Source organism: Quercus suber, unplaced genomic scaffold (genome assembly GCF_002906115.3).
Source record: "Quercus suber isolate HL8 unplaced genomic scaffold, Cork oak 2.0 scaffold_711, whole genome shotgun sequence".
Classification (NCBI taxonomy): domain Eukaryota; kingdom Viridiplantae; phylum Streptophyta; class Magnoliopsida; order Fagales; family Fagaceae; genus Quercus; species Quercus suber.
Window position 1 is genome coordinate 147,828 of NW_027070152.1, and position 64,918 is coordinate 212,745.

Consider the following 64,918-nt stretch of genomic DNA (forward strand, 5'->3'; position numbering starts at 1 on the left):
CCTCGGATGCGAGGGAAAAATTAAAATTTTGAGGGGCTATTGTGGGGGGAAAAGGGCCCAATCTAACGTAGTGGGTCGAGAGCTCATATGAGAGTTACTGTGCGACCGAGAAGAAGGAGATGGTAAGGGCAAGGCCCATCTGGAAGTGGGACCCTCAGAAGGAAGAGTGATTACAGTTCGAAGAGGTCATCTTCTGTCCGAAGAGGTTATATTCCTCTGCTGCGAATAGTACAGATCAATTGAACGTATAAAAGGTCAAGATGATCTTCTGAGGACTCCTCCTGATCAAGATAAGCTCTGAGTACATTGGGAGACGATAAGGATGAAGAAATATCTAAAGGGAAAGCTGCTACCACCGTATTTAATGCCCTGCAGCAACTTTTCTGGCCGCATTTATGTGGAGAAGACCCCTGAACAGTGTATCCTCACCTACCTCCACTCACATAGAGCAAAAGGAGATGCTTGACATGACATATACTCAAATAGGTTCATGGATGAGGTACAAGTGGACGATGGAGATAAGGAGAAGGAAGGCTATATAAAGGGAAGAAGCTCCTAACGTAAAGGGGAGGAAAAAACGGGGAGAGAGGAAGAACTTGACTGTAACCTTAAGATCTGTGTTCATCAGATAATCAATAATATAGCTCTTCGGATATCCATTCTTTACGTATAAATTCATGTTGGCTTGTGCTTGAAGGTTGTGATTCGTTGTTGTTGATCCCATACTTAACCTAACTCTTTCACCCATACTCTATAAATTCATTGTTTTGGGCTTGGGCCACAAATCCTAACCCTACAATAGTAATTTGTGATTGGACTAATATCATTTTTACATGGAATTATTACCAACACAATTTTTATTACACATTACTCACACTAAGCTCTGTCACCTTGGATCCATCCAAAGAATCCACTATCAATTCCTTTTTCCCTTTTTCATTAAAATTATTTTTCATGACAAAAGAATGCAACCTCTTTGTTCCAAAATATTTACAAGATTTCTAGATTTCAGTTCTAGAGCATTTACATCTACTTTCTTCAAACTATTATATTTTACAATCTTAAAAGTTATTTTATTGTTTTATATAACTTATTAACGTTTTTTGATAATATAAATTTGTTTAGATAGTAATTTGTGATTGGACTAATATCATTTTTACATGGAATTATTACCAACACAATTTTTATTACACACTACTCACACTAAGCTCTGTCACCTTGGATCCATCCAAAGAATCCACTATCAATTCCTTTTTCCCTTTTTCATTAAAATTATTTTTCATGACAAAAGAATGCAACCTCTTTGTTCCAAAATATTTACAAGATTTCTAGATTTCGGTTCTAGAGCATTTACATTTGCTCTCTTCAAACTATTCTATTTTACAATCTTAAAAGTTATTTTATTTATTATACCATACCATTTTATAATACGCCTAACATCCCAACTTTTATTTTTCCATACAACACATTAAAATAATATAAACAAATATATATATATATATATCTCAATTCTCTCTTTAATCTTTGTTTCTTTTACTCTCTCTCAACCACCCTCCACCACTGCTGTTGAGCTTCCCAGTCACACCACCCACCATTGAAAGCACCACAAAGAGATAACCTTTGGTTTTCTTGTCCAAGAAAGAAAAAAATGAGAAACCAAGAACAGAAAGCATGCACTTGATAACCTCACCATGACCCACCACAACCCACCACAACCAAACACAACCCAACATGACCCACAATAACCCAACGATCAACCACAACTCAGCAAACTCAACCTAGCAAAATCCACTGCTCATTCAAACTCAAACTCATGGCAACCCACCCATCAACAACCCATAACCACCGATCCAAAAACCCATTAAACCTAAAACTCAACTAAATCCACGAACAACCCATAACCAAACCCATCAACCATTGATCAACTATCAACAACCTAGAACATCCCGAAACAAAAACCCATTAAAAGCAAAGCAAAAAATGACCCACACCAAACCTATGACGCCGAAACCACCAGACCCATGTTGGACCCATTAGCCACGCTATGAAAAAACGACCACCGTGAGAGAGATGTGAGACCGAGAAGCCATGTTCTATCAAGAGAAAGAGAGAGAGAGAAGATGAGACAATGAAGAGAGAGAAAGAGGCAGATATTCGTAGGTGGAATAAAAAAATATTATTCGGTATTAGAACGTTGCTACAGAACGGTCATAAATTTATGATGGTATTATACCACAATTGCAAATTTTTTTAGAGTTAGAAGATCGGGTAATGACCTTTTTTGTACTTTAATGGTAAAATATGACAACATATGGCATATGGCACAATTCTAATGCACAAAGAATAACACTTTAAATATATATGTGTATATATATATATATATATATATATATTAGTACACAACTTATTTTGTGTACATTTCCACATCTTATGTTTCCCTTATAGACTTGTTTGGAGGCATATTGACTACACATCTCAAAGTGGTGGATGTGTGGTTGGAGACATTCTTTCTTGACATTGGAACCGATATTTTGGCATGGGTTTTGTTGTGTTTGTGTACGAGTATATTTTCTTATGAGACTGACCTCTTTTATTAGTTTATAAAGACTATTTGTGAGTGAACCTCACGCCACTGGAAATTAGAGGCAAGAAGATATTTTGAAAGACAAATAATAGTGAAAAAGAAGTTTTTGGAGCTTCACTTCCATCTACATTTGCAAGTGACATATGCATGATCCATCCAAACAGTCACATAAAAATAAAATAAAATAAAATAAAGTGATATAAGAGAAAAAAAAATTTCATAATGTTTTATGCAACATATTAAGATTTTTTTGATAATATAAATTTGTTAATGTAGTAATTTGTGATTGGAGTAGTATCATTTTTACATGAAATTATTACTAATACAATTTTTATTACACATTACTCACTTACTTAGTACTCAAAATAAGCTTTGTCACCTTGAACCATCCGAAGGATCATCTTTCAATAACACTAATAGCCTTTCTAGATTTGGGCTCTTTTATAGAATAACACTTTTTTTTAAAAATAAATATTAGTACACAACTTATTTTATATACGTTCTCACACCCTACCAAGTTGACAAATTAGAATAAGTGAAGTGAAAATGACAATATAAATAGGCCTGTGTTCCAACCAATCACAACTTATCACCTTTGTAAATAATAAAAAAGAAAATTATGAAATATTATATTGTTTGTCAAGGTTGTATTTGTGGCATTGCTACACGTTAAGCTTTGATTGGCTTGGCTTTTAGACTTAGGTTGGGGAATTCAAGCACACTACTCACATTAACATGGAGAGCGAAAAAGGCTAGTGGTGCACCTTGGAATTACAATGAAGGTTTTTTTTTTTTTTTAGAGTTTCAACCTATGATATCTACTTATGATGAAAGCTTTTTATCATTAGATTATAATTTTTTATCATCAAATCAAGACACCAATTAGTTTTTAGCGTATGCGGAGATTAAATCCCAAATTTCTTATACAACCATTAGAGAATTATACTTAAGTTAGCGAACCTTTAAAAGAGAAAGAAGAGAAATTTCCAATCAAGCACAACGGTGTATTTTTTCTTATCACGAAATTAAGTAAATAGAAGCAAATTGGTGAGGAGAAAGAGAAGTTCCTGTTTGTACTTCCATACATAAAGAAAATTGATTTTAGTATCTACGGAATGTATTGGATATAAACTTTGTTTATGCTTAATATATGTATAATGTAAAAATGCATTTCACGTTGTAAAATTATTGTGCTTTCTCAAGTAAGTCATTCTTATTAACATAATTACATTATTTTAGGTAAAATTCTATTACATTTTCAAGTGGCTCACTAGTTATTAACATTAGTCTCACGCAAATCTTTATAGTTCGTGTATTATTCTCATTAGGTAGGATTATATTTGAGAATTAGTCATATTACATGTCATTAAAAGAGAAGAAATCTGAATTATTATGATGGATACAGTTCATTCCATAATTCTTTTTTCCAATATATCTGAATGGATTTGATTTTTGATTCTTTAATTGATGACTTTAGACTTCTCCGACTGATGTAATTGCAATTAAAAACAGCAACCAAAAAAAAGAAAAAAATCTTTAGTTATAGCTGTTTTGTAATTTTCAGTATCGTATTGTTTAAACCGAGAAGGTTGTTCATTGTTTGACTATTTGTTTATTTTGTCATTATCATTAGCAAATTATAATTTTGTAATTGATTTTTTCCTATATAATAATAAACATATCCGCTAATATTGAGTTAAAAACAAGGCACATCATGATACGATAAACATAGAATGTGCTCGGTCTTTACCATGTTATTGTCTATTCTTTTTTTAATTTTTATTTTTGGTCCTAACTTATTCTAAATAAAATAAAATAAATAAAGACAAAGACCGTTGATAACTAGAGGTATAACATCTGGAAAAAAGATACTATTGACTTTTTTGGACATAAAAATAAATGTGTAGTGATGCTTGAAATTTCCTAGCATCTACTCTTATTAATCCAAAGTTCCAAAGAAGAATAAGTAACATTATGAATTTTTAAATTACAACTTTAATTTAAATTTCATCTTAAAATTTCCTATCCAAACAAAGCATTGGTTATACCTATGTGTAAAATCCAATACCATTTAACCTAAAAGAACATTCACTGCCATTGCCAATTATATTGATTTCTTTGTATATAGTTTTATATAAGTTTAGAGTCACATTATTTTTTACTGAAAAATTCACTTGCGGTAGGCCCAAGTGAGGTGTCATTTGAGTAAGGATACGAATTTATCCGTTGAAAATTTGATACATATAGTAAGATTGTATAATTTTAATCATTAATTTTGCATATAACAAGTAGATGATTCAAAGAGAAGAAACCAAAATAATAATAATAATAATAATAATAATAATAATAATAATAAAATAAAAAAAATAAAAAAAAGGAAACAACATCATAATAAGAACGAAACTAAGGTAGAATTATTTAAGTACAATATATTAACTTCTTTAATTAAATTTATATACAAGATTATATTAATCAATAAAACACAATCAATTTTATCCTTTTTTTTTTTGAGAGAGAGTTTCAACATATTGCATCTACTCATGATGATAGCTTTTTATCATCAGACTAAAACACCAATCAGTTTTTGGTGTAAGAGTGAATTGAACCCCATATTTCTTATATAACTATTAGAGACTTTACAAGTTAAGCTAAATGGAACCCATCAATTTGATCTTTTTTAACCTATAAAAAAATTATATTTTTTAAGAATGAGTAAATTTAATGTCATTATGTGTTTGAGATTAATCGGGAGTCTAAAAACAATGTGCTCTATCTTTATCTTATTTCTAATGTTTATTCATTAATTTTGTTATTTATTCTGTTCATAACTTGTTTGTTACTCAATGTAGCATAAAGAAACCCTACCCCATATGACCCTTTTTTGGGTTTGATAATCCTACCTACCTTCTATAACCCTGTTGACAACTATAGGTACAATCAGCATATGCTTATCCTAATTCTAAAATGATCATATTGATTTTTGGACAAAAAACAATTGGAAAGTAGGAAGTCAAGCACTCAGGCTTGAAGTTTAATTTTTTTTAAGCATATATTTATTTTTAATACAACTAGAATGGCTGAGCGGGTTCCCACTCCAATCTCAACTAATGAAATTTTTATCCTTAAACAATAAAATTTGGAATATAATACATGCCAAAATTAATTAATGTTTTAATCCAATGATAAAAATAATTAACAGAAAACATACGTTATAAAATCAAATTATAATGCATTTATGATATAAATGTATAGTATATACTAGTAATAATCTCTTAATGATTAAGAGAAAATATTAATAGGTTTTATTTCCGAAAAAGAAAAAAAAAAAAACCCAAAAAGACATTAATAAGTTTATTTTTTTCGTATAAGGGGGTTGAACCAAATTCCTATTCAAAGATATTTTATTAATTGGAATTTACCATATCTTAGAGAGTAATCACACCGCTTGATAATTTCCACCAAAATGAATATGATACAAATATGAGGTGTGAGATGTGTTGGCTACAATGAGGTCAAAGTCAAAGAAGATAGGATGGGTTTACTTATTTTTATTTTTTGAGAAAGGATAGGATGGGTTTAGATTACCTTTCTTAGGAGATATTTTCAAATGCATCTGACATATGAAGCATTTGTCTCACTAAAATGCGGGTTCCGCAAGAGAACTTCTCATTTCTTGTACCTACATTCTAACCCTTCAAAAGTCCATGATTTTTTTTTTTTCCCTTTAATTTTCCCTTTTAGCCTATTAATTAATCAATATGTTCAGAATTTCACTAGCACTAAAAGTAATTTTATATCAGGAGAAATTACACTTTACCATTTTAACTATACCTCATGTTATACTTTACACTCCGATGTTAAGTTTGTTAAAAACAAAAGATAAATTATACTTTACCACTCTAAACTATGCTCTTTATTACACTTTACACTCTAAATTTTGAATTTTCATTTAAGTTAACAGTAAACTTAATAGCAAAGTGCAAAGTGTAACATGAGTCATAATTTAAGGTGCAAAACGAGTATTCGAAAAGTTTAAGGTGCAAAGTGTAATATGAAGTATAGTTTAAAGTAGTAAAGTATAATTTTCCCTTTATATTATAGTTCTAATTAGCTCACTTGATATAATTATTTATAGTTAAATTAGGGATCTAAGTTTGAACCCGCATCAAAATCAATTGATGTCTTGGCTTGATAATAAAAACACAATCATTACCAAAGTGAAAATTATGACATAGTTCAATGATTGAATATTTTCTTTACAAGAGAAAAAAAGAGATAATTCAACAAGGATATAAAATCGATTTATATATTACATGGTTGAATTTAATTGTAGTTAGAAGTAATAAGGGTATAACATCAATTTACATATGACATGGTTGAATTTAATTGTGGTTACGAGAGAGAATATCTTTTATATTGGATTTACCAATGCAGAAAAATGTTTGAGAGTTTAATTGAGAATGATACCCCATCTAAAATATTGTATTCAAGGTTTGCCCGTTCTTAAAATTTCTTTGACCTGGTGGGTTGATCCGAACCCACTATAGAAACGGGTCGGTGTGTTGATTGATGTTGTCGACTTGTCACTGACTCTCTCATTGGTTGGAATTGGAACTTCGAACCAAACTGTAAAACACCAAACTAACCAAAATTCCTTGTAAACTACCCTGGGAAGTTGACAGCTTTGTTTATTGTATCACGGAGTAATCTTTTTGGTTCTCTCTCTATAAATATCCTCATACTCAGTAGTAGTAATCCCTCTGAACTCACTCTCTCTCTCTCTACCTACCTTTGCAACTTTTTGGTATGTCTCTCTCTCTCTCTCTCTCTGTGTTTGTGGGTGTGCCTGTGTCACTTGAATAAGATTCTTGTTCTAAACACTAACTGTGGAAAAATTAGTTCATACACTTCGGTTTTTTAAACTTAAATATCCTACATGGTTATTGATTTTTCAATTGTCTGATATATAATTCTGAGAAGGAATAAAGTGTCAGAAAGAAAATAAATTGAATTTAAAGCCATATATAACTAACTTGTAATCATCTTTGTGTTTTGCATCTGGGTTCTTTATTATCTTCTATAATCTGTATTTTTTTTATTATTGGTATCCTGTGTTTCATAAAATCAAAATGTGTTGGATTAGAAACATCACCTAAATTTTATAGGATTTTCAGTGGTATAAAATCCTACATATATATTTTATGAAAAGATGCTTCAGTATTATTGTTTCAGGCAGTTGACTTTATTGATTCAATGGCCTTATCAGTATTATAACATAACTATGTTCTTGAAATATGCTTTAGTGCTGAATATTAATGGAAGAAACTATTGCATGATTATCCAGTCTAATTTATATCAACTTCGTCCGTCGAATGAGGGACTATTGAGTTCTTCTAAAAGCTGGACAGAGTATAACACCAAAGGGTTGGTTTAGTAGTTTTTAGGCCTCATGCAATCTATGAGGTTCTGAGTTCAAATCTAGTCAACATCTTGGGGCCACCATCAAGGGATTCTTCCCTATAATTACTTGGTGTATGTGGGACGGGAGGCCTACTCTGACCCAGGGATTAATGAGGTTGTATACTTTTCAAGTTCAATCTCTTTTATAAGTTTCTACAAATTGTTGATTATGCTTAAATTAGTCTTTTGAAATTACAATCTTCACATTGAGATCAACCTTCTTTGTTTGGGCTACTGTCTAATAAATGGGAATATGGGATACTTCCACACTAACTTAGGGATTGACTATGCTGAGCTATAATATAGCTTAGAGTAGTTCTTTAAATTACATGTGTGCCAATTTCACATAAGTTGGTGATAACCGAACCAATATCAAGCTATCTCTTAGTGTCATTTAGATGGCAGAAAAAGCAATGTCATAAATGACTCCAAGGATCAATCTACTTGAGACAACTAAGGATGTAAACCAAACAATATTTCAATATAGTTCAGATATTAAGATAGATGAATTCCTTTCAATTTCCTAGTTCCTTTTACTGGAAGTCACATGGGAAATTGTTTCCCTTTTTGCTTCTTTTTTCCTATTTCAGTGACGAGCATTAAAAGTAAGATATGGGTAACCTATTTTGTTGTGTGAAAATCAACCAATCCACTGTTGCTGTAAGGGAGAGATTTGGAAAGTATGATGATATACTTGAGCCAGGATGCCATTGTGTACCTTGGGTTACTGGAAGTAAGCTTGCTGGCCTTGTCTCACTTCGGTTGCAGCAGTTGGATGTTCGCTGTGAGACAAAGACAAAGGTTTGTTTCATAATTGTACACAATTTTTTTCTAAAGAAATTTCTTTACCTCTCGGTCCAAAATAATATATTGCTTATGCCCTGTTTTGCCAGTACATGGTAATGGGATATACCATTAATGAAAGGAGGGGAACAACTTTAAAGTCCTACAATTATCATCTGAATCATTCTCACTTTGTGATTTGCATGGTAACATAGGTAGTTTTTCATTTCAAAGTGTTGAGGTCCCATCTAAGTAATTTGCCTTGTCTCTGGGGATCTGACTTGAACCATTTAACTTATTTGTAATTTGAGACTCTTGAATGCAACACTGTTGAGATATGAGGCCAACCTGATCAATTTTTCTGCCTAAGGTTGAAGCAATCTTCTATTTGTCTAACTAGTTGGTGGTTAAAGGAGTTTCAAAGCTATTTCTTGGCCCAACTAAGAAGGTCCTGCAAGAAACATCAATCTATGAACAAATCGAATACAATCTTCTGAAAACTAATGTCAGTGACCTTAAAAAATCATGGTTAATGTTTCACTTGACCATAAACCATAAGTTTATGGCTGAGCTCATTGAATGATGCAGACATTAATATTTTCGATAAACATATATCACTTTCCAACCAAGTCAATAGTCAAGAGAAGACATTTCTCGTTTAAAAAAAGAGAGGAAATCATACTCTTTAGAGAAAGTTGTGTTGAAGTAAAAGAATGAATGATCATATCAGTACCAAGTTAGGAATTGCTTCAATGGATAATGTCTTCATAAGCGGTGTCTTAAATAATAGTAAGGATAATATTTACATCTAATCTAACTGGATAATATATATGATCAATAAACTCTTTTTTTTTTTTTTTTTGCAGGACAATGTATTTGTTAATGTTGTTGCATCTGTTCAATACCGTGTTCTGGCTAATAAGGCGTATGATGCTTTCTACAAACTCAGCAATCCTAGAACCCAAATCCAAGCCTATGTATTTGATGGTATGATCCCAAAATGTCCTAAACTAATCATATAATCCTATCATATTTTGCTGTCCACCAGTGCATCAAGTTCTTCAGGGACTTGACCTCTTTTCTCCCAATTATCAGTGATCAGAGGTGCAGTTCCAAAGCTAGAGTTAGATGATGTCTTTGAGCAAAAAAATGGCATTGCGAAAGCTGTTGAGGATGAGCTTGAAAAGGTCAGAAGCCAAGACAAGAAGCAGTCGCACAATCTCTTGTAGTCCATGTACACTTGACTAACAAATTACTTTGAAATGATCCACAGGCTATGTCTGCTTACGGATATGAGATAGTTCAGACGCTCATTGTTGATATAGAACCGGATGAGCACGTGAAGCGATCCATGAATGAAATTAATGCTGGTAATATATCCATAACATTTTCCATTTTCAATACTATAGGAAGGCTAAAGCCTTCCACTCTAAAAATTCCTTACGCTAGTGCTTTAGATGATTTCATTGAATAATCTAATTGTAAAAATGCTCATGAGTTTAAGATTTTTCTATCCATACAAAAATGTGCATGATGAGTGTGTCATTGTGACTGGTGAGTGATTGCTCGTAAGCAGTATGTACTCAAAATATGCATCACTGGACTAGTGGTTGTGGCTGCAATTTTTTTATTTAAAAAAACATCTAACTGCAAACAAGATCCTCACCACATATCTCATCATTCACTATTCGTTAACCTATCCATGATTCTATATAAACTTTATGTTTCTATGCTTCAATAATTTGTTTTGTTTAAGGTCTCAACGTACAATGCCAAGGTCCTTATGAATCACCTCCTATTTGCAGCTGCAAGGATGAGGTTAGCAACTAACGAGAAAGCAGAAGCAGAGAAAATTATACAGATTAAGCGAGCTGAGGGTGAGGCTGAATCCAAGTATCTCTCAGGAGTGGGAATTGCCCGGCAACGCCAGGCAATTGTGGATGGTCTTAGAGAGAGTGTCATCGGCTTCTCAGTCAATGTGCCAGGGACTACTGCTAAGGATGTGTTGGACATGGTCCTTATCACACAGTACTTCGACACCATGAAGGAAATTGGTGCTTCCTCTAAATCCTCAGCAGTGTTCATCCCACATGGACCAGGTACCGTGCATGATGTTGCCACACAGATTCGAGATGGGCTGCTTCAGGCCTCTCACCAACAATCATAAAAGTTTCATGGAGGTTTTCCTCAGGTATCTGAAGCAGATATTGTGCGTGTAAGTGTGCTCTCTTCACCGCTTTCTAGTCTGTAGTTGGTTGTGTTTAAACTTTTAAAGCATTATTCAGGAGTTTGCTTTGTTGGTAATGCAAATTTGAAATTTCACAAGTTTAAGCTTGTAATTAAAAGTTCTATGTTATTCCGTTATCTGTATATTAACTGATTATGATAAGAAATATACATGGTGGAGCGATTTTAGAAGTAGCCAGCAGCATTCTTGATTACTGAAGACTGATTTTTTACTTCTAAAACAAGAAGTTGCAGGGTGAAGGATAGGGCGAAATGATGCAACTGATTCGTTTCTCTGCAACAAGGAAATGCACCAATAGTTATAGAGGAAGAGAACCTTTCAGCAGGTTGGGGTAGTTAATCCCAACCCATCCAAAATTCCCAGTTTTCTGAGGAAAAACAACCAAAATCGCACCTAAAATGGTCCTACCTTACAGAGAAATATTGAACGGCAATCAATAAATAAGCTCAGCAGTTTTTATTCTGCTCAGCCCAGGACCCAGGTTGGGATGCGTATTCCAGATCCTCGGAGTTCCAATCTAGAGTTTGGTTGTTTGCCCTTAAATGAACTCGTATTAAACCGTTACATGCCGCATCATTGGAGAGTAAAAGGCTAGAATTTGAATTGAAACCATCGTCACCCTTATATCTCATTCATGACATCCTCTGGGGGCTACTTGCAATTTCAAAAACCATATCAAAACCCCGGGCTTGAGGTCACTTTAGGACGTTAAGTAGCTGGGTTAATGACTTGGTAAAGGATGTGCTCATACAAGTACAGACAGAGGACAAGGTAATTTATATAAAATAATCAAAGGAATTCATAGGGTGTACTCTTAATTGGGGCTTCACTCACTGAACTGCATAAGCCACAGCTAAATGTCAGAAAACCAACTAAAAATATACTTAAGAATCCCTATCAGACCTTATTGAAAATATTGGTACTAGTCCTCATTGTACTTGATTTTTGGATCCTAACCACAATATCAATAAAACGTATGCATAAATTGTTCACAAAGTCGCAACATATATAACACAGCCTAAAGGGATTCAACCCCAGCCCTGAATCAAAGGGATTCAACCAAACAATTAGGATCATGCCAAATATTCAACCAAATTGAACCAGAAAAACCAATTACAAGACAAGAGCCAGGCCATAGCACCTAGAACATTAGAGCAGCAGTGGGAAAAGGTGTATTAAGATTTCATGACAACCTCTTTAATTGTCTATTGCCCTACCTCAACAGCCCCACCCAAATTAGGATTTCAAGTCTTGAAATCTGAAATCTAGCTAGCATAGAGAGAGCACAATAGGATTTTCAGAATTCCAGCAGGAACGGATGACTATTGACTAGGAATCTAAATCCCACATTATACTTCTCTCCTAAAGTCATATAGTATATCAATAAGAAACTATTGACTAGCCACTGCACGTTTTAATACAGAGAAATGACCAAATAGACAAGATAAGAAGAAGCCCATGAAAATTGAAACAAACTTCAATTACCAAGACATCCATAAGAGCCAGAAATGCCGTAAAGAACAAAAGGAAATAGCCAAGAAAAAATCATAAGAATTGGAACAAAATCTCAGAAGTCCACCTCTTCATGGGCTATTCATCCCAAGTTCTAACAAGAGCGTGGCGAGAATGTGGGAACTCAATAAAGTTGTAACATGGGTTTGTGAACCATCTAAAATTTATTTTACAAACCACCAAAATATAAAGTCGATGTCACCATCATAAGCACTCTTTTTCCAAAAAGACAACTAAACTAAGCTCCTGATACCTACCTTAATGCTCCACAACATAAAGGGAAGGATACTCATGGCTTGAGAGCCAAAGCCAGTCCAACCTTAGCACTCTTCTCAATGGCTCTGGTGTCTACCTCTCCAGAAATGGTGAACAATGACTTAGGACGCCACTCATGCTGGATGAGAGCACTAGCCTTGCCAAAGTTGTTAACACGTGCCTTCACTGTGGTCAATGGATCTAACGCATGCTGGGTGCCAACAGTGATGGTATTCTCATTGGTTGAAAAACTATGGGATACCTCAGCACCAACAGCTGTCTTTGTCAAAGGGTTCACTGTGTGGTAATAGGATGCATTCAGGGTATCACCTTTGTCATTCCTGTATCATCAATAGATGTCAAATAATGCACCATTTTAAAGGGGTTCATCATATTAGACAGAACAAGCAGCAACAGCAGTCAGTTTACATACAACAAATGTCACCAATAAAGTGGATCATCTAAGATGTTACCTTAGGTTGTGTCCACATAACCATGACAACCAAGGATCATTTTTAAAATAAGTACTCTAAAAATTTGAAAAGAACCCACCCTCTCCAAAAGCCCACGAAAAAAGGGTAAAAACTTACAAGCATGTAAGTTCTTCCACATTAACCTGTGACAATTGAGCCCTTGATACTAATAATAATTATGATGGTAATGATCACAATAGTTGATGTTTAGAATGAGACGTAGATTCAAAATTATGTATCAAAGGTTTAAAAACAAAAAAGAAAAAGAAATGCATACACTTCACACCATTCCAAAAATTACTTACACGGTCAAGGCAGCAATTAGGTCTGCATTGGAGAAGCTCAATCCAGTATTGACTTTAGTGAAATTCCCAGTCTTTGTGTCAAAAGAGAGATCGGTGCCAAGTCCAACAAGATTAGTTCCTATAACACCTGAGAAGTTAACAACAGGGTTTGCAGTCAAACCAACACTGGTGCTTATCGCTGCATAGTCATGTAAGTACTGGAGTTCCACCTGTTCAACAAATCATAAATGAACCAAACAATTATCACTGCCAATAATATCCATGTTTGAGTATATTCTTCAACTATTAAGAAATACCAAGACTCAAGAATTTCAGTTTCAATTAATACAAACTCCACTTTTGCCTACACTATTTCATCATACAAAAATGGACATTATATATCTTACCTTGCCAGACCTTTGATCAGGAACTCTGAAGCTAAAGATTGTCTTCAGCCCAGGAGCAGGTTCATCAATTGTAATAGTTGTGAGAAGCTGATAACCATACAGAATGTTAGAAACAATTATACAGTAAAATAGAAGAGGGGGGAGTAATAATCCACAAGATTATAAAGACATTAAAGTTACCGATCATAACCACCCCATTGGTTCGAGAAAATACAACTGAACCAGATTAGGCAGAGCTTACATTGGAGTTTGTGTCCACTTTGACATCAGTTGTGATGTTTTTGTTCTTCAGTTGGGTGTTAACATCAGCCAGAAACAATTCACCTTTCTTTGTTCCTGATGAAGTGATAGCCTACAATAATGAATTCCATGAAACATTAGAAACATAATAACTTCATAATATTGAAGCCAGAATGCTCAAACTAAACGGACATGAAAATATCATGATAACCCAGATTACGAGGACCATTCCCTCAATAATACATTATCGTTTGATTTGTTGGAATGTTGGAAGTAGAGGTTTACTACACCTCTTAACGGTGATATTTGGTATGCAATACCACTGTGCATTATGTGGACTATTTGGAGAGGGTACAACAGATCTTAGGAAAATGATTTTACAGTCCTTGTTTGAATGGATGTCTGATTTAACAGACCTTTCTAGCTCTAAATTGTGACAAGTTTATCGGTTGTTGTACTTTTTCTTAACATTGATGCCGTTTAAGTTAACATCCTGCAAACTGGTTAGTGATTTTTTTTTTTTAATAAAGTTTATTAATTTATCAAATGCCCCAAAAATCATCTTAAATATATGCGAGTAAAGGCAAAGAAAATCATACAGCTACGTGCTTAAAAACCCACTTAAAAAAAAAAAAAGTTCACTGACCCCCTATAATGCACTTGGATTCAACAGAACAACTACATAACTCCAAAAACATGAAAAAAAAAAAATCATTTCTCACTAACTAACACATTATAAAGCATAGATCTTTGGACTGAGCATTCTACTAATCCAAACTACACGTAATAAATCTAAAATTGCAAGCCAAACCATACATTCATCAATAAAATCTTCAAAGACTGGATTCAAAAGCAACAAAACATATATCTCTGCATGTATATTAATTTGAATATAACCTATCAATACACAGAAACCACACACAAATACAGCCCAATTATATAGTTAAGATAAAAAAAAAATAAAGTTCACTATATCCCTACAATGCAGTTGGATTCATCAGAACAACTATATAACTGCAAAAACATGAACAAACTTTTCCCACTCACTAACAGTGTAAAGAATAGATCTTTGCACTGAGCATTCTATAATTCAAACTACACATATAATTTGAATTTTTTTTTTTTTAAAATCACAAGTTTAACCTTACATTCGCCAATAAATCTTCAAAAATTAGATTCCAAAATGACAACACCTATATTCTTGCATGTATATTTATATAAATCATCTAACCCTAACCACTCAATACACACACAAACATAGCCCTAACTGTATAGCTAAAATAAAAACAAAGTTCACTGTATCCCTACAATGCACATGGACTCTTCAGAACAACTATATAGCTGAAAAAAGCATGAACAAAACCATTCCTCACACACAAACAAAGTATAAAGAATGGATCTTTGGACTGAGCATTCTACTAACGCAAACTACAAATAGAATTTGAATCTAAAACCGAACCCAACCTTACATTCAGCTATAAATCTTCACAATATGGATTCAAAACCAACAACATTTACATCTTTTATCTATATATATAAAACCCTAACTTATCAACACACACACACACACACACACACACATATAGCCCTAATTGCAGAGTTATCCATCTTCTTAGAGAGAGAACGAGAGGAACTTACAACTCCAGTGGGAGAGTAGGTAGTGATGGTGAACTTGTGGTCAGTTTGGTAATCCTTGTAGAGAAGATCTAAAGCAAACCAAAATATTCCAAAATCAAAATAAAAATCAAAACAATCTCAATCAAAACCACAAAAACCCTAACACATTCATGAAATTTAGAGAGAGACAGAGACCTCGGGTTTTCTTGCCGATTTCAGAGTAGAGACCGGGACCCTTGGCCATGGCTAAGCGAAAATGGAGATCCGAAAAGCACAAAAACAACGAAGAAGTGGAAAAGGGAATCGCTCTCTCTTTATTTCTTTCTACACTGTGTGTTAGCTGTGAGGAGGTGGAAATGGTGGGGGGGACTATTTATATGTGGGGAATAAAAATGGGGAGCCCTAATTTATTCAGATTTTATTATTTCCGGCAAGATTTACAGGGGCCGTTGGATCCGGGTTTAAAGGTATTTGGAGATGTTTTGGACCGTCCATTTACGATTTTCTGTGATTTGGGGGTGTTTTCTTTCATGACTTGGGAAACCGGGTGTTTGATAACTTGAGAGCCAAGGCGAATTCGTTTGAACATGATCAATACGTGAGTAAAAATAAAACACAAAAAAATTTCTTTGGCCAAAAGAAAAGGTTGAAAAACTATCATTTAAACTTTAAAATAATCTAATACTACTACTAATAATAACTAGCCTCATTACATGTATTTTGCACATGCTATAATGAATCTTTTTTTTTTTTTTTTTAGTTTAATGTAATTTTTCAATTTCAGTTTATTTATTGTTGAAGGGATTTTAAGAAAATAAAATTTAGAATTTGAAATTGACTAAACTGGTGGGTGCAGTGTGCGCTAATTTTTAGAAAAAAGAGTTTCTCTAATAGTTTTTTTTTTTTGAATTTTGTTGAATTACAATTTTAACCCTATTTTTTATTTTTTAAGATTAAGGATTATTTAATTAGATTAAGGGTATTTTTGACATTTTCTAAAGTCATAACTAACTTTCTGAATTCTCTTATTGTATAAAATATATAGAAAAGAGATAAAAGAAATGTTAAAGATTGTCCCAAGGGCATTAGTTTAAAAAATATTTTTTAGAAATTTTTTATTAAAAAAAACGAATTAACTAGTTTAATGGTTTCTGAACAATTGTTCTAAATATACCCATTAACATGAACTTATTAATAATTTTGAATTACCATTTTCATCCCTGAAATTTACCCTCATTCCTCAATTGTGAAATGGTCTATAAATTGTTTAAAATGTATTAATTTAAAATCATTATGAAGTAATTATCATAAATTGAAATTACTCAACCTTTTTGATATTGTGTCAAAATAAATAATATTTTTAAATGGCAAATCTAATATTGATAATAAAATAAAATAAACGAAATGCTATGTTCATGCTAAAAAAATATTTATACAACCCGTGCTTTCACGTGATATGCCATGTGACCTGAACTAATAAAAAAAGAACTAAACTCACAAAATCGACACAAATTGGGATTAAAATCCCTAGATTACGTTTATCAGCAGCTTAAAACGACACAAATTGCCACCAGAGTAGGGGTGTCAATTCGGGTTAGCGTGTCGGGTTCGTGTCGTGTCGAGGTAGGAGTATTCGAATAAATGGCTCAACCCTAACCCGACCCATTTAATAATCGTGTCATGATCCTTCAACCCTAACCCGACCTGTTAATAAGGCGGGTTGACCTGACCCAACCCATTTGACACGCTTAATAAACGAGTCGTGTTGCGTTGACATGAATGTAACACAACTCATTTCAACTTGCATAATATTAAATATAACATCCATCTAGAAATAATTTTTTTACATCAAAAAAAGCAGTGCATACACTTCAAGTCTTCAACCCATATTCAAAATAATATAGTTCAAAAAAAATATAACATTCATCTAGAAAATAAGTTCTTCACACTCCAAAAAAAGTGCATACACTTTAACCCAAATTCAAAATAACAAAGTCTAACAAAAATAAAGTAACATAGTTCAACAAAAATATAATATCCTTGGAACTCGCCAGATGTTAAGTATCAATATTGAAAGAATTTGAGCAAGCAGTAGACTAATCATGAATATGACCATGATTATCATCGATAGATTCTTTGTTGATGTCCAAATTCATAACATCTTCCACAAGCTCATCTAATTTCATTTGTGCAAGTTCTATGCCAAAAAAAAAAAGTATTAGTAGTTCTAGGGTCTGTAAAGTTTCAATTTCCAATTATATCCCTTGTAAATTTTTGTAATTACTCACTTTTCTTTATAAATTTAAAATATATGTTGGATATAAAAGGTATTTGACAAATGTAAAATAAAATAAATATTTGTTTGTTATACGAGTTAAACGGATTGTTTTAAGTGGATTATTTTGGGTTGACACAAATAAATTGGCGTGTCAAACGTGTCTATTACGGGTTACGCGGGTTGACCCGCTTATGACACGTTTCTTATCGTGTCGCTTTCGGGTTGACCCGTTTATGACCCAAACCCATTAAGGCCCAACCCTAACCCGAAAAAACCCGTGTTGGGTTTGTGTCGTGTTCGCGGGTTGGGTCGAACATTGACACCCCTACACCAGAGTGGATTCAAATTGACAATGCCGCTAACATGAGGATTTTGGCTCTTTGGGCCGATTGAATTGTTGAGGTCAAGTTTGTTTCTTGGGCCATCTAAAATAATTTTGGCACTGTCCACCGTAAAAGGACATAAAGCACGTCTACAAGATCACCAAGGACAAGCAGTCCGACCCTTATTGCTAGTACATGTCCTTGGGACAGCCAATTTTATGGGGTTAAGGTTGACAAGAATTTGGATTGACTCTTTCTCTTTCTTGTTTTATTTTTCCAGTTCAAGTTGAATGATTTTCTTTTGTGCTAATGAGTTGGTGGCTTGATAATAAATAACCAATGGAACTAGTTACTTAGAAATTGAGCAATTAATTATTTGACTGGCAAGCCTTTAAGGAAGTAACCCTTGTGTTTCAAAATGTGTACAATTCATATTGAATTTTTTCATTGCTTTTATTATATGATTGTTTGATCTAGAGTTTGAGAAATTTGGGTGGGTTATTATAATTGAAGTAGCTTAAGTTATGTAAAGAATTTAGGCTCAATCATGGTTATTTGGGCAGAGCTAATGTTTGCAGTTCATAATTTAGGATTGTATTGTACCATTGGAAATGGATTTGGTATATATGTCTGTGTGTGTAGATCAGATTCAGTGTTAGGTAGTGTGTAAAGCACTACCAGAAAAAAGAAAAAAGAAAAAGTGCTTTAAGAGCTTGAAGCCGTTTTAGCAGAAATTGCCAAATTTAAAAAACTTTAAGAGGGTCCTTAAAGCTGTTTCAAATTTAAGGCTACAGCTAAAATTAAAAGTTTTTAGGAAAAAAAAAACACCTGTACAATTTACAATTTCATTCTTATAAATCCAAAATATTAAAACGCTATTCACTATAATTTGACAAACACTGGCAAATGTTAAAGAGAGTCAAAAGCTTTGTATCACAAAAGCTCCACAGTTATAGATCTACTCCCTACAGCAATGCTGTCTGGGCGTAAAGTGTGCTAGTCTTGTTCTTCTGAGAGTGCATTACTGCATAAGATTTTGCTGAGTGCCAGCCTATTGAACATCTTTACTAGTATTAGCATGGTCAGTGGGGATTGCAGGTGGGAGAGAGTAAAAGATTACAGTTCCTTTTTCTCAATTCTTTCCTACTGAGGGGCTGGTCTAAAAAAAAAAGAAGATGAAATTCTAGTCATGTTGGATTGCTTGACAATTCTAATGGTTTGTCCAAGGGGTTCTACAGGTGATGGCTAGCACCAAAGTCATGTAGAAAGTCCAATTACTGCTCATCTGGATACCTTTGATATGTATAAGGCCGTGTATGATATTTGATGACAGATCATTTTTCATGTTAGAATGATTGGTCTAAGCAAATGGTTGTGACTGTCAACACTTCAAATTGATTATGTATTAAACTTTTCTATTTCATATGCTTTGTTTGAGTTTCAGTGTAGGTTCCATGGAATATTTGGATTATTCATTTTTTTAGGGAATGGCACGCTCTATGTTGAGCCAAGTGACACCATCAAATGGATTGCATGAATACTTCATGGCTAATAGCATTTTCTGAGCTGAGCACTTAAAAGGTAACTTATTAATCCACTAACTTCTGTTCCAGAAAATCTCATAATTTATTAATCCCAACTGAGGCTGTAAAAAATAAAAGATGATGTAAAATTACATGTAACCGTTATTTCACCATTCATCAATTGGCCTGCTAATTTTCTTGATAGACGCATTTGTGTGCTTGGTAGAAAATCAGTCATGTCACATGTCAAAGAAACTCAAATAAATTGGATGATATTTCTGTGGACTATATTTGACAATTTACACTTTCCTAGTATGAATTATGTCTCACAGATTCCTGGTCATGGAGTTAGATTACATTGCTAGTAGGAAGTAGTAGGCTAATGCTATCGGCAGGGCAATAAGCATGCCAAAAATTACCCTGTATCCAAAACAAGAACAGTTTTCAGATTATAGTTGAACCATATGCACAGTTAAATTCAAGATGCGTTGAAGCATTTCTTTTTACCCGGTGCTCAATATGTCTGGATGTACATTGTACTCTCTGGCAAAAACAAATGGAACAATTCCTTGAGGAAGGGCTGCCTGCAGTATAGAAAAGATTGGTTAACCTTATATCTGATTATACACTAAAGTACAGAAAGTACATGCACCTGTACAATAGCTGTTCTAAAGACCATGCCCCTTAGTCCAGTGGCTGTGGAGGATGCAGCCATTAAAGCAGGCCCCAGTAAGAACTTCATTCCCATGGCTAAGATTGCCATTCGGGTTCCACATGCTATTATGCTTGGCCGTGATGCCATAAAAAGACCTGTTAAGTAATTCAATTGAAGAAGTTAAAATGATTTTATTAAGATTCATTTTAAAATTTCTTGGTTCTTAATTATAACAATTTTACTCATACCTAAGCTGAACATTGCCATACCAACTCCTCCATTTGAAATTATTGTTATTGACTGATTAACAATTCCTGGCATTTTTACTTTCCACCTAAAAAAGATTCAACCAAATCTCTGTTGCTGAGATCATGAAACTTTTCAACAATCTTTCTCAAGTAGAATCTATAATTAGAGAAAGAAAATTATTTTTAGTGGTCCGGCAGGCTTACTTGAAGTGTATGCTCCCCCAAATAAGACCCATTAAAGTTGCATGAGTATTGGGGTTTCTTATAAGCTTCTTCCCCACATTTAAGAGAATGCTCATGGTTTTGACTTTCCTTGTTGTTCTGGATCCATTTCTCACTTCCTCCTCTTCCTCTTTTGTTTGAGCTTCTTGGGGGGCTTCTACCTCTACTTTAAAACAGTAATCATAGCACGAGTTTTTACTTATATGAATTTATATTAAAAAAGAAAAGCACAAACCAAGATGTATATTATATGCATTATTATGTTACATGATAAATTTCATGCGGAAGTATGTATATACTAACCTGATGCATAAACAATATCAGAACAATAATTCACTTACAACCTACTCTATTCTAGTACCTTGACATACATTTGTTGATGCTATGTTAGTTCTTATCGAAAAACACTGGGGGAAGATTCTAATTGATACACATGCAATTGAAGTCGAGAGAAGGAAGAGATAAATTTGGTTGTCTAGAGGACTGGTGTGGTTTATCTTTGGTAACCAAAGTTGAATAAACAAGAATTGAAATGGTTCAGCTATTCATGTTCAGGGAGTCTAAATTGGAATTCATGCTAGAGGGTTTCTTGCCACTAATGTCATTTATATTTTGTATATAGGTTATGCTTTGAATTAAGTGCAAATTCTGAATGCGTACCTGGGTCTTCTAATGGTGGTGCCATGGGGGCTGTCCTGGTGGCATTGAGCTCAAACAGAAACAACAATAGATTGTACCAAATTAGGCTTTGTAAGACAATTATTTGGTCAAGGAGCACAATTGCTTGATCCCCATACATGGCCTTCAATAGTGGACGTCCCAGAAATAAAGTGTTAGGCAGTGTTGCCAGAGACAGACCAGTTATGATCCAATTTAAGTTTCCTCCAGGGATGACTTTACTAATTGCTGTCAATACCAAAAAGGCAAGTAGTTTCTGCAAAAAGTCGGCCAATATGAGTCTAAGGTTCATTTTGTAGGGGTTGTTTCCAGAGATTATTTGGAACGACAATAGTGGAACTGAGAATTGTGCCACGAACTTGTTTATCCCTGAACATTGATCTGGTGTGAAAAGCTTCCACCATTTCACAGAGATATAGGCTATTATCATCACAACATATAATGGAACTGTGGCTGCCACAACATGATAGACTTCTGCTAGGGAAATCATGATGCTTGGTGGTTGTAGGACTGAAAAGATATCTGTTGCGAATGAATTCTTGATAATGTAGCTGTTTTATGCACTCTTAGTTGCTTTGATAAACCATGAAAAGTTAAGGTGGGAATTCCTGTTTTAGCAGAAGCCTCCTTAAAGGTTTTCTTGTTTCCTAGAATGCCCTTATGCTGTCATTATTTGTGTCAGGATGTAAGCATAGTTATTGCCTTTTTACATAGGTGTCTTTAATTGTTGCATATACGTTTTTCGATGAATACTAATCTACTTTTAACATATATTTCTTTGCCTGTTGTGATTGTTAAGTGTCATTGATGGACACAGTTTCGAATCTAAATATTAGGGTATTTTTGTCATCATGAGTTGAAAAGATTGATTCCATGTTCATGTGTTCTTGTTCTTTTAGCTGAGTGGTTTTTCTTTAGGCAAAAGAGAAATCTATAGACTATAGGCATACATGGTAAATCTAAACCTTTTGCCTCTTAGGCTATAAGCCTATAATACAGCATATATTTAACTTTTTCTTTATCTTTGGCTTCCCTTATTTTGATTTTTGACCATGCATAGTGCATACCTCTGTTCTTTATTGATATTCTTTTATAAGCGTGCAAAATTCTTCTATTTTTAAGCATTCAAGCTGAATATATTTTGTATGTTTGTTTAGATCATAGAAGAATTGCATTTTATTTTTGCTTTGATTATATAGTCTGACTGCTCAATTCCTTTTTCTGAAGAATAAAGGGTAAATGACCAATATACCCTTTCTTGATTATATTGAAAAGTTTGTGTGTACTCAGGTATTTAAACTTATGATTTTGATTGTTTTTGGATCCTTCTTTTGAGGTTTTTCATTAGTAAAGAGGAATAAAGAGTGAATTGCTAGAGAAGTAATCAAAGTTTATAACAGTACTAAGGAAGTCCTTTTTTTTTCCACATATGGTCAAAAGTGTGAGAATGAGTGTTCAATGGAATTTGCTTTTTACAAAATTTTCCAAAAATAAAAACCCTAGTGTTTTCCTTTCTTCAACTTGTGTTCTGTAAGAACAAAAATAAAATTCATCAAATGTATTCAATATCAATGAGCATCATAAGATTAACAAAATTCATGACTGTTTTATCAGGGAAAATCATAAATCTTTTTAGTCTCAAATCTCAATATCACTGCTAATGACTTAGCCAAGAATTGTACACATGAAACTGAACTATTCCGATGTTAGTTTACTGATGCTATGGTGCCAGGGAAGTTCAATATGAACTTTTTTTCTCCCTCATAAAAAAAGGTGAGGGGAGAGGGGGGAGACTAGTTATGGAGTGACCATAGTAGCTACTCAATATAAACATTAATGTTCAATAATAGATGATATATCAGTCTTCTAGCCTATAGAGTATAGAAATGCATGTTAGGCTCACACCACTTAAGGTTTCAGAAGCCACAATTTCAAGCTCAAGTATATATGTTCCTGAAAATTGTCTGTACCGCTTGCTAAGCCATGTGGTTTTAACTGAATTCTTGCAGGGCTGCAACCAAAGCCAGCTTTAATGTAACTTTAAAAGGTTTTAACCTCACTTCTTTGGTATCCAATAACCATTCTGAGTCATATATATTGAATACTTTTGCTACTGGAAATTACCATGGGGTATGATTGTGTTAAGATTGATTGATTCCGATCACAACAAGAGCTTATATTGCGAGGGAAGAGCAACAAATGTAACGAGACCCAAATTATCTTAAATGTTGATTGTATTGTCATTGCATTGAATTATATATATATATATATATATATTTTTTTTTTTTTAATTTTTTTTTTCACTCTTTCTCTCTATAAAAAAATTTAGAGAATAAATTGTACATATTCAAAAATAATTTTGATATGAGTTTTGATTATCATGATAGTCGCCTATTAGAAAATGAATAAGTTGAATAATTTTTTAAATAAAATTATACATACATATATACATAAATATATATATATATATATATATATATATATATATATATATATATATATATTGCTTACATACATAATCAACCTCATGTAATTCATTTAAAAGTAACGACGTTATAACAAATGAATAACTGCCCTAAAGATTACATTTTATATTTATAGCATTTATGTTTAGAAATACTTTAACTTAAATTTAGCCATACTAAAGTGGACTAAAATAATATGTTAATGTGACTCAAAAAAAGCAGAGCAATAATAAATGTTGTGCTTAGGATTTTAGATATTAAGAGTTTGAGATTGATTAACATTTCTTAATAAATTAAGCATAGCCATACACATTTTTTAATAAATTTCGATTTAGAATAGGTGCTTTCAACCCAAACATATTTTTTCCTATTATATAAGTGCTCAAAAATAGATTGAAGTGGACCAAATGAGCAAAATAGGAACAAAGTGGACCGAATAGGAACAAGGTGGACTGAATGGACCGAATAAGACCAAAGTGGACTGAATATGACCCAATGGAAAAATTGGACCAAAGTGGACAGAATGGACCGAACAGGACTGAATAAGACCAATGTGGACTAAATAGACCAATGACCAATGTGGACTGAATAGGACCAAAGTGGACTAAATGAACCGAATAGAATCAAAGTGGACAAAATAGACTGATTAGGACCAAATCGTACCTAATGTCCCGAATAGGACTGAAGTGGACCAAAGTGGATAGCATGGACCTAATAGGACCAAATAAAGCCAAAGTGAATCGAATAGGATCAAAGTGGACTGAGTATGACCAAAGTTGATAGAATTGCCAAATATGACTAAATTGGATCGAAGAAGGCAGAATGGACCAAATAGAACCAATATGGACTGAATCAGACTTTTGAATATTTATCATTTCTACTAGATTTTTAGGGCTTATATTTCTAATTTCTAATGTCTATTTTCTTTGTATTTTTTAACTCAAAACTAAAAATTTTAGCCCAAATATAATAAATCATACTTTTCAACCCAAAAATTAAGAGAAAAAAATGAATTTTTGAGTTAAACTTGAAAATGCAACCTACAAAAAGAATCAATTTTATGGTCCAATTAGTCTAAAATGGACTTAAGCGGACGAAATTAACCAAGTGGACCGAAGTAGATCTAATTGGATCAAATGGGACCGAAGTAGACCTAATTGGACCAAATAGAAACAATTTATTTTTTAGGGAGAACAAATTATCTCCAAAGGAATTGTACAACAAATTTGATGAATGTTTTTATTTCCTAGAGGATATCAAACTCAATGTATCATTTAGTTGATGTTATTTATTGCTTTGTCATAAAGCAAGTGCATACTATTTAGTTAAGCATAGAGGGTTTCAATTTGCTATCTTTGATCGATCGCTAGAGGATTTTCAAGCCCCATGGCCATTATCTCTAGATAACATTAAGCACCTTGTGTGTAAAACTTTTCGAGCCTACTTTTTTTTGTAATAGAATATGTGCTTTCATGGGCACATGTCTCTCCGACCAGTCTTGTATATGGAGACGACGTTTGTTGGTGTATGAAGCACCAAACTTCGATGATAAGCACAAGCTTTTCTGAATTGTCCCCAAAGAATAGACCTCACAACCTTAGAATCTAATTGGAGGTGCACTCAAGCAGACAATGTGTATCTCTGTTATGAAAAATTATCTTATGAAACAACTTCACGAGGTCCTTTTCTCACAACATGTTGGGATCAAATCAATTAAGACTGTTGTTGGTGGTGTAGCTGTTTAACGGAATAAGAAATTCGATAATGGAAAGAAACAAGCAGACCAAGTTGCCAGCAGCCACACAATTGGCTCTTTGATCAGTTACAAAAATTCTAAGCCCATCTAAAACAATTTGTAAACAAACAAAAAATAAAATAAAAATCGAGGTAACTGAGTATGGTCTATGAATTTGCATTTTCCTTTCTTATCATTTTATTATCATGACACTAAGAATGTCAGCTTGATGCAACTCTATTATTTTTATTCTGAGCTTGCAAAAAATTAGTTTAAACGGGGTTGAGTTATCAGACAAAATTTTGTCCATTGTTTGCAATTTGTAATAATATAACACCTTAATTATACCTTCTTCAAAATGATCTTTCCCTCTCAAAATTCTTAAAAGCATTACAAACTTTGTGTTAATTAAAATATCCGATCTGAAAACTTAAACTAATGAGTTGGGTTATATCAACATTATTCTAACTAATCACTCACTTTGTTACTATTAGTATTATCCAATATGTGACTTATAAGCCCCTCCATTATGGGTATATTTATTAGTTGGACCTTTTCTCTTACTAGCTTAATTTTTTATTTCATTTCTTTTGGTAAAGCTAGCTTAATTTTCTTAGTAAGATGCTTTGACACTACGAACAATCAAAATAGAAAGCTACGAAATCTAGTTCCCACCTAAGAGACACGTATTGGAAAAGTACATAACACTAGCATTTTCATGGGGTGGGAAAGGAATGTTGTGTCGAGCTTATTACTTCAATTAAAATAAAGATGGGAGAGGAAAGGCTTTCAGATCAAGAAGCTGAGCTAGTCAATCTCGTGCAATGACATGTAGCAATAAATAGCCCTTCTATTACATCGAAAGTGTACCTAAACATTCTTTTCATCAATTTACTGAACTGTGGTGGAAAAGNTCATTTTTTAATAAATTTCGATTTAGAATAGGTGCTTTCAACCCAAACATATTTTTTCCTATATATAAGTGCTCAAAAATAGATTGAAGTGGACCAAATGAGCAAAATAGGAACAAAGTGGACCGAATAGGAACAAGGTGGACTGAATGGACCGAATAAGACCAAAGTGGACTGAATATGACTAATGGAAAAATTGGACCAAAGTGGACAGAATGGACCGAACGGGACTGAATAAGACCAATGTGGACTGAATAGGACTAAAGTGGACTAAATGAACCGAATAGAATCAAAGTGGACAAAATAGACTGATTAGGACCAAATCGTACCTAATGTCCCGAATAGGACTGAAGTGGACCAAAGTGGATAGCATGGACCTAATAGGACCAAATAAAGCCAAAGTGAATCGAATAGGATCAAAGTGGACTGAGTATGACCAAAGTTGATAGAATTGACCAATATGACTAAATTGGATCGAAGAAGGCAGAATGGACCAAATAGAACCAATATGGACTGAATCAGACTTTTGAATATTTATCATTTCTACTAGATTTTTAGGGCTTATATTTCTAATTTCTAATGTCTATTTTCTTTGTATTTTTTAACTCAAAACTAAAAATTTTAGCCCAAATATAATAAATCATACTTTTCAACCCAAAAATTAAGAGAAAAAAATGAATTTTTGAGTTAAACTTGAAAATGCAACCTACAAAAAGAATCAATTTTATGGTCCAATTAGTCTAAAATGGACTTAAGCGGACCGAAATTAACCAAGTGGACCGAAGTAGATCTAATTGGATCAAATGGGACCGAAGTAGACCTAATTGGACCAAATAGAAACAATTTATTTTTTAGGGAGAACAAATTATCTCCAAAGGAATTGTACAACAAATTTGATGAATGTTTTTATTTCCTAGAGGATATCAAACTCAATGTATCATTTAGTTGATGTTATTTATTGCTTTGTCATAAAGCAAGTGCATACTATTTAGTTAAGCATAGAGGGTTTCAATTTGCTATCTTTGATCGATCGCTAGAGGATTTTCAAGCCCCATGGCCATTATCTCTAGATAACATTAAGCACTTGTGTGTAAAACTTTTCGAGCCTACTTTTTTTTGTAATAGAATATGTGCTTTCATGGGCACATGTCTCTCCGACCAGTCTTGTATATGGAGACGACGTTTGTTGGTGTATGAAGCACCAAACTTCGATGATAAGCACAAGCTTTTCTGAATTGTCCCCAAAGAATAGACCTCACAACCTTAGAATCTAATTGGAGGTGCACTCAAGCAGACAATGTGTATCTCTGTTATGAAAAATTATCTTATGAAACAACTTCACGAGGTCCTTTTCTCACAACATGTTGGGATCAAATCAATTAAGACTGTTGTTGGTGGTGTAGCTGTTTAACGGAATAAGAAATTCGATAATGAAAGAAACAAGCAGACCAAGTTGCCAGCAGCCACACAATTGGCTCTTTGATCAGTTACAAAAATTCTAAGCCCATCTAAAACAATTTGTAAACAAACAAAAAATAAAATAAAAATCGAGGTAACTGAGTATGGTCTATGAATTTGCATTTTCCTTTCTTATCATTTTATTATCATGACACTAAGAATGTCAGCTTGATGCAACTCTATTATTTTTATTCTGAGCTTGCAAAAAAATTAGTTTAAAGGGGTTGAGTTATCAGACAAAATTTTGTCCATTGTTTGCAATTTGTAATAATATAACACCTTAATTATACCTTCTTCAAAATGATCTTTCCCTCTCAAAATTCTTAAAAGCATTACAAACTTTGTGTTAATTAAAATATCCGATCTGAAAACTTAAACTAATGAGTTGGGTTATATCAACATTATTCTAACTAATCACTCACTTTGTTACTATAGTATTATCCAATATGTGACTTATAAGCCCCTCCATTATGGGTATATTTATTAGTTGGACCTTTTCTCTTACTAGCTTAATTTTTTATTTCATTTCTTTTGGTAAAGCTAGCTTAATTTTCTTAGTAAGATGCTTTGACACTACGAACAATCAAAATAGAAAGCTACGAAATCTAGTTCCCACCTAAGAGACACGTATTGGAAAAGTACATAACACCAGCATTTTCATGGGGTGGGAAAGGAATGTTGTGTCGAGCTTATTACTTCAATTAAAATAAAGATGGGAGAGGAAAGGCTTTCAGATCAAGAAGCTGAGCTAGTCAATCTCGTGCAATGACATGTAGCAATAAATAGCCCTTCTATTACATCGAAAGTGTACCTAAACATTATTTTCTTCAATTTACTGAACTGTGGTGGAAAAGAGAGTCTAGATGTTCTTGTAGAGTTGTAGGCATGCACGATTCCATGCTTTTTTAGTAAAGGAGTTTTAAAATTCAACACATTTTAACTGATAACAACATAATTATAGGTGTTTTGACCCATAATTAAGCTCTGAAGCCCTCCCTAAAACCCGCAAAAGTTGAGTACTTGAAAGAATGGTTTACTTGATCCTGTGCCTGTCCAAGATTCATATGGAGCATTGGATTATGCATGGACCAGGATGACAAATTAGTTTAGACTCTTTAGGGGTACAAAAATTTTCACAACTACTAGCATGGTGTGTTGTGATTAGTGCGTAATAAAAAATGATTTTTAATGGTGACTCCATTTGAAATTGATATTGTTCTAGTCATGACTTATCACCTTATTACATACACAGTAGCATCCAATTTGCTTAGACAAGCATATGCCGGCTCAAATTTTGAAAACTTGGAATATATTCCTTTCTCAAGTAGCTAGGAAGATGCCCATCAAAAGTAAGAATAGGCTCAAAAATAATATTGACTGATACTTTTGATGATGAACTAAAAAAATACAATACCAAAATGTATGAACCTAAAATAGAGTTTTAAAAATCACAATGATTCATCAATATATAGAGAGAGAGAGACAGAGAGAGAGAGAGAGAGAGAGAGAGAGAGAGAGAGAGAGAGAGAGAATAACCACTTTTTCAAGAGAGAAAGTGAGTGAGAATAATAAGAAATTTATAGAAAATAGTATGAGAAAAAAAAGAAGAAGTAATAAACACCAAATTATCCAAGTCATGTTATGTTATATAATAAAATAATATTATATTCTTATATACTATCTTTATAATGCAATATGATAATATCTATGAAATCAAAGAGAATAAAAAAGGATAAAAACTTTAAAACACAAAGCTTAATCACACCAACTCAAAGTAGAGTTCCAAATAATACAAAAATTCATCAACCTAAAGTGGAGATGCAAGAAAAATAAAATCCACCAAAAATGAGAAAAAAAATCTTGAGAGAGAAAAATAACCTCTTATGTGTGGGAAAATTATGTATAGAATAAGAAAGAGAATTGTAAATTTATAGTAAGAGGAGAGGAATAAGAAAAGAAAAGAAAAGAAAAAAAAAAGAAGATAAATGGATAAAAGAAAATTGAAATTAAGGCAGATAGTAGTGGGGAGATAAAAATATAAAAGAGAGGGAAAAAGTTTGAGAAAGTAAAATAATAAGTTGAGAAATTAATAAGGGAAAAAAAAGAGTTAAAAAAAAAAGAGAGAATGTTGAAAATGGGTGGATGATGTGGTTGTTGATGTGGCTTAATAAGAGCGTAACAGTAATAAATGCTACGCTTCAACTTTTAAATATATATAGATATAGATTACAAGAAATTTTAATTGTGACTAGACTAACAGCCAAAATTGGGAATTAACCCTATTTGCCAAACAATATAATTAGTAGGCATTGTTACAAAATTATATTTTTTACTAACATCTTGAGTTTAAAAAACTCAATTTAGGGCTTATAAATCGAGTCTTAAAGACTTGGTTTCAGTGTTTTGATCACGTCTGATTTGGCATTTTTTCCATGTGACGTCCACTTGAAAATCGAGTCTCTAAGACTCGATTTATAAGCCGACACTTTACAAAACAAGTAAAATGTTTTAAGCCTACATCTTCAACCTCCTTACACATATGTTCAGCTCTCTCATGTACAAACCATTCCCCCTATCCCACCCCACCCCACCTTCTCATCGAACATGACCACCATAGCTGAAGCCCTTGCATCACCGCCTACGGCCTCTCATCACCGCTATCGCAATGGTGGCTTCCTTCACCTTCATTTGTTATGATCGGTATCTCTCTCTCTCTCTCTCTCTCTCGTTTTCTCTCTTTTGGTGAAGCATCCATGACAGTGGGTTCCTCTCAAGTTCCAATCCGACTTTTAGGGTCGTGGGTTTTTGGATTTTCTTGTAGAGAACCTCGATCAACAAGCCAAATGGGTCGTGGGTTTTGGGGTTTTTATTTTTTTAATTTGGATTTTAGGTGGTTGTTGGGGGTGGATTTGGTTAGATTTGTGTTGAATTGTTGGATTAATGCTTGGATCTGTGGGTTGATAGTGGTTGGTTTGTGCTTGTATTTGGTGGTGGCTGATCTGTGTTTTGTACTCCAAACACTTGAAAATCTTTTCACTGTAAATGTTTTACAGATATAAATCGAGTCTCTAAGACTTGATTTCCAGGTGGATGCCACATGGAAAAGCGCCAACTCAGATCTGATCAGAATATGAAAACCGAGTCTTTGAGACTCGATTTATAGGCCCTAAATCGAGTCTTTTAGACTCGAGATGTTAGTATGAAATATATTTTCAAAACAGTGCTTACTAATTATATTGTTTGGCAAACAGGGTTAATTCCCAATTTTGGCCTTAGACTAACCCTTAAAAGAATATAGTGTAAATACGGTTAGCTATTTTCCTTAGGTCGTTACAAATGGTACCATAGGTCCACAGCAACTAACAAGGCCAAATCCTAGGGGGAATGGGCAGAATAATAATTGGTAAGAGAAGTATTTGGTTAGTTAGACAACGCTTGAAACTATAAAGGAAACTAAGCATCTCGAGTTTTAGAAAATCGAGATCCGTTTACATAAATCTCGAGTTTTGCAAACTCGAGTTCCATGCAAAATAAATTATAGTTTTATTTCCCCTATAGTGGCGTTTTTATGTCTTATAGTGACGTTTTAAAGGCCTATAGCGGCGTTTTTCTACAAAATTTTTTCATAAGTGCTCAATACCAGGTTCAGTGAGCCCTATAGTGACGTTTTTATGCCCTACACTGACGTTTTAAAGCCCTATAGTGGCGTTTTTCTGCTAAATTTTTTTTATAACTCCATTTTTAAGCCCTATAGTGACGTTTTTAAGCCCTATAGGGGCTTTTTCTGAACTCGAGTTTTTAAAACTCGATTTTCACTTGGATTTTTTTTACAAATCAATCCTCAAAAACTTGATTTTTATCTTGGAACTCGAGTTTTAGAAACTCGAGATGCTAATTTTCAAAATTCTTTTGCAACGTGACAACTAACTAAATTTTTTAATATTTATTGTTATTTAGAAAAAAAATTCCCAAATCCTACCACATTCTAGGGTGGGTCTTTTTTTTTTTTTTTTTTTTTTTTTTACCAACAGCTTACAATAATGCTCTAACATTTTTCGTTTTTCTTGTCATTTTGACATATTGCTATCCTAAGCCAATTATTATAATTACTAATATAATTATTATTGATAATTAGACAATTACAACAAAGATGAGGATCTAAATTCTGAATGTTTCTGTTAGAAATGCCAAAAGGGGCCAGTTGAAGTATAAAAAACTCTTGACATCCCAACCCAATTAAATGGTGGATAATTTTGGCCAAATATTTAATTATCTCTGAACTCTGTGTTGGATTGTAATAAATTTATACATATTTGTGGTTCTTTAATGGGGCACCTATAAGATGCATTTATTATCACATTTTGTATTTCACCAATCATGATATATTATGGTATGTACTAGATTGTTTTTCATTTTAAACTTTAGTGTATATATATATATATATTTTTTTTTTTTTTTTGAGAAAAGTTAAACTTTAGTATATAATTTCATAAGAAAAGTAAAAAGAATATATTACAAGTTAGAATATAAAATAGAGCACAAAATTTTGTATTAGCAGCATTTATATTGGCTCCAGAAGGACCTGAACCATCAGAGTCCTTAACAAGTCTTTGGACTTTGGGTGTATCATGTATGTTTTATTTCTCTATTCTTCTTCTAAGCGTGTCTTTGACGATTGAAGCACAAGGAATNGGATGTAAAAAAAAAAAATTTAATGAGGAAAGTGAGACAGAAAGGTAGACAAGAAAGAGAGATGGAAGAGAAGAGAGAGAAACTGATTTTTTTTATATTATTTGTTGGTATAGTTTATATTATTTTAATAAGTAGTATGTAAAAATAGAAGCTGAAATGTTAAGTGAGTTATAAAATGAGATGGTAAAATAGATAAAGTGAAGTCTTTGACGATTGAAGCACAAGGAATAACTGGTACGAGTATTTCTTCAAGTCAAGCACCATGCATATGGATGAACCATTGCGGCCTCCACAGTTGCTTATGAGCATTCTAGATGTGTCAATAACAAAGTGGTATTGACTTGAATTTGGAAAATACAGATCGGTAAAGACTTGAATTTCATTTTGCATAGTACAGGTTACAAACCATAAAGAAAAATCGATACAACGCAGAAAAGATTTTTAAGGTATTGTTATTGTAATACGCAACTCTCTCTCTCTCTCTCTCACACACACATATACAATTTTTATTTATTTATTTTTTTCCATGGATGTTCATCAAACAATATGGTTCTCAAGTCTCAAACTGAATAAAAGCACGTCCTAATTAAGTTTCATTCTCCCCACCAGTATAAATTTCTTGGTTCCTCAGCAACCATAGTGAAACTGCATGTAAGGGGTTCATTTTTGGTTTCTTATGAGAAAGAAATTCTTGAGACACCCATTTCATTGTTGGTCGAGACTTTGGTTTGGAACGTAAGCACGCAAATGCAATTGTAGCAACAAGGAAAACGTCTTGTGCAACCAGACGGTTTGGAGGTGGGAGACGTTGGTCTAAAATTTCATTTAGCATCACATTTTGAGGTGACGATGATGATAATGAAGTCAAGAGTTCACCTGGATGTCTTCCCATTAATATTTCTAGTGCCATCACACCAAAACTATAAACATCACATTTTTCAGTCACCATCATAGTATATGCCAATTCTGCATAGAAAGGAAGAAAATAAACAGTAAAAATGTATTACAAAATGTAATGCCTTTTGTTTTCCCTTAATTTATATTTTGAACTATTTCCATTGTACTCTTTTTTTTTTTTTTTTGAAGAGATTAATCAACATATAAAAATAATGAAAGTGATTATTTGTTACCATGCATATATGGTTCGGCTCGTATAACAAATTAACAATAAAGTAAGTTAAGTAGCTTGATTATAAAGAAAACTCATGGCTAACTTTTTTTATAATAATAGGTAACTAAGGTATATTTTGAAAAGAGTAATTCACCTGGAGCAACATAACCATAAGTCCCAGCAAGTAAAGTTTGATTGGAGGAATTAGGATCAAGAAGTCTAGCCGTGCCAAAATCAGCGACAAAAGCCTCCAACTCAGAGTTCAATAGAATATTGTTGCTACTTATATCTCGATGAACAATTACTTGGACACATTCATGATGAATGTAAGATAAGGCATGTGCTATACTTTTGATGACATTCATCCTTTTCATCCAATCCAATTCCATAGCATCAAAATCATTGCTTAGGACAAAAAACAAGCTTCCCATTTCCATGTACTCATAGACCAAAAACATGCATCTTTTATGCAAACAGTAGCCATATAGTTTAACAATATTTCTATGCCGAATTTCTGTTAACATTTTGACCTCGTTTTTGAAACTCTTGTCAAAAGTTGGGTCCTCAGCTTCTAAGCGATGAAGTTTCTTTAAGGCAACCACTTTACCATTTGGCAATTGTGCTTTGTAAACACTACCATAACCGCCTGTTCCAATACAATATCTAATGTTGAAGTCCTCTGTTGCTTCAATGATGTCTTCATATGCAATTTTTCCGTCATAATTCCATATTGAGAACAAGTCCCCATTCTTTGTTTCCTGTGATTGCTCAGATTTTGGTTTCCTAGTCCCACATCGGAAGAGGAAAAAACACCCAAGAATTAAAAACCCAGGCAAAGAGCCAAGTGGAACTAAAAATTTTATTTGTTGGAAAATTGGTCTATTATTGTTTGGTGAAGATGGAAGGGAAGGAGGGAAACCTTTGGTATCACCGTATAAATCTTTGTTGCCGATGAATCTGTAAGTTGTATAACCTAAGTAGCCATTTGGGATCTGACCATGCAAAGAATTGTGTGAAAAGTTTATTTCTTTTATGGAATTTGAAAAATCAGGAATGTTTCCAATAAGATAATTGTAGCTGAGATCTAAGATCTCTATACATTGTGAATCTCCTAGTTCAATTGGAATCTCTCCAGTGATATTGTTATTGTTGAGGAACAAGTAACTCAAATTCTTCAAATTGCCAATTTCTGGGGGAATGGAACCATTGATTTGGTTCCAATCAAGAGACATATGGACCAAATTGGTTAGATGACCAAAAGATGAAGGGATCGGACCAATGAGCTTGTTATCATTAAGGAATAAGTCATTCAAATTCTTCATGGTGCCTATTTCTAGAGGAATAGAACCATTGATTTGGTTTGAAGAAAGAGATAAGAAGGCCAAATTGGTTAGATGACCTAGAGACGAAGGGATTGGACCAATGAGCTTATTCTGTTGTAGGTCCAAATTTAATAGATTCCTTAACAATCCAATTTCAGAAGGAATAGAACTGTTGATTTCATTAAAAGACAAATCCAGATTGGAAAGATTGGTTAAAAGGCCAAGAGTTGGAGGGATTGGTCCACTAAATTTGTTATTACTCAGACTTAAAACAAGAAGATTCTTTAAATTTCCCAATTCTTTAGAGATGGAACCACTTATTAGATTAGAAGAAATGTTAAAGGTCACTAATTGAGTGAGCTTTGCAAGTGAAAGAGGCAAGTCACCAATAAGATTATTATGGGATAGATCAAGGTAGGTGAGTTTCGAAAGGGTGCCTATCTCTAATGGAATCCTCCCCGAGAGCTGAGTGTATGAAAGATTAAGACTGAATAAATTTGGAAAGGAAGAGAAGTTGAATTTACTTATCTTATATCCCAGTCGAAACCATGCCAAGTCAATCTTGGCGACGCTTCCGTCGTCATTGCATATGATTCCATCCCACCGGCAAAGACTTGAGGTATCGTTGGAATATTCACTCCACCATCCACTCTCAAGTATAGCCTTTGCTTCTAGTTCTAGCGCTGATGATTTAGATGCGGCCACAAAGGACATAGTTGTGGCATGCATGAAGATACAAAGAACCCATAATGCTACTATCCGAATGGAAATGGAGACAGAGGGAGCCATGTTAAAAAAAAAAAAACTGAGTATGATTGATGAGTTCAATGAACAAATGGCTGATTGTTATATATATATATATATATATATATTCAGGACTCAAAAGAGTCAACACCCCTTAATAATTGAAACGCGGAATTGATCAGACCCAAGACTTTGAAAGTCACTTACATGTGTGTATCGCAGGATTCTCCCGCAATCATCGTTGAAATTTCTCTTCGAAACTTCCTCCTAATGCAATTTGAAGTCAATATTTCCGCAATTCATTGTCGTTGGTTGTATTTTTTTTTTTTGAGAAGACAGCTGCCGTTAGTTGACTGTTAATCCAGATTTATCTGGAAGACTTATTGAGAAGGGCCAAAATGAAAAATTAACCCTGTCTGTATAATAACAATATAATTAATAAGCACTATTTTCAAAAATGTCGTGCATTTTTTTTTTTTGGGACAAAAATGATAGAAATATATTAATGTATAAAATTACAGAAGGAAGACACAACGTCAGAGGGATGCGACTCTTCATCTCTCTCTCTCCAGCCGAAGCTAGAGCCTAGAGTAGAGCAGAGAATGTGACTCTTCCTCTTATTTTTTTTTTCCCTCTAAAAAAGACTATTTTTTCTCACAAAATCTTCTATATTACTCATGCTTTATACATGGTTAGTCTAATCAAATATATATAATTTTTCTATTTGAACCGTTTCTCTCTTTTTCTGTCTCTGTCTCTGAGAGTCACAGTTAACATGCAAATGCCACCGTAAACGAAGTTGGTATATTAACACTCTTTGAACAAACTTTGCTATCAATTCTTTCATTGATTTTACAACTTTGATTGATACCCAAAAGCCAATAGGAGGGAAAGTGTGTCAAGAAAGGAAAAAAAAAGCAATGAAGAACGAGGAACAAGAACGGTCTTTGTTTGGGATTTCGCTCTCAACCAGACCCAAATGGCAACAGTTCCTCATTTGCTCATCTAGGTTCTTCTTTGGCTATCTTGTCAATGGTATCTGCGAGGTATTCACTCTTTCTGGTATTTGGAGCTATCTTTGGTTTCTCTGAGACAAAAAAAGAAAAAAAAAAGAAAGGTTTTTGAACATCTGGTGTGAGTGGGAGGTGTGGTCAGTTTGTTTTAAACTCCTCTGACGTTGTGTCTCTTCCTTTTGTATTTTTATACATTAATGTATTTATATTTCTATCACTTCTATAAAAATAAATAATAATAAATGCAGGACATTTTATATGATTGGCTTATAAATTGAGTCTTAGACATTTGATTTTTAGGTAGTCGTCATGTGGAAAAAATGTCATATCAGATGTGATCAGATTATGAAAATCAAGTCTTTTAAACTCGATTTATGGGCCCTAAATCAAGTCTCTTAAGTTTGAGATGCTAGTAAAAAATATAGTTTAAAAACAACATTTACTAATTATATTGTTTGGCAAACAAAGCTAATTTCCCATTTTGGCCTTGAGAAGGGTGCAGTTTGGTGGATTGAGATAAGGCACATGATGCAATTACTATCAATGGTTGAGTCTCAACTATTGATTAAAAAAAGTTTAGAAAAGTAAAAAGTAAAAAATTTAAAAAGTGAAATATAAAAAAATTTTGTGAGAAAGAGAGAGGAGGTATTGCACCATATCCTAATCCCAGTTTGGCTTTCGACTTATTGCAAAGAAGCTGACTACTGCTGTCATGGTCCATATTGTTGTGCATATATAAGGTCCACCAATCCGTAAGCCCACATGGTTAAGTCTTATCGTTCCAAGTCTACTACATATTGAGCGAAGAGCTCACGAGTCACAACTTAGGAACATTAATTATGTATTTTTATTTATTTTTTAATGAGTTATAGAATTTTTATTATATAGAACTATGGCTTTCTACAGATCAAGACATATTGGGTTTGGGTTCAACCCTCAATCGACTTGACTTGATCAAGTGTTGTAAAAATAAACCAGCCATCGGCCGCTACTAACCAGGGGTCCAATCAATTTCAGCTCAGGTGAACGATGATCAGTTTTGGATGAAATTGAGAAAGCAACGACAGTGAGCTTGTCGCTAGATATCAATAAAAGTTCGATAGATCTCAAAGAGATCTAGACGAATTTAATGCTGAGAGAGATATAGGAGGATGAAGGTTAGGGGGATGGCAATTTCCAATGAGTGTGGATTTGGTCGGTTTTGTTTCTGTCAGGTTTCAAAACCTAAAACTGCCTTTCGACCCGCACCCCTTTGTTTTTGATGTTAGAGACCTACCATCGACCGTTAGCTACTCGGATCGAGTCAATTTTGGTTCCTGTGGCAGAGGGTCAGGTGGTTTTGTTGAGTTGTTGGTTGGTTTGGATAGCCCTACATAGAACTTACAAAATGATGTGTCATCATTTAGAGTGAGACAGTGATTGTCAAAAAATTAAAGATGGACATAATATTGGAAATAGACATAAGTTCCAAAATGAAATGTTTTCATAAGTTTGACACTTTAATTGACAAAATTAAAAATTTAAGATGTAATTTGAAACATGATATAAAATTTGAGATTTTATATAATTTCCTCAAAGAATTAAAGGATCCATTGGTTTTTGTCCCAATGACTTCTTTTAAAAAGCTTTTTAACATGTTCTATCGAGGAAAAAATCATTATTTTTTATATAGCATTTTTATGCCAAAAAAAGAAGTTGAAAAAGGATCAAACAACATTATTATCAATGTGGAGGTATTATGCGTGGAACCCATACATTGTGAGAAAGATATTCCATGCATTTGATACGGAATATCCATTTTTATACGAGTGAGTTAGTTCTTATAGCGTGAGGTACGTAGTATGTGTGGGACTCATACATTGTGAGAAAGATATTCCATGCATTTGATATGTAAAATCCATTTTCATGAGTGAGTCCATTTTTATAGTATCTTCTCCTCTTGTTTTATTAGTACGGAGTATAAAGATCCAATGGATTTCAAAAGGAAAAGGCTAAAATACAAAACTCATCATTTATGCTTTATTAGAATTTATTTTAGTTATCTAACTTCGCTTTCGTTCGTTTCAGTATTCTAAATTTCAAGTTTATTCAATTAATAAGACATCTTCATCAACTTTTGTTAAATGTTGTGGTTGATCGTCCAAATTCTTCATGTAGCCTATTTCTAGAGGAATAGAACCATTGATTTGGTTTGAAGAAAAAGAGGCCAAATTGGTTAGATGACCTAGAGACGATTGGACTGGTGAGCTTGTTTTGTTGTGCGTTCAGATTGGAAAGATTGGTTAAAAATACAAGAGCTAAAGGGATCGATCCACTGAATTTGTTATTACTTAGACTTAAATCAAGATGATTTTTTAAAATTCCACAATTCTTTCGGGATGGAACCACTGATTAGATTAAAAGAAATGTTAAAGGTCACTAATTGAGTGAGGTTTGCAAGTGAAATAGGCAACTCACCCGTAAGATTATTATGGGATAGATCAAGGTAGGTGAATTTAAAAAGGGTGCCTATCTCAAATGGGATCCTCCCCGAGAGCTGTGTATCAGTGAATGGAAAATTAAGACTGACTAAATTTGGAAAGGAAGAGAAGTTGAATTTACTTGTCTTATTTCCTAGATGGAACCATGCCAAGTCATTACATATGATTCCATCCCAGTTCCAACGACTTGAGGTATCGTTGGAATATTCACTCAACCACCCACTCTCCAGTATAAGCCCTCTATTCCAGTTCTAGTGCTGATGATTGAGATGCTGCCACAAAGCCAAATGCTACTCTTAGTTGAACCCATAATGCTACTCTCAGAATGGAAATGGAGAGAGAGGGAGCCATGTTATAAAGTCTATGATTGATGAGTGCAAGCAAGAACAAATGGTTGATAGTTATATTTATCAATCCATGGTTGATGAGTGTTCTACTTTTTCTTTTCCTCACCGCAAGACTTCCTCGAAATCTTAGTTGAAATTTTTCTTCGAATCTTACTGGTAAATGGTAATGCAATTGAAGTCAACATTTCCAGTCTACTATCGCTGTTTGAGTACTGTTAGCTCCAGCTCGGTCTAAAAGATTTGCTGTGAAGCGTGTAATTAGGATTTAGGACTCATTGCGAAGAATCTAACTAGTGCAATAAGCGAATCAGCATTGAGGCTTTTATGTTTTGGAATCTCTCCAATTTGGAAAGAAAAAACGGGAGAAGAGGGGTTAATGGGAAATTACCCATTTACTGTCTCCTTTCACTTGTGTTTAACATTTTTTTTTTCTTATTAATTTTTAATATTTTGGGTTTATTTTTAGTAGATTTTTTTTTTCTTATAATAAAGATATGAGAGTAAATTTATTCAAATTACATTTTTTATCTTCTCATTATTTTTAACCAAATAAAAATTTTTTCAATATATTCACTTTCCATCTATAATCAAACATATATACATTAGAGAAAAGTAAATATCTTATTATATCCCCACTTTTCTATCCCCAAAACCAAACAATGCCTTATCATTCCAACAATCAATTACTATATGTTAATCCTTCTCTATTCTCTTATTCAACGTGTCTTTGGCTGTAGAAAATTAAACACAAGGAATAACTAGTACACGTATTTCTTCAAGTCAGGCACCAAGCATATGGATGAGTCTTTGGCGACCTCCACGATTGCTTATGAGGATTGTAGATGTGTATCAGACTAATTATACTTCAATTTGCAAAATACAAATCGATAAAGAATTAACTTTCATGTTGCAAAACTGGTTACAAATCATAAAGAAAAATAGATACAACACATGGAAGATTTTTTTAGTTATTGCCATTGTAATCCACAACGTACTTTTTTTTTTTCTCATAGAAGTTCATCAAACAATATGGTTGTCAACTGAACAACAAGCACTTCCTCGTTGAGTTTCATTCTCTCCAACCATATATGTTTCTTAATTCCTTAGTAATTAACCATAGTGAAACTGAATGTAAGGGATTCAGTTTTGCTTTCTTATGAGAGAGAAATTCTTGGGACACCCATTTCATTGTTGGTGGAGACTTTGGTTTAACATGTTAGAATGCAAATGCAATTATAGCAACTAGAGGTGTGTGTGGGTCAGATTAGGCTAGTAAAAGCCAATATTTCTATCCAATCCGCTACTAGCGGGTCTGCCACCGACCCAACAAAGTCTAAATTTGGTGGATTGGTTACAAATTTTGACAGTTTTAACTTGGCAGATTGACATTATTCTTTTGGTAAACTACAGAGTATATATACTTACATACAAGGATAACCAACATTAGTGCCTAAAACTAACTATATCAGAAATTATAAGAACCACTAAGAGTATTACACATGCACAACAATATAACTAACTATATTATTAGAAATTAATGACCTTTAGCTTTTCAATCTAATGTTACATGTTGTTTTGTATTTGTTTGCATCTTTAGTGGATTGTTTTGAGTTTGTAAGTATAGTTGGCTTTACATGTAATGTAATACCATAAAATTTTTTATAATATATAAAATGGATCAAAAGACAAAAATATTTTGTAGATTAATATACAAGAATATATGAGACCCAAATCAAAAAGACAAACAACATACTCAATAAAAATATAGATACAAACATTAAACAATAAAAGACAAAAAAAAAAACAATTACCTTTGTGGTTGTCTAGGAGAGTATGCAACTGAAGGAAGGTGAAAAATTGAGGGGATTAAATAGAAAAGGCTTTAATATTGGCTGAAGCTGAAGGCTAAATACAGAATGTATGTAGTACATGGTTGAAGTGAGTTTAGGGTATCAATGTTGACTTTTTGTATTTTGTTTAAGGAATTGATTATTGATTAGCTGTAAAAATTGATTAGGTGAATTGATTAACTTTAAATAAAAAATATATGGTTAAAATTTTTGAACAAATGTATATTTTTCTCTTTATATATAATTAAGTGGGTGGGTCGGGTTGTAACGGGTTGGCAATGTTTCAATCCATTACCCAACCCAATATGTTATTTCGGGGGTCTAACCCAAGGTGGTCGATATCGTACTGTACCGGCTGGTACAACCAGTATTTACTGTTCCGGTATGTGCACGGGTACCGAAATGCAGCTATTTCATACCAGCTGGTACAGAGAAAAAAGCCCTTTTTTTATTTTTAGTTTTGTAATTTTTGAAATTTTGTATGGGCAGAATGGTAACTTATTTGTATTAACTTAATTGTATTATTTGTTTTCTTAGTATGCAATGAACAATTAAGCTTTTTGTTTTCTATATTATGTTTTTTTTTTTAGTTGATGCTAAAGACTAAAACCATGAATAATTTGTTCTAAATTGAGGTAATGTTTTATGGTAAATTTTTACTTTTATTATTGTGAGAGACCGCGCCCCCGGGGCTTTCTTTGGGTGTTAGGCCAAATCCATGTGAATGAGTAGAGTCGTGTTATTGCCTCTCAAAATGGAGGTTTGGCTTGTTATATTTTCCCCTTTAGATTAAGAGTTTTACAATAGAGTCACCACCTATTTAATCATTGGAATAAATAAGAAAACCAAAATTGAAAAATTCCTCATTTTATTGATTTGCAAATGAATTTACATTGATCATAAGAAATTACATGGCTTTGGTCCTAGATACAATCTAAGATAAAGTATATGACTTTGTTTCCTAGTTACAATCTAAAAATTGAAAATTACAAGGATAAGCATTGATCTATCAACCTTTGATCTAAACTCAGATGCTATATTACAAGGTGGAAAGATGTTCGGCATCCATCTTTCCCAGTGAAACTAGTTTTCTAGATTGTAGTGGCCAATATTCACATCATATCATCCAATATGTTAATCAATTTACATGTTGAATTTAATGTGTGCATATATGTGATAAACCCTAATTCAATTTATTAAACATTGCATTTGAATTGAAAAATAAATTCTAGTGAATGTGTGTGGATGGTGATATCCTAGATTCAAGGATTTGAGAGAATTATGAAACAAACATGTTTTTCATATTTTTGATATGAATTTAAGATCAAAACTAGTGTTATGCATGAACATGTGATGAAAAACCAAGAACATGTGAAAAACATATAAGAACATTTAAGAACATTCAAACATATTCAAAGAATTTAAATAAACGTTAGCATGCTCTAATCTTAAATTAACATTATTGCAACATGAAAAATGAGTTAAGGATAGAGATAATACTTGCATGCAAGATCCACATGGTGGAAGAGGAGGCTCTTAGTGGAAGTCCTAAGGGTGGAGTAGAAAAGAAGAACTAGGAGAGAAAGAATAAGTCTTACTCAATACCTTGAGCCTCAGGAAGACTAAGATATGGCAAGACTACTCAACTTCACCAGAACTCAAGAGAGGAGAAGAGATGGTGTTTCTGTAGTGTGCTTTGGAATAGAGAAGATGTGGGGTTTATATAGTAGTGGTGGAGAAAATATTAATGGAAGGTCATTTAATAAGGGTTAACAAAGGATAAAAAAGAATCATGAACCTATTTTAGACTTTGGGAAAATTTAGTGTATTAAATGTAGAGATTGGTGGGAGTGGGGAGTAAGCAAAGTTTGATTTTCCTATTAGAGATGGCAATAACAACCGGACTTGTGGGTACCAGGCCCGATTCGAACCTAATGGGCCGGGTTTTACCTGGCTCAACAAAGAATAGGGTTAGGTATTGGTTTAAAATTAAGAGAAAAAAAAAAAAAAAAAAAAACTCAAAGCGGGTCTGGGTTTTATCAAAACTCGGCCCGAACCCGGACCAGGACCCGACCCAGTTAGCTAAATGTAAAATTACAAAAAAAACCTACATATATATATATATATATATATCACAACCCTAACCCTAAAACTCATTTCACTCTCAACTCAGCCGTTTCTCTCACCTCGCCCTTATTGACTTTGACTTTGACTCTAACTCTGACTCTGACTCTCATCTCATCTGCCTCTCACGGTCTCACCTTGTCATCCTCATCCTCACTCTCATTCACTCACCAACCCACCCTCACCCTCGTGGAGGAGCACGAATCTCGTGGGGGTTGTCGTTTGTCATGGATGAGCACAGGATTGCTAGATTGGAGGATGAGATTGTTAGATTGGAGCATGGGATTGTTAGATTAGAGAGAGATATGATGATCGGAGGAGCTCTTGGTCGTGTTGAGGTCAGGCGAAGCCCAGGCGTGGGATTGATGGCTGAAACCCCCGCTGATGGATCTTTAGTGGTTTGAATTCTTCATTTTTTTTTTTTTTGGTTCAATTTTTTTTTTGGGTTCATTTCCTCTCTCAATAGATTTTGTTTTTGGGTATTTATTTGAGGATTCAAATAATTCAATATGTATAGAATGTAATGCATGTGTATATTTTGTGTTTGTTTAGTTGACTATAGCACCTGAGATAACTTCAAAGAATGTGAATTGGAGTTGATGTTTGTGTTAATGTAAAAATCGGTCCATAAATGGAGTTTTGTTTCTTCCATTTTTTGTGTTTATTTATTATTTATTTTTTGTCTAAGAATCTCATTTTAGCAAGACTGATAACACAATGTTGATTGATTTATGTTGCTGTTTGTGTTTGTGTTTGTGTTTGGGTTTTTTTTTTATTTTTTATTTGTTTATAAATAAGATTGGGTTGGATTGGGCCACAGATTAGGCCCAGAACTGAAGTGGTTGGATAGGGCCCGCGGATACCTGATGGGGTGGGTTTGGGGCTTAAAAAAAAAAAAAACCCGTTTATTAAACGGGCTAGGTCCGGGTAACGGGGGAGGGCCGGCAAGTTAGGTTTGGGTATAATAAAACCCGCCCCAAACCCGATCTGTTGCCATTCCTATTTCTATAGCTACTATAACAGCTTGCAGAGACAAATTAAAAAAAAAAAATTATATTTTACTCAATTTTGATCAGAATTGTCTTCTTCTTGTGCTCAAATTGAAGCCCTGGATGTCTAGTTTCTGGGAAAATTAACTTTATTCACAAATTAAAAATATTCTGAGAGATGTCAATGAAATAGTGAGCAGAGGTCATTTGTTAGAAAATAATTTCATCACAATTAACATTAATAGGTCCCAAATTCGTTTCCAATTAACATTAATAGGCTCCAATCACTCCCATTTCAAACTTAATTTGTTCCAAATTTACCCTAGTCAAAAAGATAATTTCACAAATTGCTCATTGAATAATTAATGTTTGATTATCTAATTAATTAAGTGTGTGCAACCTTACCGTAAAATGTAATCATAGCTAATCAAATTATGACACATATTAATCTCAAATTGATTATAATTATAACCAATTGGAATCAATTGTTCATAATTAGATATAGTCGGACTCAATTCGTGATAGCGCATTTCGGTCATTAAAACTTGATTTGATGATAACTTTCAATCTGATGGTCCGATTAGATTAATTTCATCATTACAACATCAAGGTCATTTTGATGAAATGAAATCAAGGATTTAATGGCCACAATTAAGATGCCTATTTCCAAGGTGAAATTACCATTTTACCCTCTATGTGGGGTTAAATGTGGGTTGTAAAATGGGGTGTCAACAATTATATATATATATATATATATATAAATAAATATAAAAAATAGCATTAAACCCGAAATGGTACACCGGTATTGACTAGTACTGAAGTATATTGTTTCGCTGGTCAAACCGGTACAGCTTTCGGTATGAAATTGACTCCCTTAGTCTAACCGGCCCAACCCAAACCACTTAACTCAATGACCTGCATGGGGCACACGGGTCGGGTGGGTTGGCAAGTCAAGCAGATATTTTGCACACCCTTAGTAGCAATGAAGATAACATCTTGAGCAACTAGGCGGGTTGGAGATGGGAGACGTTGGTCTAAAATTTCATTTAACATCATATTTTGAGGTGGTGATGATGATAATGAAGTTAAGAGTTCACTAGGATATCTTCCCATTAATATTTCTAGTGCCACCACACCAAAGCTATAAACATCACATTTTTTAGTCACCACCATAGCATATGCTAGCTCTACATATAAAAAGTACTTAAAATGTAATGCATTTCATTTTTCCTTAATGATCATCACAACTTTTTCTTTTTGTATCCTTTTTTTTTTTTCAATTTTATTTTATGAAGAGGTTGGTCAGTATATAAAAGTTCCATTGTGAAAATGATTATTTTCTACCATGCATATATATGGTTTCGGTTCATATAACAAACAATAAAGTTGAGTAGCATGATTATCAAGAGAACCCTACATAGCTAACCTTTTAAAATAATAAGTGGAAAATAAGTTATTGTTCAAAAAGAAAAACTCACCTGGAGCAATATAACCATAAGTTCCAGCAAGTAAAGTTTGATTAGAGAAATTAGGATCAAGAAGTTTAATTGTGCCAAAATTCGATACAAAAGCCTCCAACTCAGAGTTCAATATAATATTGTTGCTACTTATGCCTCGATGAACAATCACTTGGACACATTCATGATGCATATAAGATAATGCATGTGCTATACTTTTGATGACATTCATCCTCTTCATCCAATCCAATTCCACAACATGAACATCATTACTTAGGATAGAAAACAAGCTTCTGGTTTCCATGTACTCATACACCAAAAACATGCATATTTTATGCAAACAGTAACCATGAAGCTTAATAATATTCCTATGCCTAACTGTTAACATTTTAATCTTGTTTTTGAAACTCCTATCAAAAGTTGAGTCTTTGGCTTCCAAGCAATGAAGTTTTTTTTAGGCAACTACGTTACTGCTAGGCAATTGTGCTTTGTAAACACTACCATAACCACCTGTTCCAATACAATATCTAATGTCAAAATCCTTTGTTGCTTCAATGCTGTCTTCATATGCAATTTTGTCATCATAATCCCATATTGAGAACAAGTCCCTGCTTCAATAATCCAAGAGGGAACGCTTCCATTTAAGTAGTTATGGCTTAAAGACAAGCCTCCTAAAAAAGAGCAATTAGCTATTTCTAGAGGGATAGAACCACTGATTTGATTCCAACTAAGATCTAGTTGTGTTAAGTTATTTAAATGGCCTACAGTCGAAGGGATTTGACCAACAATGTTGTTATTATTGAGGTACAACTTGGTCAAATTTGTCATGTTGGCTATTTCATGGGGAATTGAACTGTTGATTTGGTTTGAAGAAAGAAACAAAGAAACCAAATTGGTTAAATAACCTTAGAAGAAGGAATCGGACCTGTGGTCATGTTTTTTTGTAGGTCCAAATTAAGTTAATAGATTCTTTAGCAGTCCAATTTCAGATGCTATAAAACCATTGATTTCATTAGAAGACATATTCAAACTGGAAAGATTGTTTAAAAGCCCAAGAGCTGAAGGGATCGCTCCAATGAATTTGTTATTACTCAGACTAAAAGCAATAAGATTTTTTGAATTTACCAGTTCTCTTGGATGGAACCACTTATTTGATTAGAAGAAATGTCAAATGTTACTAGTTGGGTCAGATTTGTTAGTGAAATAGGCAACTCACCTGTCAGTAAATTTTGGGACAGGTTAAGGTAGGTGAGCTTTGAAAGTGTCCCTATCTCATGTCGGATGCTCCACCAAAGGCAATGCAAGAAAGATTAAGACCAACTAAATTTGGGAAGGAAGAAAAATTGAATTTACTAATCTCATAATAAGACTTATATCTCACATAGACCGTAGCCATGTCAATCCCTGTAACGCTTCCTCGAACATTACATGTAATTCCAGGCCAGCTGCAATGATTTACAATAAAATCGGAATAGTTAATCCACCACCTACTGTCTCGTAGTGCCTTCCAATTTGTTGTTCTAGCGCTGATGATGATTCATATGCTGCCACAGAGCCAGCTGCAATAACCATAGTTGTGTCATGCATGAAGTTACAAAGAACCAATGCAACTACCAGAATGGAAATGGAGACAGAGGGAGCCATGTTACAGTGTATGATTGATGAGCGGAATGCAAGGACAAATGGTTGAGATTTTTATATTGATGACTGAAAGTCACTTAAATGAGTGCGCGAAGTACTATTGTCTTTCTAAATCATTCCAGCAAAATTTCCTTCGAATTTTCCTTGTAATGAAATTGAAACCAACATTTCCACATTCAGCGTGATTGGTTGACTGTTAGTGCAGATCTATCTAGCGCACTTGCTGCGTAGCTTGCAATTTGAGTTAGAACTAGTTGTGAAGAATCTGACTACCGCAAAAAGTAAATGGCATAATGATTTATTAAGGTCCACTACAGATCCACTTTGAGTTGCATCATGCCATCATGTCATTACTTGAAAAAATTACATTTTACCACCCTAAAATATATCACAAATTATACTTTACACTATAAATTTTTAAAAAGCATAGTTAACACTGTAAACTATAACCTGTGTTACATTTTGCACTTGTTGTCAATTCTGTTGTTATCTTTGATGAAAAATCAAATTTTAGGGTGCAAAGTGTAATTAAGAGTATAGTTTAAGGTGATAAAATATAATTTCTTCTTTGTTTATAAGAGATTGAAAAGAGTGGTAATTAGGTCTTTTCATGTGATGTTATCCAAGATAACGGCAGAATTGACGGCAATGTGCAAAGTATAATATGAGTTATAGTTTAAAGTGATAACCATGCATTTTGAAAATTTATGATGTAAAACGTAATTTTGAGTATAGTTTAAAATGGTAAAGTATAATTTTTCCCATTTTTTGTCGATAAGGAAGGAAGCAGGGCTAAAAATAGATAATAATAATAAAAGCTTAAAAGAAGATTTTAATTTCATTGACCATGTACTCAGTTTTACCTAGCTTGGTTTTTTAGTTTGGTCATTAATAGTTTAGATGTGCAAATAAGTTTCTTTGGGTACATTTAGTTGATGAGCTCATTGGATTTGAAGGAAATGTCGTAAATTCGAAAGTCTAAGGTTTCATCCACAAACCATGGTCTATTAGGTTTCCACAGTATCTCTTGGACAAAAATATGCTTGAAATTTTGTAATTGATCAAGTGCCATTAGTGTTAGGGTTGTAAATAAAATGAGTTATTTATATATAACTCAGATTCAATTTGGGAAAAATCTTATTTATATTCAGTTATTTTGCAAACAAGTCATTTTCATAGCTAAGGTCAAGTTGATTATTACATGAGCCAAATTCAAGCATAGTAATGTGTTTGTAAACAAGCCTCGAAAGTATGATATATTTACATGTATAAAAATGTACTTACATAAATTTCATATTGAATATTGTAAATAAGTTCATGAGTATTAACTTATTATTTGTATTTATTGATAATATATATAGTCAATTTGGTAGTAAAAAATGTATATTTTTAACAATAAAATTTTGGCAAATCTAATTTTTATAAGTTCATAAATACAAACACACACGCACCAAGAGAAAGAGAAAGAGAGTAAGTCATTTGAAAAGAAAGAAGAAAAAGAAAGATACCAAACACAAGAACTAAGGGAGAGAGATAAGATTTATTTATTAATTTTTTTTGTTTTGATTTTTCTTTTGTTATCTTAAAAGAAAGAAGAAGATGAAATGATAAAATCACAAACACAGCACGCCAACATAGAGTGAGAAAGAATGTTAATTTAGTGTTTATTTCCTAAGAAAGTTCAAGAAAAATTGAAATAGTTGCTACAAATTTTTTCCTCAATCTTTAAAATTGAAAAAGTTTTTTTTTTTTTTTGAAATTTTCAATTTAAATTATTTTTTTTATTTAATTAAAATGCTGACATGTCATTTTCTAAAGCAAATAATTTTTTTTAATATTATTTTATTAGTCACATAGCATTTAACATGCCACCTATGCACTCTGTTTGCTAGGTAGGACTTTTCTGTTAGTGTTGTCAGCAGGGACCAAAATGGATGTGATTTTCTTTTTTAGGAATTGAGGTAAGCGCAAAATCAAATTAGGGACCAAAATGAGATTAGGCCCAAAATGTAGGAAACGTTTGTTGGAGTATGAACTATGAAGAACCAAAACTTTGATATTAAGCACAAGCTTTTCTAAATTTTCCCCCAAAAAATATATGTGTACAACCTTAGAATCTAATTGGGGGTGCACTCCAACAGTCAGTATACATATAACACATAAAATTATTTATGGAGTGGCTTCTTGATATCACATCTAGCAATAGTTGGATCAAGATTTTGTTGTTGTTGTTGTTGTTATTTAACTGTATGAGAAATTTAATAATAGAAAGAAACAAGCAAACAAGGGCATAAGTGGCAACACCAAATAAGACTATAAATGGCTAAAGCAAGTCGAGTATTAAAAGTTTAGGATTGTTCATTAAATTTTATTTTGAATAAAAGCTAAGCTCAAGCTCATTAACAAACTAGGTTACATGTTCAAACTTAGATCATTTTCTAGTTGAACAAATTAAGCTTGTTCACTAATTACTTGATTAATTTATTCTTTTTTCATATATAGTAAATACGACTAAATTTTTTTTACAATTTCAAAAATCTATGCTGCTGATTAATAAATATCTTATAGTTGAAACTATATTCTTGGTGTTCATTAATGGTAAAAAAATTTTTATGAACTTATAAAAATTAGATTTNCATTATTCTTCTTCTCCCCATAACATGAACTTCATGCTTCATGTTCTTCCCCAAATCAAGACAAACCCAATCGGCCAGCCCACTCATAATTAATCAATCTTACCACAAAATTCTAACACATTGAACATTAAAACCTCTAGTAAATCAAACCCATAAATCCAAGAAATAAACCCATAAACCATAAATTTTATTGGGAAACAAACACAGAAGAAGCCTAGAAAAACATATAAATCCACATATTATTAAAAAAAAAATTAAAAAACCTACAAACAAACCCAAAACATCAAGGGCAAAATTTCCATAAGTCCAAGACCCACAAGCTTATAAAGAAAGCCACCAAATTCACATTGAATAAGCATAAAGAAGAAGTGAAGTATTAGTGATTGTGAAGTAAGGAAAAGAAGCAGACTTTCAAATGCTACAAACTAGTGGTAGGTGGATCCGCAATAACTTTAAAAATCCTAGCAGATGATCCTTGCTCCGAAGCTGGCCTTTGTAGAACTTTCAATTTGTCCCTCCACGGCTTCAACTCTGCCAAACATTCACTCAACCAATCTCAATCTCAATCAATCAAACTTCTTAATCTTTTAAACTTTAGAGAGAGACTTAGTTTTTCAGCTATAGGTCTTCTTCCTTAAGATCCATGGCTAAAAACCCATCTTTCCCACAGACCCATGGCCGAAATCCATGGTTGAAGACCCATGGCCACATTGATCTCTACCCCTACCAAGATCTCCACCTCCACTACCGACCACCCACCCCCACGAAAACCCATTAAACCTAGCCACCTCCATAGATCAAACACTCAAACCCACTACCACCATCGCCGATCAAACGAAGAAGACAGAGAGAGAGAGAGAGAGAGAGAGAGAGAGATAAAGATACAAACACAAACACGCACCAAGAGAAAGAGAAAGAGAGTAAGTCATTTGAAAAGAAAGAAGAAAAAGAAAGATACCAAACACAAGAACTAAGGGAGAGAGATAAGATTTATTTATTAATTTATTTTTGTTTTGATTTTTCTTATCTTAAAAGAAAGAAGAAGATGAAATTGATAAAATCACAAACACAGCACGCCAACATAGAGTGAGAAAGAATGTTAATTTAGTGTTTATTTCCTAAGAAAGTTCAAGAAAAATTGAAATAGTTGCTACAAATTTTTTCCTCAATCTTTAAAATTGAAAAAGTTTTTTTTTTTTTTGAAATTTTCAATTTAAATTTATTTTTTTATTTAATTAAAATGCTACATGTCATTTTCTAAAGCCAAATAATTTTTTTTAATATTATTTTATTAGTCACATTAGCATTTAACATGCCACCTATGCACTTGTTTGCTAGGTAGGACTTTTCTGTTAGTGTTGTCAGCAGGGACCAAAATGGATGTGATTTTCTTTTTTAGGAATTGAGGTAAAGCAAAATCAAATTAGGGACCAAAATGAGATTAGGCCCAAAATGTAGGAAACGTTTGTTGGAGTATGAACTATGAAGAACCAAAACTTTGATATTAAGCACAAGCTTTTCTAAATTTTCCCCCAAAAAATATATGTGTACAACCTTAGAATCTAATTGGGGGTGCACTCCAACAGTCAGTATACATATAACACATAAAATTATTTATGGAGTGGCTTCTTGATATCACATCTAGCAATAGTTGGATCAAGATTTTGTTGTTGTTGTTGTTGTTATTTAACTGTATGAGAAATTTAATAATAGAAAGAAACAAGCAAACAAGGGCATAAGTGGCAACACCAAATAAGACTATAAATGGCTAAAGCAAGTCGAGTATTAAAAGTTTAGGATTGTTCATTAATTTTATTTTGAATAAAAGCTAAGCTCAAGCTCATTAACAAACTAGGTTACATGTTCAAACTTAGATCATTTTCTAGTTGAACAAATTAAGCTTGTTCACTAATTACTTGATTAATTTATTCTTTTTTCATATATAGTAAATACCGACTAAATTTTTTTTAAATTTCAAAAATCTATGCTGCTGATTAATAAATATCTTATAGTTCTCTTCCAGAAAAAAAAAAAAAAATTAAGGTTTAAAAAAATTATTTAATTATTTGTTTTTTAATTTTCTGAGGTGGCTTTTTTATTTATTAAAATGCTGATATGGATGCCGATATGGTATTTTTAATATTATTTTATTAACCACATCAGCATCCAACATGCTACCTATGCACTCTGTTTTCCAGGTATGACTTTTGTATTAGTAGGTTGACGGCAGTGACCAAAATAGATATGATTTTCTGTTTTTAGGGACTAAGGTAGGCATGATCAAAATCAAATTAAGGACCAAAATGAGATTATGCCCAAATTGTAGGGGACCAAAAGTGTATTTTCACCATGTTTTTATTAGAACACAGAGTGTACAGACCCAATGAATTTCAAAAGAAAATTACAAAATCTAATTTGTCTTATCACCTTACACATATGGACCGACTAAACTTAAATTCAAATTATGGGTCCAATGATAGAACTTATAATATATCTGTGAAAATGTTTGTGAATTCTTTTATCTAAAAACTTAGGATATGTTTGATAACTGTTTTTTCTCTCATTTTTTGTTTTCAAAAACAATTTTTTATTTTTGAGACTAAAAAACTTGTTTGACAACTCAAAATGGATAGAAAACAAAAATTGTTTTCAAAACTTAATTTGTAAAGGAAACTGAAAACGTACAAAAGACTGTTTTCAATTTCTAATTTTCAAAAGTCAATGAAAATATACATTTAATTTAATGAATCTGTTTCATTTAATGAGTTAGCATTAGAGTTCAAATCTTAGTAACAACATATTTTAGTATTTTCTATTTTTTTCTTTAAAAAACTTTTTTTTTTTAAATTTTAACTAACCAAACATGTTTTTGATTTAAAAAATATAAGAAAATTGTTTTTCTTTATATTCCCAAAAACAAGTTTCTGAAAATAGAAAACAAAAACTGTTATCAAACATAACCTTAATTTTTTGTTTTTATTCTTTTTATCCCATTTACTTAATTGTGTGGTAAAATTGGAAGGGTGAGATTTTCGTCTAGTGTACATTTGTATTAGATTGGATACTAGGTTGATATTTTCCATTTTAGGATGTGTTACATGCATATCACATTTAGTGCACAAAAATACTGAAGTGAAGTTAAACCCAAATTGAAATACATGCTCTCTCTCTCTCTTCTTCTTCTTCTTCTTCTTTTTATTTATTTTATTTATTTTTTTTATGTGTATATTTAATGAAGCTTGATTATGATCCAAGTGAGTAAAATCTTCTTAACAATACCATGAATTCTTGACCACAAGTAATATATCGCCACTATCTAACAAATTTTGTGTACACTAAAAAAAATTTCAAGACCAATTTTTTGTTTTTTTTTTTCAAAAAAAAAAAAAACCCGCTGCTGTTAAATTCCGACGAAATTGGAGTGGCCATGGGTTGCAACTTGCAAGGCAAAGTAAGCCGATCAAATATTCCTGTCTTATAACAATTCACAAATCATTTTAACTGTTAATCGTTTGAACAGGATCGATGGTTTCCCACTCTCTACGCTTCTAATTTTAGACCCATAAAACTTCCTTAGTTTACTATTTAATCACCGCAATTGTGTTCACTAATAAGTTAGACCAGGGACATGCTGCCAAGTTTTAAAAAAAACGTAACCTTGGTTCAATAGGTTATTCTGGCAAGGTCTTGATCCTCTATTGCACCTTGCGTAGATCATTTCAAGACCTTGGCCATATATAGTAAAAATATTCCCATAAAAAAAAGAAGAAAATTTTACAACAAAAGTATACCAAAACAACGTACACATATAGCAAATCAAATGGTGGCAGCTAAGCTAAGTTTCATTCTTTTCGCTTCCTTTGCTGTACTAATCCCAGGCCTCCAGGCCAATATTGTTGAATACGACGAGTTTTGGCTGCAACGAGCCGAGGAAGCAAGGAAGGATGCCCTCGAGGCCTATCACCCGAACCCAGAAGAAATCACTGAGCAATTCAACACCCATGTTAATGAGTAAATCCAACAATTATTCACTTTGTTTAATTTCATTAAGTAATATATATATTTTTTTTTTGAGAATCATTTCATTAAGTAATATATTAGAGACAATTATCAAACATCAATTATTTTACCATATATATATATATATATATTTTTGTTAGTAGCTTTGAAGGGCTAAGATCCTCCTTAGTAATTGGAAGCATTTAAATGCTAGTAATTAGTAATTATAACCGTATATCATTTTACACAATTCACACATTTTTGTAGTTAGAATATTTACCTAAATTTTATTTTTGAATAATGTTAATGAGTGCTTTTAAGACAATTTTTAACTAACTATTTTAGAAAAATTTTAACACAAATTTTAAGATTACAAAAAAACTATTAAAACATTAATTGTTTTTTTTTTTTTTCAAAAAAACTTTTTTAAAATAGTTCATTAAAAAATACCCTTAGAAAATTCGTTAATATTTCTTTATTTAGTTTATAATAAATGGAGAAAGTGGATTTGAACCCCAAAATTTTATCATGAGGAGATTGAATAGTACCATGTATTGATTGATGAGGCTCTTAGCAAGTAGTCATTTACTGTGTAAGGTATGGTTTCATTGTAATGTATGCGTCTAATATGAAACAAAGGGCTGCAATGTGGACGTAAATATATTGCTTTGATTACATCTTGTGATTCATGAACTCATGCAGGGTCTTCGAGGGGACCAACAGCACAAGGAGGAGTCTAGGTCAAAAGAAATACAAAGGTTCATGCAGGGCCACAAACCCAATTGACCGGTGCTGGAGATGCAAGAAAAATTGGGCTACAAACCGCAAGGGTTTGGTTAAATGCGTCCTAGGGTTCGGACGCAAGACCACGGGAGGAAAGCGGGGAAAATATTACATTGTCACGGATTCCTCTGACAACAGCGTGATGGCACCAAAGCCGGGAACTCTACGTCACGCCGTGATCCAGAAGAAGCCCTTGTGGATCATATTTGCACACAGCATGGTGATCAAGTTGTCCCAGGAGTTGATTGTGAACTCACACAAGACCATTGATGCACGCGGGGCTAATGTTCACATTGCCTATGGTGCTGGAATTACCATTCAGTTTGTTAAGAACGTGATCATCCATGGGCTTCACATACATGATATTGTTTCGGCACCAGGTGGCACGGTTAGGGACTCTGTGGACCATATGGGGTTTAGGACAGCGAGTGATGGAGATGGAATTTCTATCTTTGGATCCACAAATATTTGGCTTGATCATCTTTCTATGTCCAATTGCCAAGATGGTCTTATTGATGCCATTCAAGGATCCACTGCCATCACCATTTCAAACTCCCACTTCACCCATCACAATGATGTAAGTCTATCTATATTTTATGGTTGAGATTAAATGTTATAAATATAAAAGTGTATCAAATGTCACACCATTTAAGATAATTTTTCAACGATGTGATACTTTGTACATTATTAAGTTTAATAAATAAAATTTAAACTGTAAAATGGATATACCATGATGAGTTATTGTGATGGTGCAGGTAATGTTGTTTGGTGCAAGTGACACCTTTGAAGGTGATAAAAAAATGCAAGTCACAGTGGCGTTCAATCATTTTGGAAGGGGATTGGTGCAGAGAATGCCAAGGTGCAGATGGGGTTTCTTCCATGTTGTTAACAATGACTATACTCACTGGCTAATGTATGCCATTGGAGGTAGCCAACACCCTACCATTATAAGCCAGGGCAACCGCTTCATTGCTCCACCTAACGTTGCTGCAAAGGAGGTAATTAATTTGTTATGTACATGCTAAAGTAACCCATGAAGATACATGTGATAAAATTTCCAATATGGAAAATGTTAAAAATTCTATCCATTTTATGACAAAAGGCTTAAAAACTTTGACAATGAATATAATTGGTGACACATTAATAGCATAATATATAAGTTTCTTAATTACATTTTTGTTCTATTTTTTAAAAATTGGCTCATTAGTTTGTAAGGCTTATATAACAAAATTTGTAATATGCTAATAGTTATGGCATCCCTCTAGCCAATATGTAAGTTCTAACTCAAATGATATTTCAATACTATGTACACTTAACAGTCATTTTGTTTTTAATGGGTGTTTTAGGTGACAAAGAGGGACTATGCCACGCAGGATGTATGGAAGAACTGGACATGGAGGTCAGAAGGAGATATTATGATGAATGGAGCATTCTTTGTTCAATCTGGAAACCCTAGCAAGAAGAGACCATACAGCAAGAAAGACATGATCAAGGCGAAGCCAGGGACATTTGTCACCAGACTCACTCGCTTTTCAGGTTCACTAAACTGCAAAGTTGGAAGACCATGTTAGAATATAACTATCTCATTATTATAAATGGGGAGTAAATTTTTACATGATGACTTACAAAAGAATATGTGAGAAAATTTCATGTATTTGTTTGATTCTTTGGCTCGACGGGTAATGAGAGAAAAGTTGAGATACGTGGGAGTAGGATAGGAGGATGAATACAGAAGTTTTGAAATGACAATTTTATGGCCTAGATGATTTGTTGGTTTATTTGCACTCTATTCTCGGAGATGGTATATGATGTATTCGATCAGTATATAATCAGAGACATGATTGGGAGAAAAATTAATCCTAAAAATGTTAATTCGTATAAATAAAAATAATAATTACATAGGAATATAATTGTCATACAAAAGAAAATATAAATGTAAATTTCGTAATTTATATTTCATACCTAGTTTTATAATTATATATCTCCGTCATGTGGAAAGATATGAAGCAATGTACTAACAGCAGAAACTATAACCGCTGAAATGTATATGAAATCTAGTCACCACTAGAAGAGGTAGAAAAGAAATAATCACGATAGTTTTTAATTTTATGCCATTTACAGAAGGGTCACGTATCTGGCATAAGAACATAAAGATGGCTAAATGGAAATACAAAGAAAGAAGTTGTGATTTTGAAAGGAAAAAAAAAATTGTTTTGAAATAAGGGTAATCCTATTGATGAAAAAATTAGAGAGTTACTTGAGATGATTTGATCATATGTAGAAAAGAGCAAATAATACGCCAATGAGAGAGTGGATCGATTCAAGTTGAGGAAATGGAAGAAAGATAAAAAGAGACATCAAATAATATTTTGTAATAACAAAAAATGCATGACAATTAAGGATGTGACATAAGGTTTGATATTTTGGCTATAATAGAATGACAATATATATATATATATATATATATTTATGGTCAACCCTGATTAATCCATTAAGTATCCACAACAGATTCTAATTAAAACTTGATACTAAGACTTGTTTGTTAGTATTGTTGTTGTTGTAATAGAAGGGTCCACTAACGAAGGCATTTGGTATTAGCATCAAGATTCAAGTCTTTAAGATGATCTCTAATGATGCATGAAAATCAATAGGTTAGAATACTTCGGACTATGGTGATGGCTTCTTGGTCCTGAAAAGAAAGAAAGAACTGTCAAAGGTGACCAGTGCAACCTGGCCAAGGACCTTCCGACGGTTAAGTCAATTTTCTCTCTAAAACATAAGGAAGGGAAAAATAGTGAATAGTGGGACTCACCATAGGTGAATTAGACTTGCTCATTTTATAGAGAGTTAGAAGTGGGCCTACTTGCTCGGATCCACCACCATCATGGGTGATGTGTGTGGTTAATGGAGAAAATGGGATACATGGAGTGGATTACGGGGAATCCTCTCCATGTTTTAGGAGTAGTGCATCGCGATCTAATTAGGTGCAGCCTTTTGAAAAGTTTCTTGTAGAATTCACCAAGTGTCTTCTAGTTGCCCTTGCCCTTGGGTCATGGATGACCGCTTGGGATTTGGACGACTTTGTTATTTATGAATGAGTTGGATTCCCATCTATGATGCTCTCCCCAGATTTCTCCCTTTGTAAAACATTCTGGACATGGTCTGGTCATGGACAACTACTTTGGATAAGTTGACCTTAAATTGATCCCCATCAGTGGCCCCCTTGTCCTAATGTCGTCCATACTACTGTTGACTTGACACATGGCAGTTTTCCATTGGTTGAGGGGTTCTCTAGGTGGCATATTAGGGTAATATGAATTTGAACGATCTAGATGTTAACACATGGCGTGATCCTAGGGGCTTGCTTGTTGCATCGTTTTGTTTTTCAAGAATAGTGCCGCGTGGCATGTTCTGGATTGTCACCTATAAATAGTGCAATTCCTCTCTTACCCTCTCACATTTCTCATATTTTCTCCTCTGACATCTGTCATCCAACACCTCATCTAAGAGTTTTCTTCCGTCCTTAGTCATCCTCGTTTAGAGCCAAGTATCTCGTCTTTAGGTTTTTCTTTAGAGCTTTTTCAAAATGTCTAAGATTATAATGTCTTTGTCTAGTGATAGTGACGAGAGGGAGATAAACGAGTATCACGACAAGAGTAACTCTAGTGGTAGTGGTAGCAATAGTAGCTGATAATTCTGGAAGATCAGTGGGTTGGAAATCTTCAGACTTCGTCAATTTTGAGAACTGGGTCCTGTAAAACCAAAACCAATCAGAGTGAAGACCGGTGGAGGCCGGCCTATAACCCTCCGATGATGAAGTTAGAAGGCTGGAATGGAGAGGAAAAATATCTAAGTGTTTTCTTCCTTCTCTAGGTCCAAAGTAAAAAATGGCCGAATCCCCTTACCTTTACGCAGGATTACGTTTATATAGTGTGTGGAACGGTTATTGACTTTGATAACCGTTCCTATTGTCAAGGAGTTCACCAAAATCGGAGGTAACTTCCATAACTTCCTTAGACGTCGTTTCATCTGAACCGATGCCCCTTTACGAGCAATGGAGGTTTCGATCCTTTTTGGTTAAGGATGCTTGGCTCGTCTATCCCTAATTAAGGGTGGACGAGCCATGGCATGGCCATGCTTTCCTCGTCCGTCCTCTGTGGCGGACGAGACCATCCTCGTCCGCCCCAAAGGAACCACGGACGAGACATTACTCATCCGTTCCCAAAGAAGGGACGACACAACTTGGCTATGCTCATTTTTCTTATCTTTCTTCTCTTTCTGTAGACGAGCCATATGGACAATTTAAGGTGGTATAATTTTGTAGCATCATCAGTTGCCCCCTTGTTCATTGGGTCGTCCTAAGATAAAAAAGGTGTGTTAGCAGCAGTTAGATGTGCTACGTGTCAAAAATTGGTTGGTGGAAAAATCTCGTCGATTGATCTGCCCGAGGAGTGTGCCACGTGTCCCTTAATGACTGGGTGACGTCGCTTCAGATGCTTGAGCTTTCTCCTTATAAATAGTGGAATACCTCCAGTACCCTCTCCATTTCTGAAATTTCTTTCCCTGTCCTTCCTCGTCTTAGATATTCGTTTAGAAGCTTCACGCGTCTATAGCCTTCCTTCGTCCTAGATCCAGGTATTTCTCTTTTTCTCGTCCTTAGTTTTCTTGTTTAAGATGGTAGACATTGTACTTTCCTCGTCTAGTGATAGTATAGATAAGGCTATAGACGAATATAATGATGAGAGTAGTTATAATTCTAGTAGCGATAGCGGCAGTAGTAGGGGGAACACCACGGACGAGGAGTACGTATCTGGCGTCCCTGGGCTTCCTATAGAAGTTTTACAAGAACAACTTAGGAAGGCCTCTGGGTCTCGGGCTGGTACTTCGTCCACTGACCCTCGTCCTAATTCCTTAGATGAAGAAGAAGTTACCGTATATAGTTGTGCAATAGATATCCCCTCTAAGACGGACGAGCAGAGACTGAAAAACCTTAGGGAGTGGTACCAAATTCCAGACGAGTTTAACCCAAGGATACCCGTCCGAGGAGAATGGTGTTGCAACCCTCGCTTTGGGATTGGCATCTATGAAGCTTACCTCTTGGGGGGTTTAAGATTCCCTTTAAACGCCTTCACTAGAGAGTTGTTAACTAGGTTAGGTTTAGGTATATGTCAGTTTAACCCAAATGCATGGAGACTAATTGTCTCAATGCAAGTTTTGTGGAATGAAGTATTTGGAAGGGACCGTCCTCTTACTGTGGACGAGTTCCTTTTCTGCTACAAACTTTCAGAGATACACCAATCCCCTGGCTTCTATCAATTTACAGCCAGGGGCAAAGACTGTAGGTTGATCAAGTCCTTGGCCTCGTCTGACAGAAAATGGAAGATGGAATTTTTCTTCGTCTCTGGCTTCTGGGCTGGAAACCCTGTAGACGTTGGCCAGGACTCGTTTAGCCGTTATACTGGGGACCTAGAAAACCTTCGTCCTGAAGGTAAGTTGTTCCCCTTGTTCTTTTTCACTCGTGTCTTTATACTTTATCTTAAATATCGACGGCCAATTAACAGGAGTATATATTTTCATTTTTTCAGCTGTTGAACGTCCGTCCTTAAGCAAGTTTTCCCGTGACCGCGTCCACAGAGCTCGTCTTCACGCGGATAGGGACTTGCACTCTTTGGTCTCACTTAGATGCCTCGCCAAGTGGGGTTTAGGTCCTAATCCGTCCGACGAAGCTATTGCACACGAGGTCACAGTTAGAAAAAGTAAGTTTCAAGTCTTTATCGTCCTTGCATTTTGTTCTACTTTATTTTTAAAGGTATTTTTATCTTCTTTTCCCTCTTTTTGTTTTTATAAAAAGGGATGGCAACAATGAAAGGAAACAGGGGAAAAGATGTAGTTACTGAGGGTGATCGTCCTGAAGGCGATGTCCAGACTCGTCCTTCGACTGGGGAGAAAAGGAAAAACTTGTCAAGGAACTTAGACTTGGGAAATCTCCCCATTTGTCGAGGTAAAAAGGCCAAGCCCAGCTCGTCCCAAGTGGTCAAACCTCCCTCGTCTCAGCAGCCAACGCAGGTAGTTGATGTGGACTCGTCCACTCCAGCTGAGACTACTCCGTCCCAGGCCACTCCGTCCAGGATCGTGTCAACTCCGTCTCAGCCTCCTAGAATGGCCCCCTCCAATATCATTGAGAATGAGGACTTAGCCTGGGAACGCTTTAAGTAGGCTGTGACGGACGAGGACATAAACGTATGCTATGATATGTCCCTTAAAGATTTTGAACATTCTGGTGTTCATGATCTCTTCAAGGTAATACCTCGTCCTGATCTATGATTCACCTTCCTTCCTCGTCTTTCTTTCCCTTCTTTTTTTTAACTTGTTTCTTTTTCACAGGGGATGTCAAAGTTTATAGCAGCGTCTAGGCAAGCAACGGGGTTGGACAAGACGAGGATCCTGCTAGAGACGAGGGTCCAGGAGTTGAAGGCTGAGGCAAGGCAATGGGCTGACGTGGCTGCCAAGACCACAGACGAGGTGAAGGAGTTGAAAAAATTGGTTGAGGAGCTGAGAACCAGTGCTGCAGAGAAGGATTCTCGTCTTGAGGCCTTACAGAAGAAAAATGATGAATATGATGCCCTTCTTTCCAACGCGAAGGAGGATGCAGTGGCTGAATTCAAGTCGTCCACGCAGTACACTGAAGTCTTAGACACTAATTACGCAGCAGGGTTTGAGGATTTTAGAAGTGAAGCTGTGGAAAGGTTTCCTGACGTTGACTTCAGTTCCATTCTCCTTAACCTGAACGCTGCTGCCACTAGTTCTCTCGTCCAGACTGGCTCCGACGACGTCAATGTTGAAGACGATGCTACAACTTTGCCACCTCAGGACGCCCCCAACGTTTCTCCTTAGAAAGATTTCCTCTCTTTTTTTTTATGCACTTCTATTTGGTCCACTTTGCGACCACCTATTGTAATCTCAATACATTTTCCTCGTCCGTGGTCTTAGGACGAGGCTTTAAACAAGTTTATTGTGCAAAGATTTTTTTTAACGTTAGATACACTCAAATGTTATTCTCGTGGCATATGTATGGACGAGTTTTATTTATTTTGCTTGTCCAACTTCGTCCATTTTGCGTATATATTTGTCTACCATTTTCATTTGAATTTCAAATGTAGTTCCTTCATGTGACATGGTAGCAATACAATATAACTGGTCTAGGGACCTGTTAAAAATGATAAAAACCAGCCTGCCTTGTTTATGGACTTGGCTAATTTTTATTCTTAAAAACTGAAGGCTTTCATTGTACTCGTCCATTTTTTGGATTGTTTTAACGAAAAGCCTTAAGTAAAATATAACTAGATGCTTCTCTCGTCCATGGCTTAACATACACTTATCTATGCATTTTTGCCCATGTATTTAAAGGTAGTGTTTTAACTTCTGTGTCATGGATGAGTTTGCTTGGGATTTAAGGCTTTGCTTCGTCCTCTGATAAGGACGAGGATGCCCTAATGTTTTTCCCTTGGGATTTAAGGCTTTGCTTCGTCCTTTGATATGGACGAGGATGCCTTAATGCTTTTCCCTTGGGATTTAAGGCTTTGCTTCGTCCTCTGATATGGACAAGGATGCCTTAATGCTTTTCCCTTGGGATTTAAGGCTTTGCTTCGTCCTTTGATATGGACGAGGATGCCTTAATGCTTTTCCCTTGGGATTTAAGGCTTTGCTTCGTCCTTTGATATGGACGAGGATGTCTTAATGCTTTTCCCTTAGGAAAGCTTTTCATTATATCCCTTAAGTAAACTTCAAACGAATGTAGTATGGGAGTCAGTAAATTACACAACATTATGTACATTCCACAAATACCATTCATATCATAAGCATTGTTCAAAGACGAGGCAGGCTCCTTAGGCCAATGCCTTTATTTAGACATAAACTATAACGCCGTCCATAAATTTAACATAACAAAGCCACACCAAATAATATAATAATAATAATAAAGTTTAGTTGCTGAGCTCGTCCAGGCTGATATTCTACTGGTAATACTTCCTCAAGTGTTCCACATTCCATGGATGCTCCAACTTCCTCCCATCAAGAGTTTCTAAGTAATAGGAACCTTGTCTTTTGCAATTGACAACTCTATAGGGGCCTTTCCAATTTGGTCCCAACTTCCCATGAGCTGGGTTCTTTGTTGCTAAAGAAACCCTTTTTAGGACGAGGTCCCCTATGTTGAATCGCCTTGGCTTCACCATTGCATCATATCTCCTAGCCATGAGATTTTTATACCTTGCCATCCTTTGCTCGGCGTCCGCCCTTACCTCGTCTATCAAGTCAAGGCTCAGACGTAGTTGTTCCTCATTAGCTTCGTCCTGGTAGGTCGTCACCCTATGATTGGCCACGTGCACTTCTGTGGGTATGACTGCTTCAGTTCCATATGCTAGCTTGAAAGGAGTCTCTCCTGTAGGAGTTCTCACTGTCGTTCTATATGCCCACAGAACGCCTGGAAGCTCATCTGGCCATACTCCCTTAGCCCCCTCAAGCCGAGTCTTGATTATCTTCAATAAGGATCGGTTTGCAACTTCTGCCTGGCCATTAGCTTGCGGGTGGGCTGGTGAAGAGTAATGATTTTGAATTCCAAAGTATACACAGAAGTCTCTGAAAATTGCGTTGTCAAATTGCCTTCCATTATCCGATACTAGCACCCTAGGCACCCCAAATCTGCATACAATATTTTTCCATACAAAGTTCTTGACATTCTGCTGTGTGATGTTGGCCAAAGGTTCTGCTTCTACCCACTCGGTAAAATAATCAATACCAACCACAAGGAATTTCATCTGTCTTATACCCAGTGGAAATGGACCTAAGATATCCAGTCCCCACTGTGCAAAAGGCCACGGGGTCGTTATTGGAGTCAAATACTCTGATGGTTGCCTGGGGACATTGCTGAATCTTTGGCATTGGTCGCATACCTTGACGTACGCCTTAGCGTCAGCTTGCATATTCGGCCAATAATATCCTGCACAGACGACTTTATGGACGAGCGATCTGGCGCCTGAATGATTGCCACATGCTCCCTCATGAATTTCCCTGAGTATGTAGTTGGCCTCGTCTGGGGCCAAACATCTGAGATAAGGCTGGGAAAAACCTCTTCGGTAGAGAATCTCGTCCATAAGAACATATCTTGCTGCCCTCGCTCTCAGCTTTCTAGCTTCGCCTTTTTCATCCGGAAGTCGCCCGTCTTTTAAGTATGACACAATTGGAACCATCCAATTCATTCTATTTTCTACCTGTTTCACTTCTGGGATATCTACACTCGGCATATACTGGATTTCATCAAACTTGTCTGCAGCTTCGCTGGACGAGGCTTCTTTCGCCAAAGCATCAGCTTCCAT

General features: G+C 34.2%; 5 protein-coding genes and 1 pseudogene across 5 annotated transcripts; 2 read left to right on the top strand and 4 right to left on the bottom strand.

Annotated features, from left to right (window-relative positions):
• Window positions 1–7,244: 7,244 nt before the first annotated feature.
• LOC112023369 (hypersensitive-induced response protein 1) lies at window positions 7,245–11,248 on the top strand. Its single transcript, XM_024055980.2, has 6 exons — window positions 7,245–7,388; window positions 8,635–8,845; window positions 9,694–9,814; window positions 9,923–10,014; window positions 10,101–10,197; window positions 10,633–11,248. The coding sequence occupies exons 2-6, from the start codon at window positions 8,657–8,659 to the stop codon at window positions 10,992–10,994; spliced, it is 861 nt and encodes a 286-aa protein (XP_023911748.1). The 5' UTR covers window positions 7,245–7,388; window positions 8,635–8,656; the 3' UTR covers window positions 10,995–11,248.
• Window positions 11,249–12,606: 1,358 nt separating this feature from the next.
• LOC112023365 (mitochondrial outer membrane protein porin of 34 kDa) lies at window positions 12,607–16,353 on the bottom strand. The gene is made up of 6 exons (XM_024055975.2): window positions 16,059–16,353; window positions 15,885–15,952; window positions 14,248–14,358; window positions 14,007–14,093; window positions 13,621–13,829; window positions 12,607–13,183 (listed from the first exon to the last, which is right to left on the bottom strand). The coding sequence occupies exons 1-6, from the start codon at window positions 16,105–16,107 to the stop codon at window positions 12,877–12,879; spliced, it is 831 nt and encodes a 276-aa protein (XP_023911743.1). The 5' UTR covers window positions 16,108–16,353; the 3' UTR covers window positions 12,607–12,876.
• A 3,769-nt stretch (window positions 16,354–20,122) lies between these two features.
• On the bottom strand, window positions 20,123–22,408 carry LOC112023373 (auxin efflux carrier component 8). Its single transcript, XM_024055983.2, has 6 exons — window positions 21,773–22,408; window positions 21,095–21,278; window positions 20,891–20,976; window positions 20,640–20,797; window positions 20,495–20,571; window positions 20,123–20,407 (listed from the first exon to the last, which is right to left on the bottom strand). Exons 1-6 carry the CDS (start codon window positions 22,278–22,280, stop codon window positions 20,341–20,343), a joined length of 1,080 nt encoding a protein of 359 aa, XP_023911751.2. The 5' UTR covers window positions 22,281–22,408; the 3' UTR covers window positions 20,123–20,340.
• Window positions 22,409–33,410: 11,002 nt separating this feature from the next.
• On the bottom strand, window positions 33,411–36,304 carry LOC112023374 (MDIS1-interacting receptor like kinase 2). The gene is made up of 2 exons (XM_024055984.2): window positions 34,317–36,304; window positions 33,411–34,017 (listed from the first exon to the last, which is right to left on the bottom strand). The coding sequence occupies exons 1-2, from the start codon at window positions 36,271–36,273 to the stop codon at window positions 33,638–33,640; spliced, it is 2,337 nt and encodes a 778-aa protein (XP_023911752.2). The 5' UTR covers window positions 36,274–36,304; the 3' UTR covers window positions 33,411–33,637.
• Window positions 36,305–45,910: 9,606 nt separating this feature from the next.
• On the bottom strand, window positions 45,911–48,132 carry LOC112023363 (MDIS1-interacting receptor like kinase 2-like; annotated as a pseudogene).
• A 6,253-nt stretch (window positions 48,133–54,385) lies between these two features.
• Window positions 54,386–57,412, top strand: LOC112023367 (pectate lyase). The gene is made up of 4 exons (XM_024055978.2): window positions 54,386–54,776; window positions 55,467–56,124; window positions 56,303–56,545; window positions 56,894–57,412. The coding sequence occupies exons 1-4, from the start codon at window positions 54,586–54,588 to the stop codon at window positions 57,116–57,118; spliced, it is 1,317 nt and encodes a 438-aa protein (XP_023911746.1). The 5' UTR covers window positions 54,386–54,585; the 3' UTR covers window positions 57,119–57,412.
• The last annotated feature ends 7,506 nt before the right edge of the window (window positions 57,413–64,918 follow it).

Excerpts from the sequence above, each read along its gene's own strand:
- LOC112023369 (XM_024055980.2), top strand. The coding sequence starts at position 8,657 with ATGGGTAACCTATTTTGTTGTGTGAAAATCAACCAATCCACTGTTGCT. Across the intron at positions 8,846-9,693 it reads GCTGTGAGACAAAGACAAAG|GACAATGTATTTGTTAATGT; the intron begins GTTTGTTTCATA and ends TTTTTTTTGCAG. Across the intron at positions 10,198-10,632 it reads CATGAATGAAATTAATGCTG|CTGCAAGGATGAGGTTAGCA; the intron begins GTAATATATCCA and ends TCCTATTTGCAG.
- LOC112023365 (XM_024055975.2), bottom strand. The coding sequence starts at position 16,107 with ATGGCCAAGGGTCCCGGTCTCTACTCTGAAATCGGCAAGAAAACCCGA. Across the intron at positions 15,953-16,058 it reads AATCGGCAAGAAAACCCGAG|ATCTTCTCTACAAGGATTAC; the intron begins GTCTCTGTCTCT and ends GGTTTGCTTTAG. Across the intron at positions 13,184-13,620 it reads CTAATTGCTGCCTTGACCGT|GAATGACAAAGGTGATACCC; the intron begins GTAAGTAATTTT and ends TTGATGATACAG.
- LOC112023373 (XM_024055983.2), bottom strand. The coding sequence starts at position 22,280 with ATGATTTCCCTAGCAGAAGTCTATCATGTTGTGGCAGCCACAGTTCCA. Across the intron at positions 20,798-20,890 it reads TATGGCAATGTTCAGCTTAG|GTCTTTTTATGGCATCACGG; the intron begins GTATGAGTAAAA and ends ATTACTTAACAG. Across the intron at positions 20,408-20,494 it reads CCAGACATATTGAGCACCGG|GGTAATTTTTGGCATGCTTA; the intron begins GTAAAAAGAAAT and ends TTTTGGATACAG.
- LOC112023374 (XM_024055984.2), bottom strand. The coding sequence starts at position 36,273 with ATGGCTCCCTCTGTCTCCATTTCCATTCGGATAGTAGCATTATGGGTT. Across the intron at positions 34,018-34,316 it reads TTATGGTTATGTTGCTCCAG|AATTGGCATATACTATGATG; the intron begins GTGAATTACTCT and ends CTTTCTATGCAG.
- LOC112023367 (XM_024055978.2), top strand. The coding sequence starts at position 54,586 with ATGGTGGCAGCTAAGCTAAGTTTCATTCTTTTCGCTTCCTTTGCTGTA. Across the intron at positions 54,777-55,466 it reads TTCAACACCCATGTTAATGA|GGTCTTCGAGGGGACCAACA; the intron begins GTAAATCCAACA and ends GAACTCATGCAG. Across the intron at positions 56,546-56,893 it reads CTAACGTTGCTGCAAAGGAG|GTGACAAAGAGGGACTATGC; the intron begins GTAATTAATTTG and ends TGGGTGTTTTAG.